The sequence below is a fragment of the Taudactylus pleione genome, unplaced genomic scaffold (genome assembly GCF_031769625.1).
Source record: "Taudactylus pleione unplaced genomic scaffold, aTauple2 ptg000199l, whole genome shotgun sequence".
NCBI lineage: Eukaryota > Metazoa > Chordata > Amphibia > Anura > Myobatrachidae > Taudactylus > Taudactylus pleione.
The window spans coordinates 3578907-3650995 of record NW_028284601.1 but is presented as its reverse complement, the minus strand read 5'-3'; the positions used below and the strand labels follow the sequence as shown (position 1 = coordinate 3650995).

General features: G+C 46.3%; 1 protein-coding gene across 2 annotated transcripts; it reads right to left on the bottom strand.

Moving 5' to 3' along the window:
* Positions 1-35679: 35679 nt before the first annotated feature.
* Positions 35680-71679, bottom strand: LOC148518714 (galectin-4-like). 2 transcript variants are annotated; one of them, XM_088477171.1, is made up of 10 exons: positions 71635-71679; positions 69243-69331; positions 58192-58399; positions 57866-57994; positions 52926-52961; positions 52764-52796; positions 46990-47016; positions 46718-46806; positions 40783-40945; positions 35680-35826 (listed from the first exon to the last, which is right to left on the bottom strand). In XM_088477171.1, the coding sequence occupies exons 1-10, from the start codon at positions 71677-71679 to the stop codon at positions 35680-35682; spliced, it is 966 nt and encodes a 321-aa protein (XP_088333297.1). The 2 variants fall into 2 exon arrangements, with proteins under 2 accessions (XP_088333297.1, XP_088333296.1); XM_088477170.1 differs by having other exon boundaries at positions 57875-57994.
* Between the last annotated feature and the right edge of the window lie 410 nt (positions 71680-72089).

Here is a 72089-nt window from a genome sequence, read left to right as displayed (position 1 = left end):
AACCCCCAACACTTACCTTCGGGATGTCGACGGTCGGTATTCTGGAGCCAGGATCCCTACTGCTATTGGGATTCAGGCGCTGGTACAGTATTTAGACCGTCAGCACCTCGTCTGCCGGGATGCTGACTACATCCCATTTTTATTCTCTCTTCTTCTATACTTCGCTTAGGGATTGGGATTATAAAATATTGGGGTAGATGTACTAAGCCTTGGAGAGAGATAAAGTACCAACCAATCAGCTCCTAACTATCACATTACAGGCTGTATTTGAAAAATGACAGTTAGGAGCTGATTGGTTGGTACTTTATCTCTCCATGGCTTAGTACATCTACCCAGGCCTGCCAAGAGCCATGGCGGGCCCCGGTAATAGGGGGCATGGCCTAATCGTGGGAGGCATGGCCACACCCCCTTGCCGAGGAAAAAAAAAGATTTGCAGCGCCGCGAGGCGGGGCGCTCTGAGCCCCCTCAGCGCGGCGCAAAGCCAGGGGGGGTGCGATCAGTGTGATCGCTCCCCCGCACAGGCATAGGAGACTGCTGTGGCTGCTGGTCAGCAGCCACGAGCAGTCTCCAACTGCAGCTCAGCACACGCTGTGTGCTGAGCCGCTGTGAGGGGGGGAGCGGTGCCGGACCCGGGCCCCTCAGGAAGCCCGGGCCCGGGTAATCTGTACCCGCTCCCCCCCCCTCTCGGCGGCCCTGCATCTACCCCACTATACTGATTTCTACAACCGCCTGTGAATTTGTAGATACTGTACATAGGCAAACTGGAGATCTCTAGCTATTGCTGCACTACAAGTCACATAATGTTGCCTGGCAGTGCAAGGTGGAACTTGCAGTTCCACAAGAGCTGTACGTAGATCCACTGTTTTCCTAACTAATAGGTCACATACACACTTTTGTTTATTTAAATGCATTTTTAATGTGTGTAAAATACATCTCAGCAGATCTGACACTAGAAGCCACAGAGTTACCGTACACGTTGTGGAGTATTTACCTGCGTTCCGTTACATTTTTGTTGTGTAGTTCATCTTGCAACTTCACTTTTTGTCTTTAGACGCATTTAGAAGCCCACAGTGATCACTAAAACACTAGTATTCATATATATCAAGCACGTTTGCATATGATATGCATTTTACTGGTGTATTGTAAGACAAAAAAAAAACAGCATCAGGTTTGACAACTGAAATGCCCTCAGCATGCTTAGCCCCACCACAGATTTTTGATGTATGTTATGTGACCTGATCCATTTATAGAATTATACTTTGTATACTTTCTTCAGAAATGGCACTTCCTTGAAAGCAAATATCAAATCTTTCTCCAGAGTAATGCTATGTACACACTACACGATGTGTACCCAGCACGATATCGCCGACAACACGACCTGGCATGTGGCAAGTGCATACACACTTGCCAATGCCGGGTGCGACGGGGGGAGGTACGTATCCTGTTGCATTCTGCAGCATGGCATCGTTAGCAAATCCCCCATCAACCCTGCAGTAGGGCCAACGGGCGATGTCGCTAGTGCTCCGAGGGAGCACGCATATCATGTGTACTAGACGATTTACCCAATATGTCACTCCGAGCCACAAGATTGGACAAGATATTGTCTAGTGTGTACCCAGCTTAAGAGTCCTTTGTTTCCTGGGATAAATTTGCATGATGATCGTTCATACAGTATCTCCCTGTGCAGCTTGTACCACTACATTATAAGTATTAGTCTGTTCCTCCTCCTTCCTACACCCCTTCTGCCAGTACATGATATAATTTTGTATTTGATCCTACAATAATAGGAAGTTCCTCTCTTCCTTCTGGGATACCAGGACAAGCTTACGATAGGGTGCAGACTAGGGGTGTGCACCGGCTACTTTTCGTGTTTTGGATCTGGATCTTTCTTCGTGTTTTGGATCTGGATTGGTTTTGCCAAAACCACCCTTCCGTGTTTTGGGTTCTGGGTTTTGTGTTTTGGATCTGTATTTTTTTTTAAAAAGCATAAAAACAGCTAAAATCACAGAATTTGTGGGTTTTTCTGCTCCTCTGCTATTATTAACCTCAATAACCTTAATTTCCACTAATTTCCAGTCTATTCTGAACACCTCACACCTCACAATAGTGTTTTTATGTCCAAAAGGTTGCACCGAGGTAGCTGGATGACTATGCTAAGCGACACGAGTGGGCAGCACAAACACATGGTCCATCTAGGAGTGACACTGCAGTGGCAGACAGGATGGCAGTTTGAAAAACTAGGCCCCAAACAGTACATAATGCAAAGAAAAAAAAGAGGTGCAAGATGGAATTGTCCTTGGGCCCTCCCACCCACCCGTATGTTGTATAAACAGGACATGCACACTTTAACAAACCAATCATTTCAGTGCCAGGGTCTGCCACACAACTGTGGCTGAAATGATTGGTTCGTTTGGGCAACCACAAAACAAGCTGGCAATTAATCTGTCCCTGCACAAACTGGCTCTACGGAGGCAAGATGTCGTCCTCATCCTCCTCATCCACCGATTCCTTACCCTCTTCAGTGTTGTGTACATCCTCATCCTCACAGAGTATTAATTCGTCCCCGCTGGAATCCACAACCACAGGTCCCTCTGTACGTTCTGGAGGCTGGTCTCCCTGGAAGAATTGATAATTCATTTTATGAACATCATCTTCTCCACATTTTGTGGAAGCAACCTCCTACGCCTTTCGCTGACAAGGTTCCCGGCTGCACTAAACACTCTTTCGGAGTACACACTGGAGGGGGGGCAACTCAGGTAAAATAGAGCCAGTTTGTACAGGGGCCTCCAAATTGCCTCTTTTTCCTGCCAGTACAGGTACGGACTGTCTGACATGCCTACTTGGATGCTGTCACCGATGTAATCCTTTAACAGACAGACGCACGCTTGTCGCTGCTGCTTTAAGGATGCAGGAGCGGCTACTGCGCATACATTTCACACACAAACACAGAAAAAAAGAAGAAGATTATTTTATTTTGTTGGAGCGCACTTTGGGGGAAACACCACCCTTTAACAGACAGACGCACGCTTGTCGCTGCTGCTTTGAGGATGCAGGTGCGGCTACAGCCCACACAATTCACAAAGACAGAAAAAAAAGAAGAATTTTTTTATTGTTTGTGGAGCGCACTTTGAGGGTTACACCACCCTTTAACAGACAGACGCACACTTGTTGCTGCTGCTTTGAGGATGCAGGTGCGGCTGCAACCCACACAATTCACAAAGACAGAAAAAAAAAGAATTTTTTTATTGTTTGTGGAGCGCACTTTGAGGGTTACACCACCCTTTAACAGACAGACGCATGCTTGTCGCTGCTGCTTTGAGGACAGTATCATATGCAGTGACAGTAGACTTGTCAGAAATTGTTGGCACGTCCTTCAGTCTGGACCAGATGTCCAAACCGGCCCTTGACTTATGACACAGGTGCACGCTTGCCGCTGCTACTGTGTTGATGCACGTGCGGCTACATCGCACACAAGTCACAAACACAGAAAAAAATTGTTTTTTATGTTTTGGAGCACTTTGGGGGTTACACCACCCTTTAACAGACTTATGGGACACAGGCGCATGCTTGGCGCTGCTCCTTTGTTGATGCACGTGCAGCTACAGTGCACACAATTCACGAAGACAGAAAAAAAAGATTTTTTTATTGTTTGTGGAGCGCACTTTGAGGGTTACACCACCCTTTAACAGCCAGGCGCACGCTTGTTGCTGCTGCTTTGAGGATGCAGGTGCGGCTACAGCCCACACAATTCGCAAAGACAGAAAAAAAAGATTTTTTTTATTGTTTGTGGAGCACACTTTGATGGTTACACCACCCTTTTACAGACAGACGCACGCATGTCGCTGCTTTGAGGATGCAGGTGCGGCTAGAGCCCACACAATTCACAAAGACAGAAAAAAAAGAAGAATTTTTTTATTGTTTGTGGAGCACACTTTGATGGTTACACCACCCTTTTACAGACAGACGCACGCATGTCGCTGCTTTGAGGATGCAGGTGCGGCTAGAGCCCACACAATTCACAAAGACAGAAAAAAAAGAAGAATTTTTTTATTGTTTGTGGAGCGCACTTTGAGGGTTACACCACCCTTTAACAGACAGATGCACACTTGTCGCTGCTATTTTGAGGATGCAGGTGGAATCTAGACGGGATTTGGAACCGGGGACACACTACCTCCATCAATTGTCTAAATCCCACTGCACTAATGGTGGATACCGGATACACGTCTAACACCAACATAGCAGTCAAGGCCTCAGTTATACATTTTGCTTCAGGATGACTGCTCTCGTACTTCATCCTCCTCGCTAAGGACTGTTGGAGGGTCAATTGTTTAGTAAAAGTAGTGGTGTTCCTACTTCCTCTCTGGGATGATGAACAACTCCCAGCAGCAGCAACAGCACTAGTAGGAAGTGGTTCTTGATCTTTCCCTATTTTATTTTTATCGGAGAAAGTTTGGTCCTCCATTTATGTTATATTGATATATACGTGCGGCTAAGGCGCACACAAACACAGAAAATAATATTTTTTGTTTTTGTTGGAGACTAGTGCACTTTGTGGGTTACACCACCCTTTAAGAAATGAGCCAGCCGGCCCTTTACTTATGGGACACAGGCGCACGCTTGGCGTTGCTCCTTTGTTGATGCACGTGCAGCCACAGTGCACACAATTCACAAACACAGAAAATATTTTTTTATTTTGTTTGGAGTGTACTTTGGGGGTTACAGCACCCTTTAACGGACAAGCCAGCTGCCTTTTACTTATGGGACTCAGGCGCACGCTTGGCGCTGCTCCTTTGTTGATGCACGTGCAGCCACAGTGCACACAATTCACAAACAGAAAATATTTTTTTATTTTGTTTGGAGTGTACTTTGGGGGTTACAGCACCCTTTAATGGTCAAGCCAGCCAGCCCTTTACTTATGACACAGGCGCACGCTTGGCGCTACTTTGTTGATGCATGTGCGGCTACCGCGCACACAATTCACAAACACAAAAAAAATATTTAATTTTTTTGCACTTGGGGGGAGCACCCCTGATGGACAGAGCACCCCCTGGACAACACTACAGCACCCCTTTAGGACTGTGACACTACACAGGACTTTGGAGTGGACACAGCCCCTATGGACAACTGACTGCACAACACAGGGCCTGACTCATAGCTGAACTCTCTGACCAGAGCGCTCGCTCTGAATCAGGGCCATCCTATTTAAATGTGGAGCGGCCTTTTGGACGCTCGCATAGCTGTGGGTTACCACCCACAGCTTATGCGAGCATCCATGATGATGGTCGCGATGGTCAAAGACCATCGCGACCATCGGGCTTGCGATGAGACCCTGCGGTAGGGTCTCGCTTCCGCAAGCCCAGGAGTGATTTTGGCTCTCAGAGCCAAAATCACTCCCACTGACATCATTACTGATGTCAGTGGGGCCGGCCTCAGACGGTAGGCGTTCCCATGGGAACGCCTCCGTCTGGCAGCCACACCCCCGGCACGCCCACCAAAGGGGGCGTGCTGTCACTCACCATCGACAGCACGCCCCCTTTGGTGCGAGACCCCGAGCGACGTATTTCTAGTCGCTCGCCGGGTCTCGCACATGCGCACAACGGAGCTCCCTCCGTCATGTGCATGCGCATTCGCCCAACATCAACCCGCTTGCGAGTGACCTTCCCTCGCGAGCGGGTCTGAATGACCCCCACAGTCCAGCCAGCCCCTATGGACTTTGGAGGAGTGGACACAGCCCCTATGGACAACAGCAGCACAGCACAACACAGCCAGCCCCTATGGACTTTGGAGGAGTGGACACAGCCCCTATGGACAACAGCAGCACAACACAGCCAGCCCCTATGGACTTTGGAGGAGTGGACACAGCCCCTATGGACAACAGCAGCACAGCACAACACTACACTGCACTACACTACACTACACAGCCAGCCCTAACTCCCACCCTCCCTCTTCACTGTCCACAGCCGAGTGAGAAAATGGCGCCGACGCGGGTACCTTATATAGAATCCAAAACCCGCGAGACCCAGAAGGCGGGATGATGACGTTTTGCCTCGATTTCAGATCCGAGTAAGGCGGGAAAAGTCTAGCCTGACTTGGATCGGGGTGGCTCGGATTTCAGAAATCCGAACCTGCTCACCCCTAGTGCAGACTATCTCCCCTTTCACTTTGTCTGACATCGCAGGAGTTCCGCTGCTCTGGTTACCGGCACTGAAGACCCACTGACAGCTTGCTCCTGGCTCTGTTCCACCCACTGGGACAGTCCAGGTTGCCAGCTGCCGCTGACAGTTTGCCGGGACTGCGCCTCCTGTACTCCTCACACAGCCCACACTGGCACCACAGCTTCTGCCCTCCGGATCCCACCTGTCATCACCTGGTAAGTGTTTCACATCTCCTGCTGTGACACCAGGCTCCCTCTCTGGCTTCACCCCCCTGTGCCTGACAACCTGTTTATAGCACATGTTTACAGCTTGGCTGTTGGTCAGGACACAGGGGGGTGAGGACTGAAGGGCGGTAACTGCAGTCTGACAGTAAAGCGTTATCACTCCCCTTACATACCTAGCTGTCGCAGATCGCAAGACCCAGCTTCCCATCTAATGCCGCATATCCACTACGCAATTAAACAGCGATTGAACGATAACAACATCCTTATCGTTCAATTGCTTGTTCATCGGCAGCAAATCGGGCATTTTAAAGTAAAAAACGACCAGCGATGCGCACGCCCGCTGGTTGTTTTAGACATCTATCATCGCCTGAACATGCTGGTCAACCTGACGTCGTCAGGTTGACCATGTTCGGGGATGATTGATGTGCCTACACTGTACGACTTGATCATTCAGTATAGGCACATCACAGACTGTGAAACGACTGCACGATTACAATGTTGTAATCGTGCTCTCGTTTCACAGTCGCCTAGTGGATGTGCGGCATAAGTCTCGCACTTGCTTGTTCTAGAATTTTCTACAGTGGGCTTGTGCCCCCCTCTGACCCCACTTCTACCTCATTTATACCTAACAATGGGGGGAATTTGCATGAGGCATTATACTATATATATTATATATATATGTAGCATCACAAGGGGGTGTGGGAGGTGCAGGCCACAATCAGGTGGAATACTGATATTTTTTGCAGAGCACTTAAAGACACAGGGCTTGATTCAGAATGGATTGCTATTGTGGTCATAGGCGTAACTGGGGGGTGGTTCGGGGGTGCACAGAGCCACCCATTAGCCTGGTTCGCTTAAAAAAAAAAAAAATGATGGCCACCGGGGGAGCTGCTGTGCATGCTCGGCAACGGCTCTTCACACAACAAGCAGCAAAACACAGGAACAGGAGGTAAGTGCTGGCGGCGACTGCAGGGAGGAAGGGGGGGTATTGTACCTGTGCACAGTGCTAAGAAGGGAGGGGGGAATGTAGCTGTGCACAGTGCTGAGGGGGGAAGGGGGATTTGAGCTGTGCACACTGCTGAGGGGGGGAGGGTGGATTGGAGCTGTGCACAGTGCTGAGGGGGGAGGGCGGATTGGAGCTGTGTACAGTACTGATGGGGGGGATTGGAGCTGACTGCACAGGGGAGCTGGGGAGGAAGGTTGGAGATAACTGCACAGGGCTGGGGGGGATTGGAGCTGACTGCACAGTGGGCTGGGGGTTATGGTTGGAGCTGACTGCACAGGGCAGAGGGGGGATTGGAGCTGACTGCACAGTGGGCTGGGGTTATGGTTGGAGCTGACTGCACAGGGCTGTGGGGGATTGGAGCTGATTGCACAGGGGCCTGGGGGGGTTGGAGCTGACTGCACAGGGGGCTGGGGGGGTTGGAGTTAACACAGGGCTGGGGAATGACACTGATACACACTGTGGCTGGGGGAATGGGGCAGAGAGGCGCACACTGTGGCTGGGGGAATGGGGCAGAGAGGCGCACACTGGGGCCAGGGGAATGGGGCAGAGAGAAGCACACTGGGGCAGAGAGACACACACTGGGGTCAGGGAAATGGGGCTGAGAGATGCACACTGAGGCAGAGTGATGCACACTGGGGCTTAGAGATGCACACTGGGGTCAGGAAAATGGGGCAGAGAGACACACACTGAGGTTGGGGCAATGGGGCTGAGAGATGCACACTGGGGCTGGGGGAATGGGGCTGAGAGACGCACACTGGGGCTGGGGGAATGGGGCTGAGAGATGCTCACTGGGGATGGTGAAATACGGCTGAGAGCCACATGTGGGCCTGAGGATGGAGAGACATAGGGGGTCTTGGGGATGGAGAGGCACAGGGGGTCCTGGGGATGGAAAGAGACCAGGGGGCCTGGAGATAGACAGACATTGAGGCCTGGAGATAAAGAGACACAGAGAGCCTGGGGAACCACAGAGGGGCCTGGGGATGGAGACATTGGGGATTCTGGAGTAACACAGGGGAGCCTGGAGAGACACAGAAGTTTGATCAGGGAAATTCACATATTTCCTGCACAAAAGCTTCTGTTACTACAGTATATATTATCTGGTTATGATGATGACATGGGTTATATTTCTACGTAAACAGGCATCTTCCAGACAATGTTATCTCCTACATGAATAGTGAATACCGGCTGAAGATGCTGCCCAGTGAGGCTCAAGTTCCTCAGAGGTTCCCCGTTGCAGATAAACTACCATATAGGTAAGAAAAGACTTTCAAACTGACTGGGGTCCCAGAAACCCACCTAGGGTTGACACCAAGGTGACAGGAGGCGGATGCTGCACTGTAGAATCAAATGCAGCACTCGGCTCCTGACAGTGTGAGGGAGCCGGCACTGCACAGTGCTCACCCGTACTTAGACACACATCAGACCACTGGGGTTCGGGCTGCGAGGCCATTCCCCCTTCTCAAATGACCACGCCCCCTGATCACGAGGCCACGCACCTTTTTTTGCGGCGCCCGGCTACGCCGCACATGCAACATACCTTCTTACTCCAGGTGACACCATGGGGAAGGGCACCACTGGCGTTTTATTCCCAATATCTGACATGGTGCTAAAACTAGGACCACCCATTACCAGATCTCTAGTTTCGCCTATGATTGTGGTTGCAATTACGCACGCAAGTCTGCATGCGAAAATATGCTAATGAATGCAATCACAATGCCATCGCGCAGCCAGCATGGTGATGTCCACTACCGCTATCTCACATCTCTAATACCTCTCAGTCCTGTGTACACATCGGCAACATCGGGCCCTCACGCACAATTACAGCAGCTCTGACCTGACTCAGAAATTGCTAACCTCCTCGCACACAGTGAGTACTCAAGCTGCGTATGCCGTCATAGTGGCTAATTTATGCACACCCAGGAAACGGCGTTCAAAACAGATAGGCGCGCCTGCGTTTCTTTGACCACTCCCCCGTCACCACCCCCAAATGCTGACATCCTGTCACTCACTCTGCAAAGGCTTTCTATGAGCTGCGTGATTGCAGTGCGATCGCAATTCTGTGGTTGTGCACAGTACGCACCATTGACCTATCTGCGTACGCAGTTGCAATTGTGATCCATGATGAATCAGGCCCAGAGTTTGTCTCATCAAGCTTATATTTAGGACTCTGGGCCTGATTCAGAGCCGGACGCTCTGACCAGAGCGCTCGCTCTGAATCAGGGCCCTCCTACCTCTTATTGGAGCGGCCTTTTGGATACTCGCATAGCTGTGGGTTACCACCCACAGCTTATGCGAGCATCCATGATGATGGTGGCTATGGTCAAGACCATTGCGACCATCGGGCTTGCGACGAGACCCTGCGGTAGGGTCTCGCTGCCGCAAGCCCTGGAGTGATTTTGGCTCTATCAGAGCCAAAATCACTCCCACTGACATCACTACTGATGTCAGTGGGGCTGGACTCAGATGGTAGGCGTTCCCATGGGAACGCCTCCGTCTGGCAGCCACGCCTCCGGCACACCCACCAAAGGGGGCGTGCTGTCACTCAACATCGACAGCATGCCCCCTTTGGTGCGAGACCCCGAGCGATGGCTTCCCTGTCGCTATCCGGGTCTCGCGCATGCGCACGACGGGTCAGAATCAGGCCCTCTGTTATGTGAAAACCTTACATAGCACTGACCTAGGGATGGGCATCGAAGATCAGTCTTCATGCCTGATACATTGCGATGCTGGTTGCGATCTTCTTATCTGCCCACGGCGTCTCTTCTTCCACTGCGCATACAGTAAGTGACCTATTTTAATTCTACCTTTCCCTGACAAATAATACATATCCAAGAGGAGGGTAATATTATTTTCACTATTATTCTCTGTATTAAATACATCGATGCCATTCTCATATAGATCTAAAAGATCAATACAGGACTGCCGATTGGCCATCCCTACCAGAGGTGTTTTAAGAGAGGAGGGGGCCCGTGTGTAGCCTCCGTTTGGCCCCCGTCCTCTGCTTCATGACAGAATCTACTGCGCATGCGTGGGTCTCCAGGAAGATGGCACCTGCGCCTTTTTCCCGGGGACATCTTTTCTGCGCATGCGCAGATCCCTGGGAAAATGGCCGCCGCCATTTTCCCAGTGATTTATTACAGCTCTGCAGCGCCTGACCAATGCTGCAGAGCATCACACCGGAATCTGCGCAAAAGTAAGTATAATTAACTATGGGTGCAGGGTGTGCAGTGTGGGCTCCCCTAGACCCAGTGGTCAGTGTGCACCTTGCACCCATTAAAAAGACGCCTATGATCCTTACACTGACTCACAGATGTGAGTCAGTGTAAGGATCACACAGATGTGATGACAGATGTGTCCTCATACACTGAGCCTCAATATGCCATAGGGCACGAGACACCTGGTGCATCTGAGCAGCAGTAGTGTACCTCTTCTTCTTAAAATTTAGCATCTTATTCGTATTGCAGACGCAGCGAAACACCACTCAGTGGGGGTCATTGAGCGCTCGCAACCGACTCGATGTTGCCCCACTGGGCATGCGCACGACGGAGCCGGCTCCATCGTGCGCATGCGCGAGACCCGGCTAGCGATGGAGGCTCCGTCACTAGGGGTCTCGCAGCAGACGGGGCGAGTTACAGCTCGCCCCGTTTGGGAGGCGGGCAGGGGGCGTGCCTGCCCAAACGGAGGCGTTCCCCCGGAACGCTTGCCGTTTGGGGGGCGGCCCCACTGACATCATTGCTGATGTCAGTGGGGAGCTTCCCTCCTCGATCAGAGCAGGAATGTCCCTGGGGCTTACGAGTGCCCAGACCCAACCTTAGTGTCTGGTCGTAAGCCCCGATGGTCACGATGGTCTTGACCATCGCGACCATCACCCATGGCGGTCGCTAGAGCTGTGGGTGTTAACCCACAGCTTAGCGATCGACAAGAAGGTGGTCGTTCAGGATGCAAGCGGCCGCCCTGATTCAGTGCGACGGCTTGCAACTAACGACCGCCTCTGAATGAGGTCCTGTGTCCTGGAGCTGCTGGGCTGTGACTTTAACTGCACAAAAATTAGTTTTAAACACGTACAAAGTCGCACATGAAGAACAAGGGAGCTTGACGCAAAAAAAGCTGCGGTCGCTGCATCGTGGCACTTCATATAAAGATGCAAAACGCATTAGTTAGTTTATTTATGACGCACATTTTGAATGCAAAAGACGCTCGGCACAGTCGAGTCGCCTGGGCCTGCACGCTAAAAGATGGTACGACTGATGCCACAGCATATGAGGGCACATCTGTATATAGTAGGTTAGACAGCACCAGCTACAGGCCAAATAAAGGTACTACACCTAAACAATATGTAATTGTTTGTCAGCAGACTTGCTACCTAGCAACAGCTGGTGGGTGGATGAGCAAGCCTCCCTTGTCATGTGTGTCTGTGACATATTCAGTGGTGGCTTCAGAGGTGATGCTGCAGCGCAGTTCAAAATTCAAATAGCGGAGCTGCACCAACTGCCATTTCACACGCTGTCCAACATCGCTGGCCGGGACTCCCTGACAGTTGGTGTGGCTCCCCTATATGAATTTTGGATTGTGCTGCAGCCATACCTCTGGAGCCACCACTGGACATATTACATCTGTACCTACTATACACTATTGCTGTATACTAGGGGTGAGCGGGTTCGGATTTCTGAAATCCGAACCCCCCCGAGCCCCCCCGATCCGAGTCCGATCCGAGTCAGGCTCGACTTTTCCCGCCTGACTCGGATTCTGAAATCGAGGCAAAACGTCATCTTCCCGTCTTCCGAGTCTCGCGATTTTTGGATCCTATATAAGGTACCCACGTCGGCGCCATTTTCTCACTCGGCTGTGGACAGTGAAGAGGGAGGGTGGGAGTTAGGGCTGTGTAGTGTAGTGTAGTGTAGTGCTGCTGTTGTCCACTACTTCAAAGTCCATAGGGGCTGGCTGTGTTGTGCTGTGCTGCTGTTGTTAATAGGGGCTGTGTCCACTACTTCAAAGTCCATAGGGGCTGGCTGGACTGTGTTGTGCAGTCAGTTCTCCATAGGGGCTGTGTCCACTCCAAAGTCCTGTGCAGTGTCCCAGTCCTAAAGAGGTGCTGTAGTGTTGTCCAGGGGGTGCTCTGTCCATCAGGGGTGCTCCCCCCAAGTGCTAAAAATATAATATATTTTCTGTGTTTGTGAATTGTGTGCGCAGTAGCCGCACGTGCATCAACAAAGTAGTGCCAAGCGTGCGCCTGTGTCATAAGTAAAGGGCCGGCTGGCTTGACCGTTAAAGGGTGCTGTAACCCCCGAAAGTACACTCCAGTCCAAACCAAAAAAAAATTATTTTCTGTGTTTGTGAATTGTGTGCGCAGTAGCCGCACGTGCATCAACAAAGTAGTGCCAAGCGTGCGCCTGTGTCATACGTAAAGGGCCGGCTGGCTTGACCGTTAAGGGTGCTGTAACCCCCGAAAGTACACTCCAGTCCAAACCAAAAAAAAAATTATTTTCTGTGTTTGTGAATTGTGTGCGCAGTAGCCGCACGTGCATCAACAAAGTAGTGCCAAGCGTGCGCCTGTGTCATAAGTAAAGGGCCGGCTGGCTTGACCGTTAAGGGTGCTGTAACCCCCGAAAGTACACTCCAGTCCAAACCAAAAAAAAAATTATTTTCTGTGTTTGTGAATTGTGTGCGCAGTAGCCGCACGTGCATCAACAAAGTAGTGCCAAGCGTGCGCCTGTGTCATAAGTAAAGGGCCGGCTGGCTTAACCGTTAAGGGTGCTGTAACCCCCGAAAGTACACTCCAGTCCAAACCAAAAAAAAAATTATTTTCTGTGTTTGTGAATTGTGTGCGCAGTAGCCGCACGTGCATCAACAAAGTAGTGCCAAGCGTGCGCCTGTGTCATAAGTAAAGGGCCGGCTGGCTTGACCGTTAAAGGGTGCTGTAACCCCCAAAGTACACTCCAGTCCAAACCAAAAAAAAAATTATTTTCTGTGTTTGTGAATTGTGTGCGCAGTAGCCGCATGTGCATCAACAAAGTAGTGCCAAGCGTGCGCCTGTGTCATAAGTAAAGGGCCGGCTGGCTTGACCGTTAAAGGGTGCTGTAACCCCCAAAGTACACTCCAGTCCAAACAAAAAAAAAAATTATTTTCTGTGTTTGTGAATTGTGTGCGCAGTAGCCGCACGTGCATCAACAAAGTAGTGCCAAGCGTGCGCCTGTGTCATAAGTAAAGGGCCGGCTGGCTTGACCGTTAAAGGGTGCTGTAACCCCCGAAAGTACACTCCAGTCCAAACCAAAAAAAAAAATATTTTCTGTGTTTGTGAATTGTGTGCGCAGTAGCCGCACGTGCATCAACAAAGTAGTGCCAAGCGTGCGCCTGTGTCATAAGTAAAGGGCCGGCTGGCTTGACCGTTAAAGGGTTCTGTAACCCCCAAAGTACACTCCAAACCAAAAAAATATATATTTTCTGTGTTTGTGACTTGTGTGCACTGTGGCTGCACGTGCATCAACAAAGGAGCAGCGCCAAGCGTGCACCTGTGTCCCATAAGTAAAGAGCCGGCTGGCTCATTTCTTAAAGGGTGGTGTAACCCACAAAGTGCACTACTCTCCAGCAAAAATAAAAAAATATTTTCTGTGTTTGTGTGCGCTTTAGCCGCACGTATATATATCAATATAACATAAATGGAGGACCAAACTTTCTCTGATAAAAATAAAATAGGGAAAGATCAAGAACCACTTCCTACTAGTGCTGTTGCTGCTGCTGGGAGTTGTTCATCATCCCAGAGAGGAAGTAGGAACATCACTACTTTTACTAAACAATTGACCCTCCAACAGTCCCTAGCGATGAGGATGAAGTACGACAGCAGTCATCCTGAAGCAAAACGTATAACTGAGGCCTTGACTGCTATGTTGGTGTTAGACGTGCGTCCGGTATCCGACATTAGTGCAGTGGGATTTAGACAATTGATGGAGGTAGTGTGTCCTCGGTTCCAAATCCCGTCTAGATTCCACCTGCATCCTCAAAGCAGCAGCGACAAGCGTGCGTCTGTCTGTTAAAGGGTGGTGACACCCTCAAAGTGTGCTACACAAACAATTAAAATATTGTTCTTTTTTTTTCTGTCTTTGTGAAATGTGTGGGCTGTAGCCGCACCTGCATCCTTAAAGCAGCAGCGACAAGCGTGCGTCTGTCTGTTAAAGGGTGGTGACACCCTCAAAGTGTGCTACACAAACAATTAAAATATTGTTCTTTTTTTTTCTGTCTTTGTGAATTGTGTGGGCTGTAGCCGCACTTGCATCCTCAAAGAAGCAGCGACAAGCGTGCGTCTGTCTGTTAAAGGGTGTTGTAACTCTCAAAGTGCTCCAAAAAATCAAAAAAAATTTTTTAATGTGTTTGTGACTTGTGTGCGATGTAGCCACACTTGCATCCTCAAAGCAGCAGCGACAAGCGTGCGTCTGTCTGTTAAAGGGTGGTGACACCCTCAAAGTGTGCTACACAAACAATAAAAATATTCTTCTTCTTTTTTCTGTCTTTGTGAATTGTGTGGGCTGTAGCCGCACCTGCATCCTTAAAGCAGCAGCGACAAGCGTGCGTCTGTCTGTTAAAGGGTGGTGTAACTCACGAAGTGCTCCAAAAAATAAAAAACTATTCTTTTAATGTGTTTGTGACTTGTGTGCGATGTAGCCGCACTTGCAACCTCAAAGCAGCAGCGACAAGCGTGCGTCTGTCTGTTAAAGGGTGGTGACACCCTCAAAGTGTGCTACACAAACAATTAAAATATTGTTCTTTTTTTTTCTGTCTTTGTGAATTGTGTGGGCTGTAGCCGCACTTGCATCCTCAAAGCAGCAGCGACAAGCGTGCGTCTGTCTGTTAAAGGGTGGTGACACCCTCAAAGTGTGCTACACAAACAATAAAAATATTCTTCTTCTTTTTTCTGTCTTTGTGAATTGTGTGGGCTGTAGCCGCACCTGCATCCTTAAAGCAGCAGCGACAAGCGTGCGTCTGTCTGTTAAAGGGTGGTGTAACTCACGAAGTGCTCCAAAAAATAAAAAACAATTTTTTTAATGTGTTTGTGACTTGTGTGCGATGTAGCCGCACTTGCATCCTCAAAGCAGCAGCGACAAGCGTGCGTCTGTCTGTTAAAGGGTGGTGACACCCTCAAAGTGTGCTACACAAACAATAAAAATATTCTTCTTTTTTCTGTCTTTGTGAATTGTGTGGGCTGTAGCCGCACCTGCATCCTTAAAGCAGCAGCGACAAGCGTGCGTCTGTCTGTTAAAGGGTGGTGACACCCTCAAAGTGTGCTACACAAACAATTAAAATATTGTTCTTTTTTCTGTCTTTGTGAATTGTGTGGGCTGTAGCCGCACCTGCATCCTTAAAGCAGCTGCGACAAGCGTGCGTCTGTCTGTTAAAGGGTGGTGACACCCTCAAAGTGTGCTACACAAAAAATTAAAATATTGTTCTTTTTTTTTCGGTCTTTGTGAAATGTGTGGGCTGTAGCCGCACCTGCATCCTTAAAGCAGCAGCGACAAGCATGCGTCTGTCTGTTAAAGGGTGGTGACACCCTCAAAGTGTGCTACACAAAGAATAAAAATATTCTTCTTTTTTCTGTCTTTGTGAATTGTGTGGGCTGTAGCCGCACCTGCATCCTTAAAGCAGCAGCGACAAGCGTGCGTCTGTCTGTTAAAGGGTGGTGACACCCTCAAAGTGTGCTACACAAACAATTAAAATATTGTTCTTTTTTCTGTCTTTGTGAATTGTGTGGGCTGTAGCCGCACCTGCATCCTTAAAGCAGCTGCGACAAGCGTGCGTCTGTCTGTTAAAGGGTGGTGACACCCTCAAAGTGTGCTACACAAACAATTAAAATATTGTTCTTTTTTTTTCGGTCTTTGTGAAATGTGTGGGCTGTAGCCGCACCTGCATCCTTAAAGCAGCAGCGACAAGCGTGCGTCTGTCTGTTAAAGGGTGGTGACACCCTCAAAGTGTGCTACACAAAGAATAAAAATATTCTTCTTCTTTTTTCTGTCTTTGTGAATTGTGTGGGCTGTAGCCGCACTTGCATCCTCAAAGCAGCAGCGACAAGCGTGCGTCTGTCTGTTAGAGGGTGGTGTAACCCTCAAAGTGTGCTCCACAAACAATAAAAATATTCTTTTTTTTTTTCTGTCTTTGTGAATTGTGTGGGCTGTAGCCGCACTTGAATCCTCAAAGCAGCAGCGACAAGCGTGCGTCTGTCTGTTAAAGGATTACATCGGTGACAGCATCCAAGTAGGCATGTCAGACAGTCCGTAAATGTACTGGCAGGAAAAAGAAGCAATTTGGAGGTCCCTGTACAAACTGGCTCTATTTTACCTGAGTTGCCCCCCCTCCAGTGTGTACTCCGAAAGAGTGTTTAGTGCAGCCGGGAACCTTGTTAGCAAAAGGCGTAGGAGGTTGCTTCCACAAAATGTGGAGAAGATGATGTTCATAAAATGAATGATCAACTCTTCCAGGGAGACCAGCCTCCAGAACGTACAGAGGGACCTGTGGTTCCAGCAGGGACGAATTAATACTCTGTGAGGATGAGGATGTACATAACACTGAAGAGGGTGAGGAATCTGTGGATGAGGAGGATGAGGACGACTTCTTGCCTCCGTAGAGCCAGTTTGTGCAGGGACAGATTAATTGCCAGCTTGTTTTGTGGGGGCCCAAACGAACCAATCATTTCAGCCACAGTTGTGTGGCAGACCCTGGCGCTGAAATGATTGCTTTGTTAAAGTGTGCATGTCCTGTTTATACAACATAAGGGTGGGTGGGAGGGCCCAAGGACAATTCCATCTTGCACCTCTTTTTTTTCTTTGCATTATGTACAGTTTGGGGCCTAGTTTTTCAATGCCATCCTGTCTGCCACTGCAGTTTCACGCCTAGATGGGTCACGTGTTTGTGCCGCCCACTCGTGTCGCTTAGCATAGTCATCCAGCCCGTGTGTAGCCTCCGTTTGGCCCCCGTCCTCTGCTTCATGACAGAATCTACTGCGCATGCGTGGGTCTCCAGGAAGATGGCACCTGCGCCTTTTTCCCGGGGACATCTTTTCTGCGCATGCGCAGATCCCTGGGAAAATGGCCGCCGCCATTTTCCCAGTGATTTATTACAGCTCTGCAGCGCCTGACCAGTGCTGCAGAGCATCACACCGGAATCTGCGCAAAAGTAAGTATAATTAACTATGGGTGCAGGGTGTGCAGTGTGGGCTCCCCTAGACCCAGTGGTCAGTGTGCACCTTGCACCCATTAAAAAGACGCCTATGATCCTTACACTGACTCACAGATGTGAGTCAGTGTAAGGATCACACAGATGTGATGACAGATGTGTCCTCATACACTGAGCCTCAATATGCCATAGGGCACGAGACACCTGGTGCATCTGAGCAGCAGTAGTGTACCTCTTCTTCTTAAAATTTAGCATCTTATTCGTATTGCAGACGCAGCGAAACACCACTCAGTGGGGGTCATTGAGCGCTCGCAACCGACTCGATGTTGCCCCACTGGGCATGCGCACGACGGAGCCGGCTCCATCGTGCGCATGCGCGAGACCCGGCTAGCGATGGAGGCTCCGTCACTAGGGGTCTCGCAGCAGACGGGGCAAGTTACAGCTCGCCCCGTTTGGGAGGCGGGCAGGGGGCGTGCCTGCCCAAACGGAGGCGTTCCCCCGGAACGCTTGCCGTTTGGGGGGCGGCCCCACTGACATCATTGCTGATGTCAGTGGGGAGCTTCCCTCCTCGATCAGAGCAGGAATGTCCCTGGGGCTTACGAGTGCCCAGACCCAACCTTAGTGTCTGGTCGTAAGCCCCGATGGTCACGATGGTCTTGACCATCGCGACCATCACCCATGGCGGTCGCTAGAGCTGTGGGTGTTAACCCACAGCTTAGCGATCGACAAGAAGGTGGTCGTTCAGGATGCAAGCGGCCGCCCTGATTCAGTGCGACGGCTTGCAACTAACGACCGCCTCTGAATGAGGTCCTGTGTCCTGGAGCTGCTGGGCTGTGACTTTAACTGCACAAAAATTAGTTTTAAACACGTACAAAGTCGCACATGAAGAACAAGGGAGCTTGACGCAAAAAAAGCTGCGGTCGCTGCATCGTGGCACTTCATATAAAGATGCAAAACGCATTAGTTAGTTTATTTATGACGCACATTTTGAATGCAAAAGACGCTCGGCACAGCCGAGTCGCCTGGGCCTGCACGCTAAAAGATGGTACGACTGATGCCACAGCATATGAGGGCACATCTGTATATAGTAGGTTAGACAGCACCAGCTACAGGCCAAATAAAGGTACTACACCTAAACAATATGTAATTGTTTGTCAGCAGACTTGCTACCTAGCAACAGCTGGTGGGTGGATGAGCAAGCCTCCCTTGTCATGTGTGTCTGTGACATATTCAGTGGTGGCTTCAGAGGTGATGCTGCAGCGCAGTTCAAAATTCAAATAGCGGAGCTGCACCAACTGTCATTTCACACGCTGTCCAACATCGCTGGCCGGGACTCCCTGACAGTTGGTGTGGCTCCCCTATATGAATTTTGGATTGTGCTGCAGCCATACCTCTGGAGCCACCACTGGACATATTACATCTGTACCTACTATACACTATTGCTGTATACTAGGGGTGAGCGGGTTCGGATTTCTGAAATCCGAACCCCCCCGAGCCCCCCCGATCCGAGTCCGATCCGAGTCAGGCTCGACTTTTCCCGCCTGACTCGGATTCTGAAATCGAGGCAAAACGTCATCTTCCCGCCTTCCGAGTCTCGCGATTTTTGGATCCTATATAAGGTACCCACGTCGGCGCCATTTTCTCACTCGGCTGTGGACAGTGAAGAGGGAGGGTGGGAGTTAGGGCTGTGTAGTGTAGTGTAGTGTAGTGCTGCTGTTGTCCACTACTTCAAAGTCCATAGGGGCTGGCTGTGTTGTGCTGTGCTGCTGTTGTTAATAGGGGCTGTGTCCACTACTTCAAAGTCCATAGGGGCTGGCTGGACTGTGTTGTGCAGTCAGTTCTCCATAGGGGCTGTGTCCACTCCAAAGTCCTGTGCAGTGTCCCAGTCCTAAAGAGGTGCTGTAGTGTTGTCCAGGGGGTGCTCTGTCCATCAGGGGTGCTCCCCCCAAGTGCTAAAAATATAATATATTTTCTGTGTTTGTGAATTGTGTGCGCAGTAGCCGCACGTGCATCAACAAAGTAGTGCCAAGCGTGCGCCTGTGTCATAAGTAAAGGGCCGGCTGGCTTGACCGTTAAAGGGTGCTGTAACCCCCGAAAGTACACTCCAGTCCAAACCAAAAAAAAATTATTTTCTGTGTTTGTGAATTGTGTGCGCAGTAGCCGCACGTGCATCAACAAAGTAGTGCCAAGCGTGCGCCTGTGTCATACGTAAAGGGCCGGCTGGCTTGACCGTTAAGGGTGCTGTAACCCCCGAAAGTACACTCCAGTCCAAACCAAAAAAAAAATTATTTTCTGTGTTTGTGAATTGTGTGCGCAGTAGCCGCACGTGCATCAACAAAGTAGTGCCAAGCGTGCGCCTGTGTCATAAGTAAAGGGCCGGCTGGCTTGACCGTTAAGGGTGCTGTAACCCCCGAAAGTACACTCCAGTCCAAACCAAAAAAAAAATTATTTTCTGTGTTTGTGAATTGTGTGCGCAGTAGCCGCACGTGCATCAACAAAGTAGTGCCAAGCGTGCGCCTGTGTCATAAGTAAAGGGCCGGCTGGCTTAACCGTTAAGGGTGCTGTAACCCCCGAAAGTACACTCCAGTCCAAACCAAAAAAAAAATTATTTTCTGTGTTTGTGAATTGTGTGCGCAGTAGCCGCACGTGCATCAACAAAGTAGTGCCAAGCGTGCGCCTGTGTCATAAGTAAAGGGCCGGCTGGCTTGACCGTTAAAGGGTGCTGTAACCCCCAAAGTACACTCCAGTCCAAACCAAAAAAAAAATTATTTTCTGTGTTTGTGAATTGTGTGCGCAGTAGCCGCATGTGCATCAACAAAGTAGTGCCAAGCGTGCGCCTGTGTCATAAGTAAAGGGCCGGCTGGCTTGACCGTTAAAGGGTGCTGTAACCCCCAAAGTACACTCCAGTCCAAACAAAAAAAAAAATTATTTTCTGTGTTTGTGAATTGTGTGCGCAGTAGCCGCACGTGCATCAACAAAGTAGTGCCAAGCGTGCGCCTGTGTCATAAGTAAAGGGCCGGCTGGCTTGACCGTTAAAGGGTGCTGTAACCCCCGAAAGTACACTCCAGTCCAAACCAAAAAAAAATATATTTTCTGTGTTTGTGAATTGTGTGCGCAGTAGCCGCACGTGCATCAACAAAGTAGTGCCAAGCGTGCGCCTGTGTCATAAGTAAAGGGCCGGCTGGCTTGACCGTTAAAGGGTTCTGTAACCCCCAAAGTACACTCCAAACCAAAAAAATATATATTTTCTGTGTTTGTGACTTGTGTGCACTGTGGCTGCACGTGCATCAACAAAGGAGCAGCGCCAAGCGTGCGCCTGTGTCCCATAAGTAAAGAGCCGGCTGGCTCATTTCTTAAAGGGTGGTGTAACCCACAAAGTGCACTACTCTCCAGCAAAAATAAAAAAATATTTTCTGTGTTTGTGTGCGCTTTAGCCGCACGTATATATATCAATATAACATAAATGGAGGACCAAACTTTCTCTGATAAAAATAAAATAGGGAAAGATCAAGAACCACTTCCTACTAGTGCTGTTGCTGCTGCTGGGAGTTGTTCATCATCCCAGAGAGGAAGTAGGAACATCACTACTTTTACTAAACAATTGACCCTCCAACAGTCCCTAGCGATGAGGATGAAGTACGACAGCAGTCATCCTGAAGCAAAACGTATAACTGAGGCCTTGACTGCTATGTTGGTGTTAGACGTGCGTCCGGTATCCGACATTAGTGCAGTGGGATTTAGACAATTGATGGAGGTAGTGTGTCCTCGGTTCCAAATCCCGTCTAGATTCCACCTGCATCCTCAAAGCAGCAGCGACAAGCGTGCGTCTGTCTGTTAAAGGGTGGTGACACCCTCAAAGTGTGCTACACAAACAATTAAAATATTGTTCTTTTTTTTTCTGTCTTTGTGAAATGTGTGGGCTGTAGCCGCACCTGCATCCTTAAAGCAGCAGCGACAAGCGTGCGTCTGTCTGTTAAAGGGTGGTGACACCCTCAAAGTGTGCTACACAAACAATTAAAATATTGTTCTTTTTTTTTCTGTCTTTGTGAATTGTGTGGGCTGTAGCTGCACTTGCATCCTCAAAGAAGCAGCGACAAGCGTGCGTCTGTCTGTTAAAGGGTGTTGTAACTCTCAAAGTGCTCCAAAAAATCTAAAAAAAATTTTTAATGTGTTTGTGACTTGTGTGCGATGTAGCCACACTTGCATCCTCAAAGCAGCAGCGACAAGCGTGCGTCTGTCTGTTAAAGGGTGGTGACACCCTCAAAGTGTGCTACACAAACAATAAAAATATTCTTCTTCTTTTTTCTGTCTTTGTGAATTGTGTGGGCTGTAGCCGCACCTGCATCCTTAAAGCAGCAGCGACAAGCGTGCGTCTGTCTGTTAAAGGGTGGTGTAACTCACGAAGTGCTCCAAAAAATAAAAAACTATTTTTTTAATGTGTTTGTGACTTGTGTGCGATGTAGCCGCACTTGCATCCTCAAAGCAGCAGCGACAAGCGTGCGTCTGTCTGTTAAAGGGTGGTGACACCCTCAAAGTGTGCTACACAAACAATTAAAATATTGTTCTTTTTTTTTCTGTCTTTGTGAATTGTGTGGGCTGTAGCCGCACTTGCATCCTCAAAGCAGCAGCGACAAGCGTGCGTCTGTCTGTTAAAGGGTGGTGACACCCTCAAAGTGTGCTACACAAACAATAAAAATATTCTTCTTCTTTTTTCTGTCTTTGTGAATTGTGTGGGCTGTAGCCGCACCTGCATCCTTAAAGCAGCAGCGACAAGCGTGCGTCTGTCTGTTAAAGGGTGGTGTAACTCACGAAGTGCTCCAAAAAATAAAAAACAATTTTTTTAATGTGTTTGTGACTTGTGTGCGATGTAGCCGCACTTGCATCCTCAAAGCAGCAGCGCCAAACGTGCGTCTGTCTGTTAAAGGGTGGTGACACCCTCAAAGTGTGCTACACAAACAATAAAAATATTCTTCTTTTTTCTGTCTTTGTGAATTGTGTGGGCTGTAGCCGCACCTGCATCCTTAAAGCAGCAGCGACAAGCGTGCGTCTGTCTGTTAAAGGGTGGTGACACCCTCAAAGTGTGCTACACAAACAATTAAAATATTGTTCTTTTTTCTGTCTTTGTGAATTGTGTGGGCTGTAGCCGCACCTGCATCCTTAAAGCAGCTGCGACAAGCGTGCGTCTGTCTGTTAAAGGGTGGTGACACCCTCAAAGTGTGCTACACAAACAATTAAAATATTGTTCTTTTTTTTTCGGTCTTTGTGAAATGTGTGGGCTGTAGCCGCACCTGCATCCTTAAAGCAGCAGCGACAAGCGTGCGTCTGTCTGTTAAAGGGTGGTGACACCCTCAAAGTGTGCTACACAAAGAATAAAAATATTCTTCTTTTTTCTGTCTTTGTGAATTGTGTGGGCTGTAGCCGCACCTGCATCCTTAAAGCAGCAGCGACAAGCGTGCGTCTGTCTGTTAAAGGGTGGTGACACCCTCAAAGTGTGCTACACAAACAATTAAAATATTGTTCTTTTTTCTGTCTTTGTGAATTGTGTGGGCTGTAGCCGCACCTGCATCCTTAAAGCAGCTGCGACAAGCGTGCGTCTGTCTGTTAAAGGGTGGTGACACCCTCAAAGTGTGCTACACAAACAATTAAAATATTGTTCTTTTTTTTTCGGTCTTTGTGAAATGTGTGGGCTGTAGCCGCACCTGCATCCTTAAAGCAGCAGCGACAAGCGTGCGTCTGTCTGTTAAAGGGTGGTGACACCCTCAAAGTGTGCTACACAAAGAATAAAAATATTCTTCTTTTTTCTGTCTTTGTGAATTGTGTGGGCTGTAGCCGCACTTGCATCCTCAAAGCAGCAGCGACAAGCGTGCGTCTGTCTGTTAGAGGGTGGTGTAACCCTCAAAGTGTGCTCCACAAACAATAAAAATATTCTTTTTTTTTTTCTGTCTTTGTGAATTGTGTGGGCTGTAGCCGCACTTGAATCCTCAAAGCAGCAGCGACAAGCGTGCGTCTGTCTGTTAAAGGATTACATCGGTGACAGCATCCAAGTAGGCATGTCAGACAGTCCGTACCTGTACTGGCAGGAAAAAGAAGCAATTTGGAGGTCCCTGTACAAACTGGCTCTATTTTACCTGAGTTGCCCCCCCTCCAGTGTGTACTCCGAAAGAGTGTTTAGTGCAGCCGGGAACCTTGTTAGCAAAAGGCGTAGGAGGTTGCTTCCACAAAATGTGGAGAAGATGATGTTCATAAAATGAATGATCAACTCTTCCAGGGAGACCAGCCTCCAGAACGTACAGAGGGACCTGTGGTTCCAGCAGGGACGAATTAATACTCTGTGAGGATGAGGATGTACATAACACTGAAGAGGGTGAGGAATCTGTGGATGAGGAGGATGAGGACGACTTCTTGCCTCCGTAGAGCCAGTTTGTGCAGGGACAGATTAATTGCCAGCTTGTTTTGTGGGGGCCCAAACGAACCAATCATTTCAGCCACAGTTGTGTGGCAGACCCTGGCGCTGAAATGATTGCTTTGTTAAAGTGTGCATGTCCTGTTTATACAACATAAGGGTGGGTGGGAGGGCCCAAGGACAATTCCATCTTGCACCTCTTTTTTTTCTTTGCATTATGTACAGTTTGGGGCCTAGTTTTTCAATGCCATCCTGTCTGCCACTGCAGTTTCACGCCTAGATGGGTCACGTGTTTGTGCCGCCCACTCGTGTCGCTTAGCATAGTCATCCAGCTACCTCGGTGCAACCTTTTGGACATAAAAACACTATTGTGAGGTGTGAGGTATTCAGAATAGACTGGAAATGAGTGGAAATTAAGGTTATTTAGGTTAATAATAGCATAGGAGCAGAAAAACCTACAAATTCTGTGATTTTAGCTGTTTTTATGCTTTTTTTCAAAAAAATACAGATCCAAAACACAAAACCCAGAACCCAAAACACGGAAGGGTGGTTTTGGCAAAACCAATCCAGATCCAAAACACGAAGAAAGATCCAGATCCAAAACCAAAACACAAAACACGAAAAGTGGCCGGTGCACACCCCTACTGTATACAATAATGTTCTCTACAATACAGGATGGCAGAAATTTAAATTAACTGGAGATCTGACATTTGTGGCCCCAGAGTGGGATGTATCAAGCATGGCATTTTGAATGTGATACATGCCACCACTTACCGCATGCATAGCGACATTTATTAGTGTTGTATGCATGAATATTCACAATGATTTATGTAAAGGATAAAAAAAGTATAACCGCGCTGATGAAAACTGTGGAGCTGCTCAAAATAAAATATATAAACAAATCAAATTGAGCGCTAGAAAAATGATGTAGGTTGCACCTAAATATATAAAAAGCATGTTAATGGTGCAAAAACATAAATAGGTTTATAGCTTTTTTGAGACTAAGCCGTGGGATTCGGTAGTAGCTGGCTCATTGCCCGTGATGGAACAACGTGCCTTGACCTGTTTGCTAGCCCCAACTTTCCCTACCTTGATCCAACTGGTGATGGTGTCCGGGGGGAGTTTAGGGTTAGACACCCCCCCCCCCCCGGGGGACTTAGGTTTAGGCGGCGGGGAAGGGGGGGGTAGGTTTAGGCACTTAGGGGGGGGGATTAGGGTTAGGCACTTGGGGGGGAGGTTAGGGTTAGGCACCCCTGAGGGAGGGTTAGGGTTAGGGGGTAGAATAGGTTAGTTTATACTTATCTTCTGACGTTCAGGATTTCCACCTGTGTCGGGTTGCGGCTGCCGGGATTTGAACCACCGGCTATGCAGTAGACCATACTGAATCCTGTTAATATATTCAGTTCATATAAAAAAAAAAGCTCAAGTAGCAATTCCAAATAAAAATCCTCCGGCTTGATACTTCAATAGATATTTCTCAAGTCCTGGAGATTTATGTTTTGAAACACTGTAGCGTTCACTATAACAATATCATTGCTGTAGTGTTAATAAAGTACATGGGATTCTTTTGCTTCCAGTGTGCTTACCGAGAGCTGCCTCCTGCGGCTCTGTCCTTCCTTTTTAGATGACGTACATGAGAGGGAAGGCCGCCCGCAGCTGCTATCAGCTTCAGCGTCTTCTGTTGTGCTCACACGAAGGGTCCAGGGCACACTGCAGTATCTCCGCGCTGCTCAGTTGTCTAGATCAAATGGCCGGCCATGGCTGTATTGAAGCAGCCGCACCTGTATTCCCCCTTATAGATGAGTCACCAGGAATGGTTAAAAAATCAGAGTCAGTGCTGCTGCAACAGCAAATCCTCTAACATGATTCGCAGAGCCGTAACTAGACTTTTTGGTGCCAGAGACAGCATTGGCGCCCCCCCACATTTTTTTAAATGGCCTCATGGGGAAGGGCCAGGGAAGAGATAGGGGAGGCTATGAGCAACATCACTTCTTAAATAGAACTCCCATCTTAGTAACTTTACCCCATAGTGTCACGGATATAGGATCTCAGGGTTACCACATATTTCTGTAGAAAATAATTAATAAACTGTGAAAGATTAGACGTGAAACCCCCAATACCCGAAATAATTGGCCTCCCAGGGGGTGAGGTAAGTAAGTTGTGGATCTTGGGTATGTGATAAAAAAAATAGGGGTAACCCGGATATTTAACTTATAAGAAAAGAAACTCATCCTTGGAAATGACCTCTCTCCAGAGGGCTTCATCCAACAGGTTTCTGCATTCCACAGAAAACAGTCCTGTGGGGTCCCTCTCAAGTTTATGATAAAAAGTTACATTGTTTAGTTTACTACAGGCTTCTTCTAGATAATATGTCCTTTCTAGAGGTTCTACTCCATCTCCTTTATCTGCACATTTTATTACTACAGAATGGTCTCCTTCAGAGACATCACTAGGGTTGGTGTCACCAGGTGTTGTAACTCATATTGTCACCCCCCACCACCACAAACAAAAATACAGGGACAAACGCAGGATTTTTACACACACACACACACACACACACACACACACACACACACACACACACACACACACACATTATAATTATATATATTATATAGTTGGTGCCAGCTGCCAGCAGAGTGCCAGTTCATGTACACGTGTTTTATATATATTTATATATATATATATATATATATATATATATACTTTAATAGAAAAATGGGTGCACTCACCAGTATTCAAAATATGCCTTTTATTGGTCCATCACAGCATGACAAGCTTATATAATATCTACGTTTCGGTCCCAACCATGGACTTTTGTCAAGATACACATTCAAATGAGGCTAACCCCCATATGTACCCTCCCATTGTGATTAATAGTAACATACCCCCAACTAAAACAAGCACCTTAATGGCACCAAACTAGATATATCTAAAGGGGATAGGTATTAAATCCTGGCAGTCGGGAGGCCTTCTGTCAAAATGCTGACAGCGGCAACCCAATGCTGGGAATCCCGACAGAGGTCGGGTAAGTATGTTAACCATCCCCTCTTCTCTCCCTAACCCTCCCATCTTGAACCCCAATCCTAACCCTCCTCACTCCGTACCCTAACCCTCCCCTTCAGTGCCTAAACCTAACCCTCCCCCTTTGGTACCTAAACCTAACCCTCCCCTTTAGTGCCTAACCCTAACCCCCCCTTCCCAAAGCCTAACTTTAACCCCCCCCCCCCCCGTGGTGCCTAAAGCTAAGGGCACCCTGGCTTACTTTTGATCGGGATGCTGTCTGTCGAGATTCCAGCATCGGTCTATTGGCTGTCGTCAGGATTTAGCTGCCTATGTTAAATCCTGGGTTGGGATTCCGATGCCGGGATTTCAACAGACGGCGTCCCGGTAAACTGTATTTTAACTACATCCCATCTAAAGGTTTAAAAAGGACCAATAAAAATCATAATTATAAAAACAGTTATTGATCATCATACTTACATATTTAAACGTTTTATAGCAAACTTAGAACTTGTCATTTTATATTGGATCATCATCTGTCTGGTGCAGAATCACCCTGTGTATCTACACTAGGGGTGTGCACCGCCACTTTTCGTGTTTTTGTTTTAGATCTGGATCTTTCTTCGTGTTTTGGATCTGGATTGGTTTTGCCAAAACCACCCTTCCGTGTTTTGGGTTCTGGGTTTTGTGTTTTGGATCTGTATTTTTTTTTCAAAAAGCATAAAAACAGCTAAAATCACAGAATGTGTTGGTTTTTCTGCTCCTATGCTATTATGAACCTCAATAACCTTAATTTCCACTAATTTCCAGTCTATTCCTCACAATAGTGTTTTTATGTCCAAAAGGTTGCACCGAGGTAGCTGGATGACTATGCTAAGCGACACGAGTGGGCGGCACAAACACGTGACCCATCTAGGAGTGATACTGCAGTGGCAGACAGGATGGCAGTTTGAAAAACTAGGCCCCAAACTGTACATAATGCAAAGAAAAAAAAGAGGTGCAAGATGGAATTGTCCTTGGGCCCTCCCACCCACCTTATGTTGTATAAACAGGACATGCACACTTTAACAAAGCAATCATTTCAGCGCCAGGGTCTGCCACACAACTGTGGCTGAAATGATTGGTTCGTTTGGGCCCCCACAAAACAAGCTGGCAATTAATCTGTCCCTGCACAAACTGGCTCTACGGAGGCAAGATGTCGTCCTCATCCTCCTCATCCACCAATTCCTCACCCTCTTCAGTGTTGTGTACATCCTCATCCTCACAGAGTATTAACTCATCCCCACTGGAATCCACCACCACAGGTCCCTCTGTACGTTCTGGAGGCTGGTCTCCCTGGAAGAGTTGATAATTCATTTTTATGAACATCATCTTCTCCACATTTTGTGGAAGCAACCTCCTACGCCTTTCACTGACAAGGTTCCCGGCTGCACTAAACACTCTTTCGGAGTACACACTGGAGGGGGGGCAACTCAGGTAAAATAGAGCCAGTTTGTACAGGGGCCTCCAAATTGCCTCTTTTTCCTGCCAGTACAGGTATGGACTGTCTGACATGCCTACTTGGATGCTGTCACCGATGTAATCCTCCACCATTCTGTCAATGGTGACAGTATCATATGCAGTGACAGTAGACATGTCAGAAATTGTTGCCAGGTCCTTCAGTCCGGACCAGATGTCCAAACTTGGTCCTGCCTGCCCTGCATTACCGCCAGCGGGTTGCTTAGGATACCTAAGTTTTTTCCTGGCAGTCCCAGTTGCGGGAGAAAATGAAGAAGGAGCTGTTGACGTGTCACGTTCCGCTTCAGCTGACAGTGTGCTCACCAGCAGGTCTTTGCACCTCTGCAGGCTTGTGTCGGCTGGAAAGAGAGACACCACATAGGCTTTAAACCTAGGATCGAGCACGGTGGCCAAAATTTAGTGGTCTGATTTCAACAGATTGACCACCCTGGAATCCTGGCAAAGCGAATGAAGGGCTTCAGCCACAAGTCCCACATGCCGAGCGGAATCGCTCCGTCTTAGCTCCTCCTTCACTTTCTCCAGCTGCTTCTGCAAAAGCCTGATGAGGGGAATGACCTGACTCAAGCTGGCAGTGTCTGAACTGACTTCACGTGTGGCAAGTTCGAAGGGCTGGAGAACCTTGCACAACACGGAAATCATTCTCCACTGCGCTTGAGTCAGGTGCATACCCCCTCCTTTGCCTATGTCATAGGTGGATGGATAGGCTTGAATGGCCTTTTGCTGCTCCTCCATCCTCTGAAGCATATAGAGGGTTGAGTTCCACCGCGTCACAACCTCTTGCTTCAGGTGATGGCGGGGCAGGTTCAAGAGTGTTTGCTGGCGCTCCAGTCTTCGGCACGCAGTCGCTGAATGGCGAAAGTGGCCAGAAATTTTTCAGGCCACCCAAAGCGTCTCCTGCACGCCCCTGTCGCTTTTCAGAAAATTCTGCACCACCAAGTTTATTGTGTGAGCAAAACATGGGACGTGCTGGAATTTGCCCAGATGTAATGCCCGCACAATATTGGTGGCATTGTCAGATATCACAAATCCCCAGGAGAGTCTAAGTGGGGTAAGCCACTGGGCGATGATTTCCCTCAGTTTCTCTAAGAGGTTGTCGGCGGTGTGCCTCTTACTGAAACCGGTGATACACAGCATAGCCTGCCTTGGAACGAGCTGGCGTTTCTGAGATGCTGCTACTGGTGACGCTGCTGCTGTTGCTGCATAAGGTGATACATCTACCCAGTGGGCTGTCACAGTCATATAGTCCTTAGTCTTCCCTGTTCCACTTGTCCACATGTCCGTGGTTAAGTGGACATTGGGTACAACGGCATTTTTCAGGATACTGAGGACACTTTTTCTGACGTTTCTGTACAGTCTCGTTTCTGAACTTGACAGTAACTTTTTATGAACGCGCTGCAGGTGCCGTATAAGGGAGGATGTTCCTAGGTGGTTAACGTCCCTACCCCTACTTATTTCACCTTTACATATGGTACATATGGCAAGACAGTTGTTGTCCGGATTTGGATAGAAATATTGCCAGACCAAAGAGGTGGAATGTTTGGTCTTCTCCCAGGCATGACCGTGATGGGCTTTTTCATCCCACGGACAACAACTGTCTCCCCCGGAGCCTGATTTAAACAAACCACATCACCATCAGAATCCTCCTCGCCAACTTCCTCCTCAGCGCCAGCTACACCAGTATCCTCATCCTGTTGTACTTCAACAGTGACATCTTCAATTTGCATATCAGCAAGTGGACTGTGGGTGCTCCTATCAGCATTTGCAGGGGGCGTGCAAATGGTGGAAAGAGCCACCTCTTCCCGTCCAGTGCTGGGAAGGTCAGGCATCGCAACCACCACCACACTTGGACTCTCCTTGGGGATTTGTGATATCTTCTTAGAAAGCACAGTTCTTCGCTGTGCTTTTGCCAGCTTAACTCTTTTGATTTTTTTAGCGGGAGGAGGGCTTCCATCGTCATGTGAAGCTGAACCACTAGTCATGAACATAGGGAAAGACCTTAGCCATTCCTTGCCACTCCGTGTCGTAAATGGCATATTGGCAAGTTTACGTTTCTCTTCAAATGATTTAAATGTTTTTTTCAAGGTCATTTTCCTGAACTTTGCCATTTGGGATTGTATGTGCCCTCTACTATGACATTGGGCATCGGCCTTGGCAGACGACGTTGATGGCATGTTATCATCTATGTCATGACTAGTGGCAGCAGCTTCAGCACTAGGAGGAAGTGGTTCTTGATCTTTCTCTATTTTATTTTTATCGGAGAAAGTTTGGTCCTCCATTTATGTTATATCGATTTGATATATACGTGCGGCTAAGGCGCACACAAACACAGAAAATATTTTTTTATTTTTGCTGGAGAGTAGTGCACTTTGTGGGTTACACTACCCTTTAAGAAATGAGCCAGCCGTCTCTTTACTTATGGGACACAGGCGCACGCTTGGCGCTGCTCCTTTGTTGATGCACGTGTGGCTACTGCGCACACAATTCACAAACACAGAAAAAAAAATTTTATTTGGTTTGGAGTGTACTTTGGGGGTTACAGCACCCTTTAACGGTCAAGTCAGCCGGCCCTTTACTTATGACACAGGCGCACGCTTGGCACTACTTTGTTGATGCACGTGCGGCTACTGCGCACACTATTCACAAACGCAGAAAATATTTTTTTATTTGGTTTGGAGTGTACTTTGGGGGTTACAGCACCCTTTAACGGTCAAGCCAGCCGGCCCTTTACTTATGACACAGGCGCACGCTTGGCACTACTTTGTTGATGCACGTGCGGCTACTGCGCACACAATTTACAAACACAGAAAATATTTTTTTATTTGGTTTGGAGTGTACTTTGGGGGTTACAGCACCCTTTAGCGGTCAAGCCAGCCGGCCCTTTACTTATGACACAGGCGCACGCTTGGCACTACTTTGTTGATGCACGTGCGGCTACTGCGCACACAATTCACAAACACAGAAAATATTTTTTTATTTGGTTTGGAGTGTACTTTGGGGGTTACAGCACCCTTTAACGGTCAAGCCAGCCGGCCCTTTACGTATAACACAGGCGCACGCTTGGCACTACTTTGTTGATGCACGTGCGGCTACTGCGCACACAATTCACAAACACAGAATTTATTTATTTTTTTTAGCACTTGGGGGGAGCACCCCTGATGGACAGAGCACCCCCTGGACAACACTACAGCACCCTTTTAGGACTGGGACACTGCACAGGAGTTTGGAGTGGACACAGCCCCTATGGACAACTGACTGCACAACACAGTCCAGCCAGCCCCTATGGACTTTGAAGTAGTGGACACAGCCCCTATTGACAACAGCAGCACAGCACAACACAGCCAGCCCCTATGGACTTTGAAGTAGTGGACACAGCCCCTATGGACAACAGCAGCACTGCACAGCACAGCACAACACTACTCTGCACTACACTACACTACACAGCCCAGCCAGCCCTAACTCCCACCCTCCCTCTTCACTGTCCACAGCCGAGTGAGAAAATGGCACCGACGCGGGTACCTTATATAGTATCCAAAACCCGCGAGACCCGGAAGGCGGGATGATGACGTTTTGCCTCGATTTCAGATCCGAGTCAGGCGGGAAAAGTCGAGCCTGACTCGGATCGGCCTCGGATCGGGCGGGCTCGGGGGGGTTCGGATTTCAGAAATCCGAACCCGCTCACCACTAATCTACACCCAACAAGATGCAACAGTTTATCTATTCTGCCTTTGTCCCTGTGTCATTCTCTAGGGAAAAAGCCAGAATACCTATCTCCTAGCTCCTTCCTGGAGTGAAGGCTTCTCTATGTCTCATAGCGTTCTTGTGTCTGCACTAGGGATGGACATCAAAACCCAGCATGAAATGGTTGCCGAGCGTCCGACATTGAATCAAGTAATGCATTGGCTACTAGTCATCACATCAAAACCATCAGTGGCTATACTGTGTGCATGTGCAGAAGCAGTCTTCACTTCATGTATGTGTACATGCACTGAGCTGCGAACACTACTCCCGGGTGTCCACAGCTGAAAAAAAAAGAGTCAGCCATCGGATGGGCATCAGAAAACTGCATTCCATGGCTGACAATCATCGAAAACCCAGAATTTGATGGAAAAGTACTTTAATTGGATTGGGAACATCGAAGGTCTGCACTAGGACAAGCACTCTACGTTTCTGTCTGCAAGTGGAGGTGCACTCTATAATCTATACCTCCCTTCTGTCTGCACAAGGACACACACTCTATGATCTACAGCAGGGGTGGCCAAACAGTCAGAGGCAAAGAGCCAAAAAATATATGTAGTCAAGTAAAAGAGCTGATAGCGTTGCGCGTGCGCAAAAAATGGGGTGTGGCCAATCTGTCACAAGGCCACATCCCATTTTTGTGCACACGCCTTTGGTATGACATTCGTAGGAGCATGACCTTGTGTCACACCCCCGCTTTTAGTCACGCTGGGGGCGAGCCCAGCACATTGAAAATACTCATTTTACATAATCTTCCCAATATAACATTTTCACTGTTGAATTAAAAGAGAAAGCCAGAGCAATATAGAAAACATTGAAATATCCATGTTCACATAAAATACACAGAAACAAGCCAGATCCACATAAAATACATACTGAGATCCAGAACCACATAAAATACATTGAGAATGCCAGTGCCCAATATGCTGTGCCCCCTGTAGTTGTGCCCCAATTTGCAGTGCCCTTCTGTAGTTGTGCCCATTAAGCAATGCCCCCAGTAGTTGTGGCCATTATGCAATGCCCCCAGTAGTTGTGCCCATTAAGCAATGCCCCCATTAGTTGTGGCCCTTATGCAATGCCCCTGTAGCTGTGCCCATTAAGCAATTGCCCCAGTAGTTGTGGCCCTTAAGCAATGCTCCTGTAGCTGTGCCCATTTAGCAATGCCCTCTGTAGTTGTGCCCATTCTGCAATGCCTCATGTAGCTGTGCCCATTAAGCAATGCCCCCATTAGTTGTGGCCCTTATGTAATGCCCCCTTGGAGCTGTGCCCATTATGTAATGCCCCCAGTAGTTGTGCCCCTTCTGCAATTCCCCCTGTAGCTGTGACCGTTAAGCAATGCCCCCATTAGTTGTGGCCCTTATGCAATGCCCCCTGTAGCTGTGCCCATTATACAATGCTCCCAGTAGTTGTGCCCCTTCTGCAATGCCCCCTGTAGTTGTGCCCATTAAGCAATACCCCATTAGTTGTGGCCCTTATGTAATGCACCCTTGGAGCTGTGCCCATTATGTAATGTCCCCAGTAGTTGTGCCCCTTCTGCAATGCCCCCTGTAACTGTGCCCATTAAGCAACGACCCCAGTAGTTGTGGCCCTTATGCAATGCCCCCTGTAGCTGTGCCCATTATGCAATGCCCTCTGTAGTTGTGCCCCTTCTGCAATGCACCCTGTAGCTGTGCCCATTAGTTGTAGCCCTTATGCAATGCCCCCTGTAGCTGTGTCCATTATGCAATGCCCCCCAGTAGTTGTGCCCCTTCTGCAATGCCCCCTGTACCTGTGCCCATTAAGCAATGCCCCCAGTAGTTGTCCCCCTTCTGCAATGCCCCCAGTACTAGCTCCCCCTCCCCGCCCACACCCCTATGAAGAAACTTACCTTCATGCTGACACCGCTCCACGCCATCAGGGCTCCCGAGTCCTGCCTTCGCTGCTGCTTCCGCCGCCTGCTGGATCTAACTGGATCCAGCAGTCGCACGGGCTCCTCACATCGCGGGTGACATCATGACATCACCCGCGCACTGCATTATTGGGAAGTGATTAGCTTCTTTAGTCTCTGATGGATTTAGAGACCAGCATTCTCAGTACTAATGGGGATCTGCTGAGCCGGGAGCCGCATTAGAAACTCAAAAGAGCCTCATGAAGCTTGAGCGCCGCATGGTGGCCACCCCTGATCTACAGCAAACTTTCTTCTGTCTGCAGATGGAGGAGCACTCTATGATCTATATCTCTCTTATCTGCAGATGGAGGGGCACTCTATGATCTATATCTCTCTTATCTGCAGGTGGAGGGGCACTCTATGATCTATATCTCCCTTCTGTCTGCGGGTGGAGGAGCATTCTACAATCTATGTCTCCCTTCAGTCTACAGGTTGAAGGGCACTCTATTATCTATATCTACTTCCTGTCTGCATGGAGGGCAGAACTTTGACCCATAAAGCCTGTTCTGGGCCTTCCACTAGATGGATTTGGATGACATCACATAATTTGGATGAAAACTTCACAGAGTGCTAACATTGGATCCCAGAAGACATACTAGGGGGTTGAGGACCCGGTCGGACATGCGTTAGTGTACTCTGGGCAGAACTTTGACCCGGGGAGCCTGTTCTGGGCCTTCCACTGGATGGATTTGGATGAAAACTTCACAGAGGGGTGACAAATGATCTGGGATGCCTAATGGAGTGGTTGGGGTCTTGGTCAGACCTCATGCCGGAGTGAGCTGGGCCGCCTGTTCTGAGGCTTTCACTGGATGGATTTGGACGACATGACATAGTCAAACTTAATAACTTGAAGATTAAAACCCTGGCAATGCCGGGTACTTCAGCTAGTTAAATACAATGTGATAAGATACTACTCTATGGTCCTTTACATGTCTTTTGTTCCCCTGAGAGTGTTCCTAATTTGAGACGTTTCCCAGAGAAAGAAGGAAATAACAATTTGGAATCTTCTATTACTTACTTGTTCAGATGAGCGCATATTTATATATTATTGGTATGGGCCAATCACTTTGAATTCACAAATAATTAAGCACATATATTGTAGTTTTGAAGTTTTTTCACTAGAAGCCGCCCCTGTAATTATAGTTTTAGCAGATTCTTCAGTCAACCTTGGTGTAATGGGTGACAATGTGCTACCACACCGTGTTATGGAAGTCATCAAAGCAATCAATAAGGAAATTAAGCAGTTCCTAAGGAAAGTAATTGAGTTTGCATTATTGGTTTATGCACAGTGTGGGGTGAAACTTTTAAAACTTTTCACTTTTTTTTTGCATTGATTTACAAAACCTCAAACCACCAGGAATCCAGACATTGGAATACAATACAACATCGACACACCATCAATGTTTTAACAGTTTTTATTTGTGATTAACATAAAATCAGAGCTCCAGACTCTGAGGCCTGTGTGCCTGCCTATCCAGGCTATCCTAATGCAGAGCAGCGGCCAGGTTTCCTTGGTCTTACTCATCACCTAGGAGTGTATTGGAGGTTGCTTAGATCTGTACAAGTGACAACACCACATCTCCTGCTATCTCCAGAGTAGTAATAAATAGCAGGTTCTGGAACCGATGAACATATTCACAGAACGGTTGTCCATTCACAAATATCTTGTAACGGCCATGGCCATTGCGGATGGAGACCTGGAAGGAGAGAAAATAAACAACATCTAGAGAAAGGCAGGTAGAGTTGTTATGAGCAGCTGCTTGTGGGCAGTACAGAGAAACATATTACTCACTCTATGCATCTCGCTGCACAGCAAGGTTCAACGTCAGCTACTATTAGTTGGCCATGACCTTTATGCATGACTTCTCCACGTTATATGGGGTCTGCTTCTCCACATCATGTATAGAATAGTCAGAACTAAGCTAGAGGTGATGAGGTGCATAGAGAAAAGCTGAGCCAGTCACCTTTTTTTTGTATTATCCCAGAGCTTCTTTTCAGGAGTTCATATAATAGGGCAAGCACTCATATGGGACTTCATGTCACTCTATGGAAGACGCAAAGCTTCCTATACCACTGAAGTTCCATACTGCGTAGGTGCAGTATAAGTGCTGCCTCACTAACCTCACTCACTTCAGTATGAGTGCTGCCTCACTAACCTCACTCACTTCAGTATGAGTGCTGCCTCACTAACCTCACTCACTTCAGTATAAGTGCTGCCTCACTAGCCTCACTAACCTCACTCACTTCAGTATAAGTGCTGCCTCACTAACTTCACTCACTTCAGTATAAGTGCTGCCTCACTAACCTCACTCACTTCAGTATGAGTTCTGCCTCACTAGCCTCACTAACCCTCACTCACTTCAGTATAAGTACTGCCTCACTAAGCTCACTCACTTCAGTATGAGTGTTGCCTCACTAACCTCACTCACTTCAGTATGATTACTGCCTCACTAAGCTCACTCACTTCAGCATGAGTACTGCCTCACTAAGCTCACTCACTTCAGTAAGAGTGATGCCTCACTAACCTCACTCACTTCAGTATAAGTGCTGCCTCACTAACCTCACTCACTTCAGTATGAGTACTGCCTCATTAACCTCACTCACTTCAGTATAAGTGCTGCCTCACTAACCTCACTCACTTCAGTATAAGTGCTGCCTCACTAACCTCACTCACTTCAGTATGAGTGCTGCCTCACTAACCTCACTCACTTAAGTATAAGTGCTGCCTCAATAACCTCACTCACTTCAGTATAAGTACTGCCTCACTAAGCTCACTCACTTCAGCATGAGTGCTGCCTCACTAACCTCACTCACTTCAGTATGATTACTGCCTCACTAAGCTCACTCACTTCAGCATGAGTACTGCCTCACTAAGCTCATTCACTTCAGTATGAGTGATGCCTCACTAACCTCACTCACTTCAGTATGAGTGCTGCCTCACTAACCTCACTCACTTCAGTATAAGTGCTGCCTCACTAACCTCACTCACTTCAGTATGAGTACTGCCTCACTAACCTCACTCACTTCAGTATGATTACTGCCTCACTAACCTCAATCACTTCAGTATGAGTAATGCCTCACTAACCTCACTCACTTCAGTATGAGTGCTGCCTCACTAACCTCACTCACTTCAGTATGAGTGCTGCCTCACTAGCCTCACTAACCTCACTCACTTCAGTATAAGTGCTGCCTCACTAGCCTCACTAACCACTCACTTCAGTATGAGTACTGCCTCACTAACCTCACTCACTTCAGTATAAGTGCTGCCTCACTAACCTCACTTCAGTATGAGTGATGCCTCACTAACATCACTCACTTCAGTATGAGTACTGCCTCACTAGCCTCACTAACATCACTCACTTCAGTATGAGTGCTGCCTAACTAAGCTCACTCACTTCAGTATGAGTGTTGCCTCACTAACCTCACTCACTTCAGTATGAGTACTGTCTCACTAAGCTCACTCACTTCAGTATGAGTGCTGCCTCACTAACCTCACTCGTTTCAGTATGAGTGCTGCCTCACTAACCTCACTTGCTTAAGTATGAGTACTGCCTCACTGACCTCACTCACTTCATTATGAGCCCTGCCTCACTAACCTCACTCACTTCAGTATGAGCGCTGCCTCACTAGCCTCACTAACCTCACTCACTTCAGTATAAATGCTGCCTCACTAGCCTCACTAACCACTCACTTCAGTATGAGTACTGCCTCACTAACCTCACTCACTTCAGTATAAGTGCTGCCTCACTAACCTCACTTCAGTATGAGTGATGCCTCACTAACCTCACTCACTTCAGTATGAGTACTGCCTCACTAGCCTCACTAACATCACTCACTTCAGCATGAGTACTGCCTCACTAAGCTCACTCACTTCAGTATGAGTGTTGCCTCACTAACCTCACTCACTTCAGTATGAGTACTGCCTCACTAAGCTCACTCACTTCAGTATGAGTGCTGCCTCACTAACCTCACTCATTTCAGTATGAGTGCTGCCTCACTAACCTCACTTGCTTGTATGAGTACTGCCTCACTGACCTCACTCACTTCATTATGAGCCCTGCCTCACTAACCTGGTACTATGAGCTGTTACTATAACATCTCATCTTATCATTACTGTGTGCCATATATTTATTCCTTCCACTTTGCTATTTCAATTGAAATTGTGGATACATTTTGTAAAATTACTTGAACCTTTTACATATGCAGATATCATACCCTCCTTCTGAAGAAATCGGGAGCCCAAACCCGGAGAACCGCGTTAAGGTGTTGGGGTGACTACCTTGGCTGTCATCTGCCATATTGCTGCCCTCCGTGATACTACTGCTAATTGGCTGCAATACCCCCATAACAAGCGCTCCTTGAATCTCTGCTGATACCGCCACTCGGTAGCACAGCTCCAGCGGTTATTGCCTGCCCAGCTTTCCGCTAGGAGGCATAAGAGAATCGCCGGATCAAACGGAAAGCTCACTAACACCATCCACCTACTATAGGTCTCAACCGCCTTGCTGCTGTGTGACTGTAGACCCGGTCACAGTTACTGGTCTACCCACAGCCTGCTATTGAGGTACTCTTTAATTCACACTTGCTCCTGTGGATACAATTCCTAAGAGATCGGGACATAGCTGCTTTCCCTTACAATTAGAAGGTGAGACATTATAATAACGGGGAATTCACAGCATCCTGTCTTGACCTCCGGAGAAGTATTACAACAGACTGTTATTTATCATAACCTCCAGTGAAATTTAGATCTATTATTGGAGAGGATTGCTTTCTAATTTACAGACTGGCAGCCATCCCATCCATAGCCGTCTTTATAATGGGTGCAGGGTGTGCGGGGGGCCCACACCGCACACCCTGCACCCATAGTTAAAATGATACTTCACTCTCCGCAGATTCCGAAGTGCTGCTCCACGGCGGCCATTTTCCGTGTGATCTGCGCATGCGCAGAAAAGATGTCCCCGGGAAAGTAGGCGTGGGTGCCATTTTCTCGGAGACCCGCGCATGTGCAGTAGATGCTGGCATGAAGCCAGAATCTACAGCGCTCTGTGCGCTGACAGAGAGGAGGGGTCCCAAACGGAGGCTGAACACGGGCCCCCTCCTCTCTTAAAATGCCCCTGCAGCCATCTATTGATGTTTTTATTTCTTAAACAATTATTGCTTTAATACACGCTGTGTTTTAATTAAAAAAATATATATATATTCTTTAAGCGCTACCTCTGTTTTGTATATTGTCCATTTTTAGTGGGTTGCAGTTCCCACTTGGTATAGCTGCTATTTAGACAGAAGTTTTCTTAGTAACACAGATCTGCGCATATATATATATATATATATATATATATCGATTTATCACAGATATCAAATTGCACGAACTTGTCTCTGTTGTGTTTCTATTATGTATTTTATGGGGTAATTTTGTGATATATGTTTTCATGTAGTTATAATATTATATATAGTATTATTTTTTTTATTATTATTAGTATATTATTATTATTATTTTAGTATGATTATTATTATTATTATTAGTAGTAGTATATTATTATTATTATTATTATTATTATTATTATTTTAGTATCATTATTATTATTAGTTGTATTTTATGATTATTATTATTATTATTATTATTATTATTATTATTATTATTATTATTAAAGACTCCTTGTTTTCATAACAAAGGGGGTGATTAAGTGAGGAGCGCCAATAGTATCATAGTTGCGTCTTTGTACGTAGCGGCGATGCTAAAATACTCTAATGCATCAGGAGGCGTCTGAAGACAAAAGACGGCCCCTGACGGCATCGCAGATCCGAGTGCTGCATCCAAAGACACCTCCACACTATTGATCTCATTCTCCAGCGCAGTGATAACACTTTTTGTTTTCCTATATAGAACTATGGAGCTGATTCAGCACAGGACGGAATTGCAAAGCCGCACACAAGTAGCCACGCAATTCAGTCCTCGCAAATATGTAAATGCAGCAAGAGATGTCTGACACCCCCCTGCTGCTGTATTTCCATTCCCAGGCTGCAATAACCATCATGACCATCAGTCACTACGTGCTACGCCGCTTGTGACAAGCTCAGATGCACCTCTCTCCCACACATGTCCCTGGATATTGTACATTACAACACGGAATCAGGAAGATAGGGATACAGGAGAAGATGGTACTGAAGGATTAAAGGCTGAGTTATTGAGGAGACAATGGCTGGGGCATTCTTCAAGACTTGGGAGCAGATTTATCAACGTTTGGAGAGAGAAGTACCAAACAATCATATCCTGTCATTTTTCAAACACAGGGGTCTATGTACTAAGCCTTGGAGAAAGATAATATGGATGGAGATAATGTACCGACCAATCAGCTCCTAAATGTCATTTTACCAGCTGTGTTTGAAAAGTAACAGGAGTTGATTGGTTGGTACTCTCTCCACTTTATTTCTTTCCAAGCTTTGATAGGTCTCCCCATTGGCCTCAATACATGGCTGGTATAATTAGGGGACCTGGTCTGGTATAAGTGGTCTTGATTTAATTAAGGCCACACCCACAACTAAATAGACCACATCCATATTATACCATGTGGCCACTATTGTATGCAGCCCCAACCAATCACAGAGTCTGTCCTTTGTCTATGCCTGTGGAAACACATTACACATATACTCACATCAAAGTACTGCCCTTGCATGAAGGGGATAAATGCCGCATGTCTCTCCTCAGGGCCCCAGCACCCCCCGAGCTTGCTGTTCCTCACCACCGCGTTCTCATTTATACGGACATTGAAATGTAGAGCTATATCACCTGATGAAGTGTTAAAATTAATGTGGAACCTGGAAAGAGAGAGCAGATTATTACCTCATATCAACAATTGCTACTTATATGTGACTTATCTTACGAAAAAACAAAAGTATCTAATAATGTGCCATAGTGCAGAAGATAATCTAGCTGGGTAATAATGTGCTACAGCTCAGAAGATAGTAGATGATGTGACTTTGTGCAGGGGATGATAAAGGTGACTAATAATGAACAGTTGTGCAGGGCAGGGCCAAAACTAGGATTTTAGTCAACCAGGGGAAGAGTAACTTGGCGCCCCTTGGTAAATCCCCCATAGTAATGCCCCCTGCAGCAGTGCCCCTATAGTAATGACCCCTTCAGCAGTGCACCTATGGTACTGCCCCTTGAGATAATGCTCCTGTAGTAGTGCCCCCACAGTAGTGCCCATATAGTAATGCCCCTGTAGTAGTGCCCATATGGTAATGCCCCTGTAGTAGTGCCCATATAGTAATGACCCTGTAGTAGTGCCCATATGGTAATGCCCATATGCTAATGCACCCATAGTAATGCCCCTGTAGTAGTGCCCCCATAGTAATGCCCCTGTAGCAGTGCCCCCATAGTAATGCCCCTGTAGTAGTGCCCATATGGTAATGCCTCTGAAGTAGTGCCCCTGTAGTAGTGCTCATATGGTAATGTCCCATAGTAATGCCCTTGCAGTACCACTTACACAAAAAAAAAAACAATACTTACCTTAAACCCCGCTCCTGCATCCGCTGCCATCCGGTCCACCCGCCTGCTTCTCGGAACTATGGGAGAGACGGCATGACGTCTCTCCCATAGTGCCCGTGGGAAGAGCCGGAAGCTGTAGTTCAGGAGAGAACTCCAGCCTCCGGCTACCGCGGCGCTGCAAGGAAGAAACCAGACGCCCGCTGGTAATAAAATCTCAGCGGGCATCTGGCTTGGAGCCTCGCTGCGGTGCCGGGGTGGAGGACACTGGCGGCGGGTGTAATGGCGCACCCGGTGCACGTGCACCTCCAGCCCTCCCCTTAGTTGCAGCCCTGTGCAGGGGATGGTAGAGGTGAGTAATAATGTGCCATTGTGCAGGGGATGATAGAGGTGACTAATAATGTGCCATTGTGCAGGGGATGATAGAGGTGACTAATAATGTGCCATTGTGCAGGGGATGATAGAGGTGACTAATAATGTGCCATTGTGCAGGTGATGATAGCGGTGACTAATAATGTGCCATTGTGCAGGGGATGATAGAGGTGACTAATAATGTGCCATTGTGCAGGGGATGATAGAGGTGACTAATAATGTGCCATTGTGCAGGAGATAATAGAGGTGACTAATAATGTGCCATTGTGCAGTGGATGATAGAGGTGACTAATAATGAGCCATTGTGCAGGGGATGATAGAGGTGACTAATAATGTATCATTGTGCAGGGGATGATAGAGGTGACTAATAATGTGCCATTGTGCAGGAGATAATAGAGGTGACTAATAATGTGCCATTGTGCAGGAGATAATAGAGGTGACTAATAATGTGCCATTGTGCATGAGATAATAGAGGTGACTAATAATGTGCCATTGTGCAGTGGATAATAGAGGTGACTAATAATGAGCCATTGTGCAGGGGATGATAGAGGTGACTAATAATGTATCATTGTGAAGGGGATGATAGAGGTGACTAATAATGTACCAATGTGCAGGGGATAATAGAGGTGACTAATAATGTGCCATTGTGCATGGGTTGATAGAGGTGACTAATAATGTATCATTGTGCAGGGGATGATAGAGGTGACTAATAATGTATCATTGTGCAGGAGATAATAGAGGTGACTAATAATGTGCCATTGTGCAGGTGATGATAGAGGTGACTAATAATGTGCCATTGTGCAGGTGATGACAGAGGTGTCTAATGATGTATCATTGTGCAGGAGATAATAGAGGTGACTAATAATGTACCATTGTGCAGGGGATGATAGAGGTGACTAATAATGAGCCATTGTGCAGGGGATGATAGAGGTGACTAATAATGTGCCATTGTGCAGGGGATGATAGAGGTGACTAATGATGTATCATTGTGCAGGGGATAATAGAGGTGACTAATAATGTACCATTGTGCAGGGGATAATAGAGGTGACTAATAATGTACCATTGTGCAGGGGATGATAGAGGTAACTAATAATGAGCTATTGTGCAGGGGAAGATAGAGGTGACTAATAATGTGCCATTGTGCAGGGGATGATAGAGGTGACTAATAATGTATCATTGTGCAGGTGATGATAGAGGTGACTAATAATGTGCCATTGTGCAGGGGATGATAGAGGTGACTAATAATGTACCAATGTGCAGAGGATGATAGAGGTGACTAATAATGTGCCATTGTGCAGGGGTTGATAGAGGTGACTAATAATGTATCATTGTGCAGGGGATAATAGAGGTGACTAATAATGTGCCATTGTGCAGGGGTTGATAGAGGTGACTAATAATGTGCCATTGTGCAGGGGATGATAGAGGTGACTAATAATGTGCCATTGTGCAGGGGTTGATAGAGGTGACTAATAATGTGCCATTGTGCAGGAGATGATAGAGGTGACTAATAATGTACCATTGTGCAGGGGATAATAGTGGTGACTAATAATGTATCATTGTGCAGGGGATGATAGAGGTGACTAATAATGTACCATTATGCAGGGGGTGATAAAGGTGACTAATAATGTATCATTGTGCAGGGGATGATAGAGGTGACTAATAATGTACCATTATGCAGGGGGTGATAAAGGTGACTAATAATGTATCATTGTGCAGGGGATGATAGAGGTGACTAATAATGTGCCATTGTGCAGGTGATGATAGAGGTGACTAATAATATGCCATTGTGCAGGAGATAATAGAGGTGACTAATAATGTACCATTGTGCAGTGGATAATAGAGGTGACTAATAATGTGCCATTGTGCAGTGGATAATAGAGGTGACTAATAATGTACCATTGTACAGAGGATGATAGAGGTGACTAATAATGTGCCATTGTGCAGGAGATTATAGAGGTGACTAATAATGTGCCATTGTGCAGGAGATAATAGAGGTGACTAATAATGAGCCATTGTGCAGGAGATAATAGAGGTGACTAATAATGTGCCATTGTGCAGTGGATGATAGAGGTGACTAATAATGTGCCATTGTGCAGGGGATGATAGAGGTGACTAATAATGTGCCATTGTGCAGGGGATGATAGAGGTGACTAATAATGTGCCAATGTGCAGTGGATGATAGAGGTGACTAATAATGTGCCATTGTGCAGTGGATGATAGAGGTGACTAATAATGTGCCATTGTGCAGGAGATAATAGAGGTGTCTAATAATGTACCATTGTGCAGGGGATGATAGAGGTGACTAATTATGTGCCATTGTGCAGGGGATGATAGAGGTCACTATAATAATGTGCCAATGTGCAGGGGATGATAGAGGTGACTAATAATGTGCCATTGTGCAGGAGATAATAGAGGTGACTAATAATGTGCCATTGTGCAGGGGATGATAGAGGAGACTATAATAATGTGCCATTGTGCAGTGGATAATAGAGGTGACTAATAATGTGCCATTGTGCAGGGGATGATAGAGGTGACTAATAATGTACCACTGTGCAGGGGATGATAGAGGTGACTAATAAATAATAATGTATCATTGTGCAGTGGATAATAGAGGTGACTAATAATGTACCATTGTGCAGGGGATGATAGAGGTGACTAATAATGTGCCATTGTGCAGGGGGTTATAGAGGAGACTATAATAATGTGCCATTGTGCAGTGGATGATAGAGGTGACTAATAATGTACCACTGTGCAGGGAATGATAGAGGTGACTAATAAATAATAATGTACCATTGTACAGGGGATGATAGAGGTGACTAATAATGTACCATTGTGCAGGAGATAATAGAGGTGACTAATAATGTGTCATTGTGCAGGGGATGATAGAGGTGACTAATAATGTGCCATTGTGCAGGGGGTGATAGCGGTGACTAATAATGTGCCATTGTGCAGGGGGTGATAGCGGTGACTAATAATGTGCCATTGTGTGTAAGACAATAGAATTGGTTAATGTTATACTTGATGCGAAAGAATAGAGGTCCTGATTTAGAGTCGGACGCTCTGACAGAGCGCTCGCTCTGAATCAGGGCCGTCCTTCTCTTTTTTTAGAGCGGCCTCCTGGTTGCTCGCATAGCTCTGGGTGACCACCCACAGCTATAGCGAGTGGTCAGGAAGATGGTCGAGATGGTCAAGACCATCGCGACCATCGGGCTTGCGACGTGACCCTTGTGGTAGGGTCTCGTTGCCGCAAGCCCAAGAGTGCTTTCGGTTCTAACAGAGCTGAAAACACTCCTACTGACATCACTTGTGATGTCAGTGGGGCCGGCCCTAGACAGTAGGCGTTCCCATGGGAACGCCTCCATCTTAGCAGACACGCCCCCGCCCCGCCCACCAAAGGGGGCGTGCTGTCACTCAACATTGACAGCACGCCCCCTTTGTAGCGAGACCCGGAGCGACGGCTTGCCGTGGTGATGAGGGGGGCGGACAAGCCCCATGGCTGCCCGGGATCCATGGCCAGACACAGATGAAGGCCATTCAGTGTGTATGACCGACCATCATCTGCAGATATATCTGTATAGTGTGTACCCACCTTTAGTTAATATGAGCAGGAGATGATAGAGATGATAAGATAGCTATTAATAAGGAATAGTGGAGGGATGTACTGGATATTACAGAGCTAATAAATTACTTAGCTGGCTTATTTTTTAAGTATCAAATTATGTAAATAGTAGATATTTAAAAACCTAATGTGGTATATATTATTTGAACAAATATGCAGATTTGTTAATAAAATTATACTGTATCAAGTTTAAATAGCTATTGTTTATATAGGGCGGGATGCAGCAAAGGTAGAAATGCGGTCAAATCCCAAAAATGCGTGTTTGAGCGCATTTCTTATATGCACCAAGGCCCGGAATGTGATGCACTCCTGGGCTTGGTTGCGGTGGGTAATGCCATCTTCCTGATGGTGTTACCCTATAGGAGCCTCTGGGCTTCTACCGGGGGAGTGCTGTGAGAGGGATCCCTCCCAGCACCCCCGCGCGCATGCGCAGAAGGATGCCAGAGGGGCTTCTGGGTCATAGACCGGGAAGTCCCTTATTCGCAAAGGGACGCTCTTACTGAGAGAGTGGTCCTTTGTACATTCCTACATGCATATCAATGTTACCAATGCCGGCATGGATGCGATGAGCGACGCGATGCATTGCATTCGGGATGTGATGCGTCATGCATCCCGCCCCCTGTGAGAAAAAAAAATCAACAAATTTGGGAACTTTTTTGGAATGAATTGATTTATACAGTTAAAAAAATAAAGAGAAGTTAGAAGCAGGGGGGTGGGCGTTCCCGAGGATCACTGGTCACTGCTACAGTGCTGCCTGGGACCGAGGTGCAGCTGCAATAGGGAGGTCCTGTGGTCGATCTTGTTAGGATCACCCATCTCAGTCTACGTGGCCGTTGAGAGTAGTCTGTGGCGGCTCTGGCTGCAGGAAGACTGTCCTGTTAGGCTCACCCTTCACTGTGACTGGTGTGCGAGGAGGGGACTGGGGGAGGTTGTCAAGGCAAATAGGCATTAGAGGGTTTCCGTAGTCTGAGCATGGTTTTCCCGGAGATTACCATGTCAATGATGCTCAGTTTGGCATGGTCCCATCAGATGTGACAGCGGCAGTCAATTGGTTATTTGGCTATATAGTACCTGGTAAGAGGGTATGTAAAATCTTTGGATGCTCACTTACTTCTTCCCCCACTGTGGTATAAACCCTCTCACCACAAACGTTCTACTAGGTGACACCCCACCAGGTATGTTTCCAAAGTACGGAACTGGCTGTGAGAGGCAAAATACAGGAAGTGTCAGGAGACATAGGCACAAACACGTACAGAGAGACAGACAATGACACAGAGACACCTCCACCGAGAGACAGTCACAGAGCTGTACACAGAGACACAGACAGAGTCACACAGAGACAGGACAGTGTGAGACAGTCACACATGACCTTTGTCTACTGACCGGGTTATAGACAGGTCCTCCCATTATCTGTCAAGATAGGAAAAGATATGTTACTAAGGTAGCCAATACACCCAAGTATACACTAATAACATGCATATGTATATAATGCAGACTCCTGTGTCCTCTATACATGTAGGTGTAACATAGAGTTTTACCAGCCCTCTCAAAAATGCCAAGTGTCTCTCAGAAACCCCATGGCATAATCACATGGCCGCTGCTGGGTACAGAGGTGATCTGCTTTTTCTAATTCTCCATTTTTTTCTTTGGCGATTTGGTCCTCACAGCCCTGTGTGGCAATCCTCTTATTTGTATTGTATCACTGTATTTCTTCTAATTGTTATTGTACCTGTTTTATGGAACGTGTTCTTCAGGCGAGACCTGGCCTATACGATATATATGGCTTTTCACTGTATAAGGCTGGCACCATGGGCCTGATTCAAAGATGTACAATTTTACCATAGCTGCTTCGTCTTTGGATGCAGCAGTGATGATAACATATCCTTATGCCACAGGAGGCGTCTGAGGGCAAAAAACGCCCCCCAATGCAGCATCCATCACCATCGCGACTATTGGCTGCAGCATTAGCCAACTGAGAATAAGGCTACTTAGTAAATTGCAGTTGGAAGACGCAGACGCTGGCCTTAGCACTCCCAAATAACAGGGGCGAAATGCCCCCTCTTTTTGGAATGTTGGGCATTGACGCAAATTCCCAACCCGACACACTGCCGCTTCATGTCAGTCATGCTGTGGGTTGGCGGCACTGCGACAATAATCACAGAAGGAGACCTGCACATGCGCAGATCTCCAACCATCGGAGTTGTACGCAAACCATGGGGTGTGCGTATAGTATCAGGCCCAATGTTCTTTTTGGGAGAGACTTCTGTTATGTTTTGTTTGTTGCACTTTTTTTTGCTAAAATCAATGAAAATGACTCGATTTAAAATCAGGATTTTGGTACTTACCGATAAATCCCTTTCTCAGATTCCACAGGGGACACTGGAGTCTCAGTACAGTGGGGTATAGATGTGGGATAACCGGGAGCTGGCACTTTAATAAATCTGAATAGTAGCTAGCTCCTCCCCCTCTATACCCCCATACAGGTCAGTCTTAAGAAACTGTGCCCGAGGAGAGCTGGAAAATAGAATAATAGAGGAGAAGAGAAGCTAGAACATACATGAACAAATAAGCAAATATGCAAACAAATCAAGCAGACCTTGAAGAAAAACGACTGTCCAAACCAGGAAAAACAATAATCAATGCAGGTGGAACAGCGCCGTGTGGGCGTCCAGTGTCCCCTGTGGAATCGGAGAAAGGGATTTATCGGTAAGTACTAAAATCCTGTTTTCTCCTTCATCCACTAGGGTACACTGGAGTCTCAGTACAGTGGGGACATCCCAGAGCTCACATCCCGGGCCGAAGAGCGCCGAGAACCCTGCAAAACCGCACGGCCATACTGTGAAGCAAATGCCGAAAACATGTCAAAATGGTTAAACTTTGCAAAAGTATGCCGGCCTGACCAAGTGGCCGCACGGCAAAGCTGGGTCAGGGAAACACCGCGGGCAGCCGCCCACGAAGGACCCACCGAGCACGTAGAATGTGCTGTGATTGAAGTAGGAGGTTGTTTTGATGCAGCCAGATAGGCTTGTCTGATTGTCTGACGAATCCATCTAGAAATAGTTGCCTTAGAAGCCGGCCAGTACAGACGTGCCATATCATATCGAACAAACAGCATATCCGACTTCCGGAGGGATGCAGTCCTATCAACATAAATCCAAAGAGCCCAGACAAGGTCTAGGGATCTGGAAGCCGTGGAATCATCTTTAAACACCAGAACCACAATCGGTTGGTTGATGTGGAACGCAGATACTACCTTAGGCAAAAAAAAGATAACTGCGTACGAAGCTCAGCCCTATCCCCATGAAAATGAGGTAAGGTGGACGACAAGAAAGCGCCCCTAGCTCCGACACACGCCTAGCAGAGGCGATTGCTAAAAGGAGAACCACTTTCCATGATAAAAATTTTAATTCCACAGTCTGTAAAAGTTCAAATAAGGAAGACTGGAGAAAACAGAGGACCAAATCCCATGGGGCCGTTGGAGGTACAAACGGAGGTTGTAACCTGACAACCCCTTGTAGAAATGTTTGGATATCCAGTAATAATGCTAGTTTCTTCTGAAAGAAAATTTACAGAGCCGATATTTGAACCTTCAAAGATCCCAGACGAAGACCTGCTGATAAACCAGCCTGTAGAAAAATAAGCAGCCTGGCCAAGTTGAATTCTGATGGTGGCGCACCCTTGCGTTCACACCAAGAGACATACGCCTTCCATATACGATGATAGTGCTTTGAGGTAACTTCCTTTCTAGCCCTTAACATAGTAGGAATCACCCTGGAAGGGATACCCTTTCTTCCTAAGATAGCCCTTTCAACAGCCACGCCGTCAAACGAAGCCGCTTTAAGTCCTGATAGATAAACGGACCCTGTTGCAGTAGATCTTCTTGCAGAGGAAGAGGCCATGGGTCCTCAATCAGTAGAAGATGTAGGGTGGAATACCACGGCCATCTGGGCCAGTCTGGAGCCACCAACAGAACTTTTACTTTGAAGCAGATGAGGAAGAACTGGGAGTGGTGGAAACTGGTAAACAAACTGAAACCACCAAGGAGCTGTTAGAGCATCCACTGCCACCGCTTGTGGATCTCTTGTCCGTGAGCAGTAAAGTGGCAGTTGATGGTTCAACCTCGACGCCATGAAATCTACCTGAGGGAGACCCCAACGCTGAATCAGTTGCTGAAAGACCTATGGATTGAGCATCCATTCTCCCGGATGAATGTCTTGTTGATTGAGGCAGTCGGCCTCCCAATTTTCTACCCCTGGGATGAATATTGCTGATATCACTACAGCAAATTCCTCTGCCCAGAGAAGAATGTGGCTTACCTCCCTCTTGGCGGACCGACTCTTGGTGCCGCCTTGTCTGTTGATGTATGCCACAGCCGTGGCGTTGTCGGACTGTACTCTGATGGCATGGCCCTTCAACAGAGGATGTGCTACCTGAAGAGCATAGAACACGGCCCTTAGCTCTAGAATGTTTATGGGCAGTAACGCCTCCAGTCGAGTCCAGCGGCCCTGAAAGTACTTCCCCGAGTCACTGCCACCCATCCTCTCAGACTGGTGTCTGTGGTGAGGAGAATCCATTGCCACATTGCAAACTGCTTGCCTGCCAATAGATGAGAGGAATTCAGACACCAAAGGAGAGATGTTCGAGTCCTGTGTGACAGTTGAACTCACTGGTGAAGAAAAAGGTGGGACCCTGACCACTGAGAGAGGATGTCCAGTTGGAATGGACAGGCATGGAACCTCCCATATTGGATGGACTTGAAGGTCGCAACCATCTTCCCCAGAAAACGAATACACAGGTGTACTGACACCCTGCGATGACGCAGTAGCAATCGCACCATGTGTTGGATGAAGGTGACCTTTTCCTGCGGAAGAAATACCTTCTGCTCCACTGTGTTCAAAATCATACCTAGGAAAGGCAGATGCTGAGTAGGCTGTAGATTAGATTTTTGGTAATTCAGGATCCATCCGTGTTGTAATAAAAGACTCTGTGTTACCCGGATGTTCTTGTGAATGGAAGCGCTTCCACGGTTCTCTTAGATTCCGCATCCGCCTGCCATTGTCTCAGCAACAGGGCTCTGCAGGCTGAGACAGCCAAAACCGAGGATCTAGAGGAAAGACTACAAATATCTTTTGAAGCCTCTCCAAGAAAAGAAGCAGACTCTGCAATCTGTTCGGCTAGAGGAACCAGATTCTCCGCCGGAACACCAATCTTAAGGCCTTCAGCAAGCTGCATAGCCCATGCTTCCACCGCCTTGTTGACCCAATAGCTGACTAATGCCGGTCGAAGGAACACCCCCGCTACAGTGTACATACACTTTAAGGTAGTTTCTAACTTCCTGTCAGAAGACTCCTTTAAAGAAACTGCTCCTGGAACAGCGAGCACCGTCTTTTTAGGTGGATGTGACACTGAAGGGTCCACTGAAGGAAGTGTTTTGCATAATATCCTGCTCTCTGCAGGAAAGGGATAGTAGGATAAAAGTTTATGTGAGATCTGAAACTTTTTATCTGGGTGTTTCCACGCTGAGGTAAGGATCTCATCCAATTCCTCAGACACTGGAAAGGAGGCTGCTAGTCTTTGTTTCTTATTAAAGACAGACGGCCTAACTTCCACAGGGTCCATGTCCTCAACATGTAACACCTGGCGTATAGCTGCAATCAGCGCCTCTGCACCCTGAGATACAGGCTCTGCTTCCTCTGGTGCCTGTTCCTCTATAGGGTCCTGTACTTCTCCTTCCTCTGTATCAGGCATGTCGTCCTCTTCCGGATCATCCCACATAAGGGGATTCGGTATTAGTCTCCTAGCAAGGACACTAGAAGACGATGCCACGGGAGGAACCTGGGCTAACATAACCCTTGTGAGCCCTTCTACAGACCTGGCTAAAGACCACACCCAGTCTGGTTCAGAGAAGGCAGACCTCTGAGATCTTTCAACCTCTCTCTCCCTGCGAGAAGCTTCCAGCTCTGCAGACATTTGAGACATGACTGATGTAATTTGATCAGCCCAAATAGGGTGTTGTAGGGATGCTGCAGTCTGTGTTTCTGAAACACACTTCTCACACAACAGGGAATTGGATGATACTCCCTATGTAAACTTCTCTGCACAATTCTTACAGGAGAAAGCTTTTTGGGCAGCCTTAGACCTCTTTGAAATCATGCTACCAATTCACTATTCACACACACAGAGAAAAGGTAGTGATACACACAAACACACATTGTATAGAAAGAAGAGATTAAGGGCATAGAGGGAGATTATGCTATTAACCCAGCCCAACCAGCCCTGATGCACAGACCAGCTCTGTGTAACACAATATAATGTGCTGTAATCACTGTGTAAACACAGTCTAACCTGCTCTTCACAAGTCTAACCCCACTGTGCAGTCACAATCTGGGCAGACAGGTCTCTCTTCTGCGTTTGTCAGCAGCCTGTGTCTTCTAAAATGGCTACCAGCCTCCTTCTGGGAGCGCTGGGGCAGCTGGGAGGCAGGAGCAGAACTGTATGTTAGGCTCTGCCCCCTTTCAGTTGCTGCTTTTTAATGCCCGTCTGTCATTTTCTCCAGCCCACCCTGCTACTCAGGGTGCCAGGAGTCGCTAACCTTCTTGCTGCCAAATGCTGCCGGCAGTGGGCTGAGCTAATGGGGGACCGTGACAAACATTGCACGCAGCATGTCTGGGTACCCCCCAGAGACAGTGGTCTCTGTAGCTGAAGACCCCAGCACATGGCGCAAGCAGCGGCGGTGAGGTCTCACCAGCAGCTCCAACGAAGCAGACAGGCAGGGGCAGTGGCTGCCTGTCTGATCCTCTTGCTGATCGAAGATCCTTGATTTTTAGCAGAGAGCTCTTTGTATGTGACTAGCTCCATTGGCACAAAATTAAGACTGACCTGTAGGGGGGTATAGAGGGGGAGGAGCTAGCTACTATTCAGATTTATTAAAGTGCCAGCTCCCGGTTATCCCACATCTATACCTGATTGTACTGAGACTCCAGTGATCTATATTTTATCTGTGTGTGTCCTGATGGGAGAATAGAGCATTTGTGCATTTGTCAGCCTATCACATACCAGACACCAAAGACAGTTTTCCTTCTAACTGTAAAATGAGCCAGGGGAACATATTTATATTTTATATACATATAACAAGAGTCTGGTTAAAGTGTACTCACAGGAAGGTTCACGGGTGGGTAGCCTGGCATTGCCTTGAGAGAAGGAAAGAAAGAGAGATGAACCAATATGTCAATATGTTCAGTGACACCAAAGACACAGCAATCATATCACAATATGGGGTCTGTCTGTCTCCTCTAGTATCACTTTCATATGTCACTTACCCCTCCAGTAGGGAAGGAAGGGGGAGTCATCGGACCCTGCAATGTAAATGAGCATGGTCAGACAGAAGTCGAGCACTTTTTTTATTTTCACACTTTTCTCAAACTCATGATATTCTCTATATTTTACTTTCCTGTTCTCTTCAACTTATCGCCTTCTACATTCACAGGTAAGTCTCTGCTTCTTAGAAACTTGTTGTGAATAAATCCTGCACCAGTGTCCAAAGGACTAGGTATGCGCTGTATTGTATTACCTTAGGTTCAAACCTCATAAATTACATTGATCTTTTTTTAAAAAGGTATTCAATTACCTCTACTCTAACTTACTATATATTACTTTTCAAAAGTTTGTAATGAGGGTGCTACCATGATGCTATAAAACATGGACAATTTTATTCAAGAAGAAAGAAAGCATCCTATTTGGTGCACTCTGAACCAGCTAATTCTAAAACTTAGAATTTTTATTGGTATATAATAAAATATCATATGAGAATCGGTGAAATATTAAAATTCAGTAGGTGAAAAGTTAAGAAAAAAGTGTATTTAAAATATACCGGCTGCTATTTCATATGTGGATCTTAATTTAAGGCTCAAATGCTCTATTAATTGTACTGATAGTTAAATATTTAGTTAAACTGATGGCTGAAATGTTAGGTTGTTACATAAAGTACTATGTTTATATAACAAATATGTTTCAAAATAAACTGATACAATACTTAACACATTCACCATGTGTCCTTTTTGTCTACCACATTATTATATTATCCTTTTTATCTACATCCAGATGTATCATTAGCGTATTAAACAATTGATTTTATTGACAGTAGATTTCTATTATCAAACCAATAATAATTTCTGCCCTTATAAACTTCAAGGAGACAGACTAATATTTTAATAATGGATTTCAATTTACTGATACATAGGGCAGCTCGTCAGCTGCTATTCCTTATTTTTAATTTATCTGTTGCCTGTCTCGGTGAATAAGTTCTAGGCTATTATTAGGACACAACGCATGTGAACATAGGGTGCAATTATAGGGAAACAAAGTCAATATCCCGCTTTCAGCCTCTTATTATAAGTATAATACCGCTATTCAGTGCTTATTCTTTGATTTCAATCATAAATCAACAGAACATCAGATTGTAATGTGTAATGGGGTAATAATGCTGCTGCTCACAAAGTGATCTCCTATAATAACTTATGATTATCACGGCAGTATGCGCTAGACTAAGACACGTATTTAGATGGCAAAATAAGGTATCCCACTCACTGTATGCATTATATTGATTACACTGTTCGGAGATTCTCTAACATAAACTATACCCCGTCACAGCCACGTATTAAGACAGCAGGGTAATGTATCCCGCTTACTGCCTGTATTATAATAACATAAATTCACGCTGCTCGGTGGTTCTCTTACATTAGCAGTTCCCTATTATAGTCATGAAATAATCTCCTGTGATGACTAATAGTTATCATGACAGTGTGCTCCAAACTAAGACACGTATCTGGACGGCAAGGTAAGATATCCCACTCACTATCTGTGTAGTATTATCGGCACTACTCCGTGGTTCTCTTGCATACACTATTCCCCATCACAGCCACGTATTGAAACAGCAGGGTAAGGTGTCCCGCTTGCTGCCTGTGATCTATTGACATGAAATCACGCTGCGCGGCGGTTCACTTATATTAACTGCTCCCTATCGCAATCATAGACATCATTTGTTACATTGGTTTCAACAATATACACTTCAACACTTTCAGTATTACATGTTATATTAAGTAATAGATGATCACATATTTTATTTATAGCATCCGTTAGGACGCCAACGGCCGTTTCACCATAGGCTTTCTCAAGGCTCTAACCCGAACCTATACTTCCGCTACCTTTTATTTCCTGCAGTTTATTCTCATTGGATAAGGGTTCTGTTAATCATTAAGATTGACAGTTTGTCTCAAAAACAAGACTTAACTATTAAATAAAACGGTGTTTAGATTTATATTCATCTCCATTGATTAATGTCATAATTAATTTCATTCAACATAATCTTATATTATAAAATGATCCATTCTATAAACCTCATTAATTAATCCCATGTCACTATTTATTTCTCACATTCAGATCTATATAGATGCATCCTATTTCTACTCAATAATAAAGTGACCATAATATGTGACTATAATTTTAATATAATTCCACTATATATATATTTACAATTAAACTAGATAAACAATATAACTGTGTCCTCATAATATGTCTATAGATAATAATACTAAGTGTACAAAATAAACCATGCGAAGAAAGAAGGGGGTGAAATTTTCGATGTGTTAGTGATTAATGTTTTTGCTAAATGTAATATACCAGTGCATCAATATTGTGTAACTCCTTATATAATAATATCAATATTTAGTTTGATCGTGCAATATTATATTAAATATAATAAAATAAAATTAAAATAATTACATAAATAATTACAGTGGGAGTGCTTTAACAGAGCCGAAAGCACTATGAGGCTTGCGGCAATGAGACCCTACCACAAGGGTCTTGTCGCAAGCCCGATGGTTGCGATGATCTTGACCATCGCGACCATCTTCCTGGCCGCTCGCTATAGCTGTGGGTGGTCACCCACAGCTATGCGAGTGACCAGGAGGCCGCTCTAAAAAAACAGAAGGACGGCCCTGATTCAGAGCGAGTGCTCTGTCAGAGCGTCCGGCTCTGAATCAGGACCTCAGTCATTTGCATGTTTCTTTTTCATGCCCCTCTTCCTTCAGCAGCATCTTTCTCTTCCATCTATCTCCTCCCACAGTCACCAGCATATTCCCCTTCCTTCTATCTCCTACCACAGTCACCAGCATGTTCCCCTTCCATCTATCTCTGTCCCACAGCCAGCCACTAGCATGTTCCCTTCCATCTATCTCCTCCCATAGTCACCAGCATGTTCCTCTTCCATTTATTTCCTCCCATAGTCACCAGCATGTTCCCCTTCCATCTATCTTTTCCCACAGTCACCAGCATGTTCCCTTACCATCTATCTCCTACCACACTGACCAGAATGTTCTTTTCCATCTAACTCCTCCCACAGTCACCAGCATGTTCCCCTTCCATCTATCTCCTCCCACAGTTGCCAGCATGTTCCCCTTCCATCTATCTCCTCCCACAGTTGCCAGCATGTTCCCCTTCCATCTATCTTCTCCCTCAGTCGCCAGCATGTTCCCCTTCCATCTATCTCCTCCCACAGTCACCAGCATGTTCCCTTTCCATCTATCTCCTACCTCAGTTGCCAACATTCCTGATTCATCTGTCTTCTACCTCAGTCACAAACATTCCTTTTCCATACTTCACTTCTAACAGTCATCAGCAGGTCCCTCTTCCATCTTCCCACATTCAAATGCATCTTACTTTTTACTTATCTTCTCCCCCAGTCACCAGCATCTTCCCCTTCCATCTATCTTCTCTTCCAGTCACAAGCATGTTTACCTTTCATCTATCTTCTCTCCCAGTCACCAGCATGTTCCCCTTCCATCTATCTCCTCCCACAGTCACCAGCCTGTTCCCATTCCACCCATCTCCTCCCATCATCACCAGCATGTTCCCCTTCCATCTAGCTTCTTCCCCAGTCACCAGCAAGTTCCAATTCCATCTATCTTCTCCCACAGTCACCAGCATGTTCCCCTTCCATCTATCTCCTCCCACAGTCACCAGCATGTTCCCCTTCCATCTATCTCCTCCCACAGTCACCAGCATCTTCCCCTTCCATCTATCTTCTCCCCCAGTCACCAGCATGTTCCCCTTCCATCTTTCTTCTCCCACAGTCACCAGCATCTTCCCCTTCCATCTATCGTCTCCCACAGTCACCAGCATGTTCCCCTTCCATCTATCTTCTCCCACAGTCACCAGCATGTTCCCCTTCCATCTATCTTCTCCCACAGTCACCAGCATCTTCCCCTTCCATCTATCTTCTCCCACAGTCGCCAGCATGTTCCCCTTCCATCTATCTCCTCCCACAGTTGCCAGCATGTTACCCATCCATTTATCTTCTCCCCCCAGGGGTCTATTCATTATGTTACTTATCAGGGTCCGAGTTGACCCCGATAATTAACATACTAACTTGACACAAGCGCCGGAGCAAGTCATCATTGCTTCGGCGCGGAGACAGCTGATCCGAAAACCAGTCGACTCGGCGGTGCTAGTGCACCTGCGTGATCTAGTGCTCATGCAGGCGCACAAACCCTGACGTCTGACGGAAGGAGCTACACAGGGGCGGAGTAATCCAAAAGGATCTGTCTCCGCAACCCGGGTGTGCACTGCGAGCGGGAGAAAATGCCATCTAAAGTTGGCAAATACTCCAGCAGTCAAGCTACAAAAATATTGTATTTTCAGAGCTTAATAAATTTCTGTCTCCATACTAGTGTATGGGGACAGCAGGCCACATCAGAAGTGAAAAGTGTGCAGGAGATATCTGTGATATCTCCTGTATTACCTTTGTGATGAATGGTCCGGCCACTTAATTTCTACAAAAGCAGGTGCAAATGTTAATTTTCACCTGCTTTTGTAGAAATTAAGTGATAATGAATAGACCCCTAGTCACCAGCATGTTCCCTTTAATTTGTATCCTCCCATAGTCACCAGCATGTTCCTCTTCCATTTATTTCCTCCCATAGTCACCAGCATGTTCCCTTTCCATCTGTCTACTCCCACGGTCACCAGCATGTTCCCCTTCCATCTGTCTCCTCCCACAGTCACCAGCATGTACCCCTTCCATCTATCTCCTCCCAGAATTACCAGCATGTTCCTCTTCCACCTATCTCCTTTCACAGTCACCATCAAGTTCCCCTTTCATCTATCTCCTCCCTCAGTCACCAGCATGTTCCCCTTCCATCTATCTCCTCCCAGTCACCAGCATGTTTGAATGTTCTTTAATTTTCCACCTATATACCAGCACTTCACTCACCACTCCTCCAACTATGGTCACGGAACGGAGGGAAACATCTCCAGCTACATGCAGACATTCCACCCGTTGTAGAGGAATCCTGTGGTGATACTCATAGAATGCAGAGCCATTCACGTTTACCTGGATGGATAGAAGCAACAGTCATTATTACCAAAGGAGAGGAGTCCATGCTGGAAGGTTCTTGAACAACTCTGGAAACTTTCATACTCATAGTCAGAAAAGGGAAAAAACCCTGCAATATTTAAAGTGTACTTGTTGGGTACACATCTCTGTTCAAAGCACGCGTGTGTGTGGTGGGGAAATATTTGTTTGCTCACCTGGAAACCTGAAAGATTGACCTGAAAGACCACCTCAAAGTGACCTCCTTTGTGAAAGGGGAAACCACTTTTCTTTTTCTCCTCACTTCCCCAAGACCCCGACTGGAAAGAATTAAACACGACTTTGTCCTTTCCATCAAACCGGGGGTTAAAGTGGAGGGCAATGTCTGATCCGTCATACTGACCACAGGAGAGGTTTACACTGAATCTGTCAGATAGAATGAAGCAATATATAACAAGGGGGAATCACAATAATGATCATCCTACGTCTCCTCACTTCTGCTAAACTCTATCACCTCTTCCTCACCCTGAAATCTGTTCCCATTTACTTCCGCGCCTGCCGAAATTCCTTCCCCTTTCCACCCCACCTCCGGCTGATATCTGTTCGTGTTAATTACATTTTTGCCAAAACCCCTTTCTCTTTCATTCACCATCCTGCTGAAATGGGTTCGACGGACAGAATTTCAACATTGAACGTGTCAACATTCCACATGTCGACACAGATGGTATGCGAACATTGTTAGCATGTCAGCATTATAGTTTTCATCTAATTTGGTTCTTAACCACGTTAGCAACCATAATCCTAACTCCAAGCCTCCTCAAAATGTTGACATTCTGTCAAAGTCGACATTTTCCAGGTTTTGACATTAATGATGTTATCTATGTCAACATCATCAGTGTCGACCTTCTGCTATCGATATTGTAAATGTCAACATGCTGAACACCGACATCGTAACTGCATACCACTGAAATGTATTCCCATTTCTTTCATTTCTCCCCATCTATATATAAGTGCATGGAAACCATTTAAAAGAGAATTTTACATTTTATTCATATTTTTTTAAAACTCATATCTCTGATTTGTCAATAATGATTTGCAAATTATTAAAATTTTTGCTGCTTTCTGGCTAATAATATGTATATATTACAGTTTTTTTCTACGCTATCTACTTATGGGATGGATATTGAAGCCAACCTCTATCAAGTGAAATTTAAAAGTATTGGCAGTCTGGGCTCTCAACCTAACCACCACCAATATCACTACAATAGAGCAAAAAACATCTTTCACTTTGTAAAAACAGCAAGAAGCCAGAGGGGATGTAGTTAATATCCCTACGATCGCGACGCCAGCTGTCGAAATCCCAGTGCCAGCATTCCGAACACCGAGAAAACACTGAATTTCGACATGACTGGGAATGCCTACGTCGGAATCCCGGAAGCCGGCATCCCGATCATAAGGGGCAAGGTAAGTGTCAGCGGCGGGGGCTGCATTAGGTTTAGGCACACCAGGGGGACTTAGGGTTAGGCTTCAGACAGGGGGTGTTAGGTTTAGACACCACCGTGGGGAGGTTAGGGTTAGGCACTAAGGGGGGAGGGTTAGGTTTAGGCACTTACCTGGAGGGTTAGAGTGCGGGGTAGGGAGGGTTAGTATGAGGGTACAAAAAAGGAAGGTTAGGGAGTAAATAGCAGGCTTGCCGACTTTCTGGCTGCCTCTTCTGGGAGAGGCAGCCAGCTCTTCACAGCTGGGGGGCGTGGCAAAGTTTTTAGGGTGGGCCGGGGGCGTGACCTCGCAGTCGCGGCCCCGCCCCTGGCAACACAATGCCTGTAATTTCGGCATTGTGTTGCGGGGGGTGGGGATAACATTACGCGATTCAGTGCAAATCGCATCATCGCTCCTCCGCTGCAGGCAAATATTTTTTCTGATACATCCGGTAGGCGGGAGGGGTGCTTTATTAACGGGACATGTGCCTACTTTTCTGGGAGGTCGGGATCAGCACCCGCTTTTCAGAAGGCTCCCGACCAAACCGGGAAAGTAGGCATGTATGAAATAGGACAGTGGAACAGTACTCACCATTCCCTTAGCGATTCGAACCATCAGGGTGCCGCTGTCAGTGTACTGACAGTCGGCATTCCCTCTGTCGGTACCTCATACCGATTCCGAAAGTTAAATGTTATTTCTCAACCATAAGCTAAGAAGAACAATGTTTGCATATCATATAATCTGTTGTGTGATATGACTAATAAAAATAACTGGATATCTCTGTTTTTATAATCAACCTAATAAAACATCCACTGACAGGGGGGACTCTTCTTTTAGATAAAACATTTGTTTTAAATTACTGAGTTAGCGTCGCTGAGAGAGTACTGACCCCAACACAATATTATAGAAAGTGTATAAACTTATTTATACTGATCCCAATACAGTCTTATATAAAGTGTATAATATTATTTATACTGATCCCAATACATTCTTATTTAAAGTGTATAACATTTATACTGACCCCAATACAATATTTAATAAAGTGTATAAAATGAATTAAACTGACCATAACACAATTTCATATTTACCGTATAAAATGATTTATACTGAACCCAATACAGTATCATATAAAGTGTATAACATGATTTATACTGAACCCAATACAGTATCATATAAAGTGTATAATAGGATTTATACTGACCCCAATACAGTATCATATAAAGTGTATAAAATGATTTAAACTGAACCCAATACAGTATCATATAAAGTGTATAAAATGATTTAAACTGAACCCAATACAGTATCATATAAAGTGTATAACATGATTTATACTGAACCGAATACAGTATCATATAAAGTGTATAAAATGATTTATACTGAACCCAATACAGTATCATATAAAGTGTATAATAGGATTTATACTGAACCCAATACAGTATCATATAAAGTGTATAATAGGATTTATAATGAACACAATACAGTATCATATAAAGTGTATAACATGATTTATACTGAACCCAATACAGTATCATATAAAGTGTATAAAATGATTTATACTGAACCCAATACAGTATCACATAAAGTGTATAAAATGATTTATACTACACCCATTACAGTATCATATAAAGTGTATAAAATGATTTCTACTGAACCCAATACAGTATCATATAAAGTGTATAAAATGATTTCTACTAAGTCCCCCAAAAAGGAAGCGCTATTCAACTAATGTAAGAGATAATATGAAAAAAAATATATATTATTCATCAATATAAAAGATCTCTTCAATTGTAAAAAAAATATAACAATATAATTGGTGGCAATTATCTTAATTCATGTGACAAACAAAAAAAAAAAAAGCATAAAAAAATAATTTAGTTAATAAGTTAATATATAATTGGTAAGGCACAATGACACTTTTTAGTCAATGAATGCATAAACCTGGATAAATAGAGCTTTCCTTCCCAGGTACAAGTCTCTATAATGATTAATAGTTTGCATTCAAGTCTCTTCACTGCATAGGGGCAATCAATAATGCATTTTTCTGCCTTAGTACAACTTTCAGCAGCTTCATCTGATAAGGCAGAGAATGTGTTATATTGGACTTTCTCTCCTTAGATGCATAATAGGCAAGCATTAGACCAGTACGAGGCACACTATGCAAGATTTTAAAATTGCCAAGGCACACCATCCGCCGATGCGGCATGCGCGACCTATGAAAAAACACACTACATTGGCTACCAGATGAAAAAAACACCATACATCGGGCCTCCACAGGAATAAAACACACTACATTGGCCTCCACAGGAATAAAACACACTACATTGGCCTCCACAGGAATAAAACACACTACATTGACCTCCACAGGAATAAAACACACTACATCGGCCTCCACAGGAATAAAACACACTGCATCGGCCTCCACAGGAATAAAACACACTACATCGGCCTCCACAGGAATAAAACACACTACATCGGCCTCCACAGGAATAAAACACACTGCATCAGCCTCCACAGGAATAAAACAAGCTACAGTGGCCTCCACATGAATAAAACACACTACATCGGCATCCATAGGAATAAAACAAGCCATATTGGCCTCCACAGGAATAAAACAAGCTACAGTGGCCTCCACAGGAATAAAACACAATACATCGGCCTCCACAGGAATAAAACACACTACATCGGCCTCCACAGGAATAAAACACACTACATCGGCCTCCACAGGAATAAAACAAGCTACATTGGCTTCCACAGGAATAAAACACACTACATCGGCATCCATAGGAATAAAACAAGCTATATTGGCCTCCACAGGAATAAAACAAGAAGTGGCCTCCACAGGAATAAAACAAGCTACAGTGGCCTCCACAGGAATAAAACAAGCTATATTGGCCTCCACAGGAATAAAACAAGCTACATTGGCACCAGAGAAATAAAACACACTACATTGGTGTTACAAGTCATGGTCACGACTTGTCTCTTGCAAGCAGATTACCCAGTCAAGACGGGGTTACTCCAGTTTCTTCTGTTGCTAGGCGATCTTCACGCCTCAGGAAGTGATGTATCATCCTCAGTGCAGCATGATTGGTCCGTCCTCCTATTTGTACACACTGGACTTTTGCCGCCCCGCCAGCTATAGCATTCCTGTGGGTTCTCTTGGCTCAGCGTCACAAGCAGTATCCTGTTGACTCTGCTGGAAGGATCTCCTCCTCGGTTTTGTCTCCCAGCTGCCTCCGGCTCTTGTGGCCTCTCCTACGGCTCCCTAGCTGCACCATCAACTCCCGTGCTGTGCTCTGGCTTCCTTATTCCACCCACGGCTTCCTAGCTGCACTGGCAGTGACGGCCCTCCAAGCCGAATCAGCATTCCCGGCAGGTCAGTGGACGCTAATTTGTACACAACTTGTACTCAAACTTGTACTCAAACTTATGTATTTACCGTCAGGACTTTGGATGCTAATTTGTACTAACCTGTACACAAACTTGTACTCAAACTTATGTATTTACCGTCAGGACTTTGGATACCAACTTGTACCAACCTGTACACAAACTAGTACTCAAACCTATGTATTTTCCATTAGGACTTTGGATGCTAATTTGTACACATCTTGTACACAAACTTGCACTCAAACCTATGTATTGTCCGTCAGGATTTTGGAAGCTAATTTGTACACAAACCTGTACACAAACTTGCACTCAAACCTATGTATTGTCTGTCAGGACTTTGGACGCTAATTTTTACACAAACTTGTACTCAAATCTGTGTACTAATTATCAGGACATTGGCCCTCATTCAGAGGTGATCACAAGAAGCGATCGCTCTCTCTGAATGAGGGCGGCCGCTTCTTTTTTTTTTAGTGCGGCCTCCTGGTTGCTAGCTAAGCTGTGTTCACCATCGCGACCATCGGGGCTTGCGACGAGACCCTAAGGTTGGGTCTCGGCAACCGCAAGCCCCAGGGAGCTTCCTGCTCTGATCGAGCAGGAAGCTCCCCACTGACATCACTGATGATGTCAGTGTGGCCGCCCACAAAATGGCAGACATTCCTTAAGGAACGCCTCCGTTTGTGAAACCACCCCCCCGCCCCGCCTACAAAACAGGGTGAGCTGTCGATCAACATCGACAGCCGCCCCTTTTGTAGAGAGCTCCGGAGCGAGAGAATTTCTCTCTCGCTCCGGGGCTTGCGCACGTGCAGAGCGGCCGCTGCACGTGCGCAGGGCTATCCATCAACCCGGTTGCGAGCATATCGACGCTTGCGACCGGGTCTGAATGAGACCCTTTGTATCTAGTTCAGTGCTCAAGCCACAACATCGGCTCTCCAAGCAGGGGTGTAGCGAGCGTGATTCCAGTGGATCATGAGCTCCGGGCGCCAAAAGGGACAGAGGGTGCCATTCAGGTTACCGGAATTCATGGGGCACTGCACAGTTTGATGGTCACCTGTTAAGTTTATCTCAGTTTGCTTGCTCTATATCCTAAATAAGTTATGGATCTGAGATCCGTTTCTACATTTCATGCTCCCTTAAGCTGCCCAGATTGCCGGCCCTCCAGCCCTCCCTCCTCTGTGTTCATCTTCTGTCACCTCCCCTCTCCTGTCAGATGATTACATTCACTTCTCACCTCTTTATTCCCTCCCCTCTCTACCCTGTGATCGGCTCTTTGCCCCTCTCCTCTCCTTGCTTATTGGTGGGTATGAGTTTTAAAAAAAAGTCACTGCTTTATATGTAAAGTAATGAGGTGTTCCTAGGCATGACCACACTGTTATTTGAAAGGTCTTTTAAAAAATACTGTATTAGGAGACCTGAAATAATGGTGGTAGACAGAACATGACATGGTTACTAGTAATCACATTAATATAGGTGCAATGTGTATTCGTGAAGTAGGAGCATAGCTGAGAATGGAGCTTCCTATAGGTGTTCCCACTCCAGTGACAGCTGCTTGGGGCAGTAATTACAGTAATAAGCTGTGCACCCTGTGGAATTTCACTCTAGCACATGTACTTTAAGTTAAATGATCAGAATATATAATACAATCTCCTCTATTGACTAATAACATTGATTCAAAGGAGTTAAAAGTCAGATCCTAGGTGCTACCGTGTTATACATAAATGAAGCAGTGCCAAAGGAGCTACTTCTTAATGTCAGATAGTGTATGACCGAAGCATTCTATTCCCCCAATGGGACCTCAATGCCCAGCGTGATACTGTCACTGTTTGCTATTTTTCTCTTCATTTCAGTATTGCCCCGCAGGCTGGCCATACCCCACTGGCACGGTTGAGTACTGGGAGGGGGCGCTACGACATGCCCTTTCTCTAGGCACCATGGTTCAATGCTGCTCCTCTGTCTCCAAGCCAAATCAACTCTTCAGTACAGATTCTAAGCCACACTATCGGCTCTCAAAGCAAAATCAATTGTCTAACTCTACAGGATTGGCTCCAAGCCGCACTATCGGCTCGCAAAACCAACTCAAATATTTTCCTCTCCTCAGCGCGGGCTCCAAGCCACAACGGCTCTCAAAGCCAAATCAATTATTTAACTCTTCAGTACGGGCCTCAAGCCGCCTTTTCTGTTCTTATAACCATACCACATTTACTACCAACGGAATATTGAACCAGCTTCTTGTCACATCGATAGTGTACAAGGCCAGCTCCAGGGGTCTGAGCACCCTGTTCTGGCCCTGTATTGTGCGCCCTGAAATCACGCGTGGCAACCAAAATTGGGGGCATGGCCTAATTACCATAGACCATGCCCCCTAAGTGTCGTTATTTGGAGGCGTGCCTGCATGGCCCGCTTCCAAATAACGTCAGGCTGGGGGTAAAGCCCAGCCCTCCGTCACTGACTGGGCTTCCCCCAGCCTTCTCACATAAGTGAATAGATGCCGCGCGCATGCGCGCTGCATCCATTCACACTCTGGGGGTCCAGCACAGCCACACAGCTGCAGCGGCGGGGGTCCCCAACCTCCCGATTTGACCACCTGCGCGCCACTTCGGCCCATGGGTGGAACAGCAGGACAGTACTGTCCCGCTGAAATCGGGATGTTGGGAAGGGGTGCACCCTCTACGGGTGGCACCCCTGTCCGACCGCACTAGTCGAACACCCCTAGAGCCGGCCCTGATAGTGTACCACTTCCTGTTCTGGATCTATGCTCATATCTACTATCCACGATTAAGTCGCCATTCCAACTGTTGCTCTCACCATTGAATCCTTTTGCTCCTCCATGTGAATTGGCCACCTAAGTACCCCAGTTCTAAGGGAACAACGGGCGGTTGTTATTGGCAGAAGATCTCGCTAGCCTGGTTCTAGACTTTTCACATGAAGTAGGCATTGGATATCATAACAAATGGCCCAGAGAAATAAAACACACTACATTGGCCTCCACAGGAACAAAACACACTACATTGGCCTCCACAGGAATAAAACACACTACATTGGCCCCAGAGATATAAAACACACTACATTGACCTCCACATGAATAAAACACACTACATTGGCCTCCACAGGAATAAAACACACTACATTGACCTCCACAGGAACAAAACACACTACATTGGCCTCCAGAGGAACAAAACACACTACATTGGCCTCCACAGGAATAAAACACACTACATTGACCTCCACAGGAATAAAACACACTACATTGACCTCCACAGGAATAAAGCACACTACATTGGCCTCCACAGGAATAAAACACACATACATTGGCCCCAGAGATATACAACACACTACATTGGCCCCAGAGAAATAAAATACAATACATTGGCCTCCAGAGAAATAAAACACACTACATTAGCCCCAGAGAAATAAAACACACTACATTGGCCCCCACAGGAATAAAACACACATACAGTACATTGGCCTCCAGAGGATTAAAACACACTACTGTACATTGGCCCCCACAGAAAAAAATAACATTATCTGGCCCCCACAGAAACAAAACAAAAACATTGCTCTACTCAGGAAAATAATCATATTGACAGGCAACACAAAATAAATATAAAACACATTCCCACACAAAAAGAAAAAACTTTGGCTGCCCTCACAGAAAAATATCAACCACATTGATTCCCACATACCTACCGGTCCGCAGATCTGTGATGTGACCAGCGGCTCTGACCGACGCTCCTGACCGTGCCACGGCACACCTCACAACCAGCCGCGGCAGAGCGGTTGAAAACCGCTACATTAGCAGCTGGAGGCAAGAAGATGAGAGCTGGAACATGTATATGCTACACAATTGGACTTTCCCTCATCAGCTGCATAATAGGCCAGCATTAGCAGCTGGAGGTAAGAGGACTTGTATACCCTATGAGAGCTGGACTTTTGCTTGCTACACAGAGATATAAACGTATATGCTACACAATTGGGAGACCTGTATATGGATACTAACTAATTTATAACTATACTGATAAAGTGGATGATAAGCTAGTGGCCATATGTCACGAATTGCATGCAAACTATTAATCATTATAGAAACTTATACATGAGAAGGAAAGCTCTATTTATCCAGGTTTATGCATTAATTAAATAAATAAGTGTTGATGTTCCTTACCAATTATATATTGTATATTTTTGTTTTTTTTACTGTCATAAGAATTAGGATAATTGCCACCAATGATATTGTTTGTTTGTTTTAAAAAAATGTATTGAAATGTTCGCCTTTATAGATACAAGAAATGTTATAAACATACAAAATAGTGATAACAAAATGAGGGGTAACAATACACACATTACAGACCTCGCATAATAAATCACTAAGAATATATCCCCACATAGGAAAAGTTATACAAATCATGATACTAATGGAGCATACACACGGTCAGATTTGTCAGATGTGTCAGATGAACGATTTTACCAAAGATTTGAACGATTGAACGATTTTTGACTGCATTAAAATGAAAGGAATCGTCCAAGTCTGACTGCAAACACATCAGATGTCAGATATCGTTATCTGACCATCCAGAACGCGCATCGTTCATATCGTTCATCTGACAGATCTGACAGATATGTCAGACTTTCCTTCAGATATGAACGATTGAACGTTTTTTAAATCGTTATTGTTCAGATCTGAAGAAAAATCTGACCGTGTGTATGCACCATAACTAATTTATAACTATACTGATAAAGTGGATGGCAAACTGGCCATATGTCACTAATTGCATGCAAACTATTAATCATTATAGAGACTTATAGCTGAGAAGGAAAGCTCTATTTATCCAGGTTTATACATTTATTGACTAATACGTTTGTTGTGCCTTACCAATTTTATATTGTTTGTTTTTTTTTACTTTTCTTTCTATTGTCATTTGAATTAGGATAATTGCCATCAATTATATTGTAATATTGTTTTTTTTATTATTGAAGAGATCCCTTATATTGATGAAAAACATTTTTTTTTAATATTATCTATAAATTAGTGTATTAAATTATTTAAACTGGACCCAACACAGTATTATATATAGGGGATGCAGTTTATAGATCGCCGGTCTTTATCCCGACATAAGGAGTCCGACGCCTATCTGAATCCCAACGCCAAAGGACGACAGCCCGAACGAGGTAAGTCCCGGGGCGTCCTTATCGTTAGCCGCGCGGGGGGGAGGGTTAGATTTAGGGAATGTAACAGGGTTAGGGTTAGGTTTTCAGGGGGAAGGCTAGGGTTAGGCACCACTAGGGGGGATGGTTAGGGTTAGGCACCCCCCTAGGAGGGTTAGGTTTAGGGTGTGGGAAGGGGGGTTAGGTTTAGGCACCCCAGGGGGGGACTTAAGGTTAGGCACCACTCCGGGAGTTTTAGGCTTAGGCACCCCTAAGGGAAGGTTAGGGGGAGAGGGGAGGGTCCGAGTTCAGACTGCCATTAGCAGAATGCGCTTCCAATGGATCTACCACTTCTAATTCTGTTGTACCTCTGCTACCTGACTTCTAGGGGCTGCAGCCCATGTAGTCTCCTAGAAGGGCCCGCCGAGAGCCATGGCGGGTTCGGGTAAAGGGGGGCATGGCCTAATCGCGGGAGGCGTGGCCATGCCCCCTTCGAGAAAAAAAAAACAAGTTTTGCAGCGCCATGCCGCAGTGCTGCGCGCTGGCGAGGGGCGGCTCAGAGCCCCCTCAGCCCAGCGCATAACCCACAGGCATAGGAGACTGCTGTGGCTGCTTCATAGCAGCCGTGAGCAGTCTCCCAGTGCAGCCCAGCACACAGCAGCGTGTGCTGGGCTGCTGTGATGAAAGAGGGGGGGAGGGGGGCGGTATCGGACCCAGGCCCCAGCCGGGCCCCTCCAGCAAGCCCGGGCCCAGGTAATTTGTACCCGCTCCCCCCTCTCGGCGCCCCTGCCCATAGGAACCAGTTGCTGTGCACATGCATGTTTTCCCTGTTATATGTATCACGCATGCACACCCTAACTTATTATGGTAGGAGGCGCCACTGTTTACAATAAACCTAATACAGTATCATATAAAGTGTATAAAACCAATTACACTGACTGAACCCAATACAATATCATATAAAGTGTAATGCATTTACTGTACACAGACTGTCTTCTCTGGATTTTATACTATTATATTATAATAATAATATTATGTAGATAAATGGTTAAAGTCTGTGGGTGAGTGATCTCCCTTTTCCCATTGTAAATATAGCAATTATATAGTTTCATTATAGAGATCAGTCGGCTCTGTATAATCAGACTGAACACAGTTAAGGCAAAAAAGGCTTATTAGAATCGAGTCACCTGTGTTCAAGCAGCACATTCAGACTTGGATCATGTGACTTTATGACCCAAAGGTCATTAGAAATTGATTGAATCCTGGTTACCTGTTAGCATGATGCGGGATTGAGCCCTGGATGTGGACCGACATACCGGGGCGTAGACCACCATGGATGGGGCTCCTGTGAGGGACAGACTGCAGGGAGATGGATGGGCGAGAAACGTTTAATAAAGGGGGCACAGAAGAAAAAGAACATCAAGCAAAACGAGTAAAGAGTCAGACATGTGGCAAGTGTAACAAGTAAGGGCCCCTTACTGCATAAAAAAGTTGGGAGCACACCTTGATGGCAGGACCCCCCCTCCCCCCATAAAACAAAATAATAGTACTGTACTTAAACTTTTGTATTTACTGAGGGTCTGATTCAGAGATGGACGGAATTACACAGCTGCGCACAAGCGCACACAAGCGCCTGTGCAATTCTGTCCATTTAAAATGCAAATGCAGAAGGATGTGTCACACACCTCCTTGCTGCATTTGCGTGATCCCCGCGCTGCGACCCAGGATTGTTGTCGATGTTCCATTGGCTGGGTCTTGGCAGCTTGCGTGGCCAGGAAGTCTGTATGCACCCACGCAGACCCAGGTCTCGTCCCTCCCGGAAAACGGAACGCCCCCGCTCCGCCTCCCAAATGCTGCAACCTGTCAATCAGGCTGCGGCTGGCAGGGCCGTAACTAGGGTGGTGCGACCTGTGCCATGGCACAGGGCACCGCAGGGCAGGGGGCGCTGTTTGGGCCTGTCAATTATCATTTTCACTTGTAGCTTCCTCTTCTTTTTATCCCCAGCATCTCCTGGCCTTCCCTCTCTCTTCCCTGGCCCTTCCCCATGAGGCCATGGCACTTTTTCAGGTGCACTAAAAAATGGGAGGGGGGGGGCAATGCGCTCTCTGGCACAGGGCACCAAAAAGTTTAGTTACGGCTCTGGTGGCTGGGACACACTGCGAACGGACTAGCAGTCGGAGAGCTGGACATGCGCAGTCCTCAAGTCATCGGAGATGTTTGCTAACCATCGGATTAGCGTACATCTCTGAATCAGGCCCTGAGGCTTAAGTTATTTTTATTTGGTGGGAGGGTCCGGCCATCATGAGTGATCCCCACTTTTTTACTCTATAAAAGTGATGAAAGTGACTTTTGGAAAAATTTGACATGAATCCAATTTATATGCATTTAAAAACACACAGAGAGCAGGATCATTCACAATAAGTGCAATGACATCACCCGCTAGTAATCAAGCAAAGATTATAGGGCTGATTGCACGCAATTTCATTGTCAGTGGCGTAACTACAGGGGGTGCAGTTGCAGGTGCTATGTGGCTCGCCGCTTGCAGGGCGGGGGGGCCGAGTTCCAGTAATCAAACTGAACTTTTTTTTTTTTAAGATGTTTCAGTATAAAGTAATTTAATCCGGCCCTGCTGCACCCGCTTTAGTTAGGCCGGTCCACTGCCTTCGGGTCTCACCGGGGGTCCCGTGCTGTGAAGAGCCGCGACTCGTGAGATGATGATGTCATCATCATCATCACGCAAGTCCACGAAGCAGTGAAGGAAGGAAGCGCTGGCGGAGAGTCTGCTGACGCGGTGAGTACAACCTGTCCCTCGGGCCCCTGTAAAAATATGGTGCCAGCTTCTCAGTTCCTGCGGCCATTCTGCGCTACCATAGGGTTACTCAGATGGTCGATTATTATTGAAGATTCTGCGGCCACCGCTTTGTACTCGTACGCAGTTGCTTGGATCTGCGAGACTTCTGGTGGGCGTCTCCATACTTTTCCAGGCAGCTGTAGTATTATCATATTTGCCCTCGGCAGCTGCGCACAAATTCTCAGCTCCTAATGCATTAGTGTCCACATCTGAATGTGAGTGCGGAGTACACTGAGGGGCAGGGCCACTGGTGAGGGCCACTATTAGGGGGCGAAGAGATTTAGTGATTCTTCTTTTCTTCCTGGAAAACGCTATAAAAACTCTCAGTAATGTAAATCAGCGACGTTTGCTGTAGCTGTCTGTGTAACGTTTCGCTATATGATTATATACCGGTTACTACGCTGTTCTTCGTATGCAACACCAAACAAAGATGTGATGGAGGTAAGGTAATACCACTGAATGCATTTCGTAAATAGTAACAGGACACTGTATTTTATGCTTAACTGCAAAATACAGTTTAATATATATAATAAATGAATCCTAAGAAGGATAATTTGCAGAAATGTCTTTATGAACATTCTTCCAATGAATATTCTGGATATTATCTAGGGCCATCATACGGAGTATGGAGAATTGGCAGAGATTCAAACTGTAACATTTCTAATAAAATACTATTTTGCTATAACTAGTAACTCAGAAGGAACCCTGACTGATAAGTGTGGTTTCCCTATGATAAGCAAGTAAGAGGAAGCAGGGTGACGTAGTGGAGAGTGCATATCGTTCTGGACAGAAAAGGGAAGTGGGCACTTACCGGGTTGTAGACTGGCTGGTAGCCCACAGCTGGAAAAAATGCCATGTCTGCTGCCTGCTGGTCGCATCCACTGGTAGAAGTGCTCTGTACACACAGCAATTGCCTTTTATATACATCGTGAATGTGGGGATGGCAACCTTTGTCCTTTACACAAGGATGAAGTCATTGATGTGCAGAACCTTTGTAAATGTCTGATAAGGTATTTATTTATTATCAGGGGCAAACACGGGATTTGCAAGGGTATATATATATATATATATATATATATATATATAAAAACAATATGTGGATACGGCGCCAGTACATATAGTGTTTATTCATTCAATAAACCAGATCAAATCAACCATATAGAACTATATAAGCAACCTTGGCCTTAAGATAATGGGCGTCAGCCTTAGGTCAATAATCGTGAGCAACAGGTGTTCAATTACCAAAAATGTAAAATTGTACTATGA

Excerpts from the sequence above, each read along its gene's own strand:
- LOC148518714 (XM_088477171.1), bottom strand. The coding sequence starts at position 71,679 with ATGGCATTTTTTCCAGCTGTGGGCTACCAGCCAGTCTACAACCCG. Across the intron at positions 57,995-58,191 it reads TCAATCTTTCAGGTTTCCAG|GTAAACGTGAATGGCTCTGC; the intron begins GTGAGCAAACAA and ends CTATCCATCCAG. Across the intron at positions 35,827-40,782 it reads TGCAAGGGCAGTACTTTGAT|GTCTCCATCCGCAATGGCCA; the intron begins GTGAGTATATGT and ends CTCTCCTTCCAG.